Source organism: Ovis aries, chromosome 8 (genome assembly GCF_016772045.2).
Source record: "Ovis aries strain OAR_USU_Benz2616 breed Rambouillet chromosome 8, ARS-UI_Ramb_v3.0, whole genome shotgun sequence".
NCBI classification, from domain to species: Eukaryota; Metazoa; Chordata; class Mammalia; order Artiodactyla; family Bovidae; genus Ovis; species Ovis aries.
Window position 1 is genome coordinate 3,966,031 of NC_056061.1, and position 72,089 is coordinate 4,038,119.

Here is a 72,089-nt window from a genome sequence, read left to right on the forward strand (position 1 = left end):
AATAAAATAAAAAATAAAAAAATAGAAGTCCTATATAGCCAAAAAATTTTTTCAGAGTGAAATTAAAACTTATGTATTGCTAGAAAAAAAAAAAAGAAAATTTTTATCTCTATATATTTTGTCACTCTTCAAATTATTTTTTTAAAGATGCTTGTACATTTTACTGATGTTTTGTCTTTTACCAACAATGTTACATATTCGTTGTAACAAAATGAACACTCGCCACACAGTAGGTCCTTATTAGTTATCTATTTTATATATAATGGTGTGCATATGTTAATCTCTATTTCCCAATTTATCCTTCTCCCCTCTTTCACCCTTGGTAACCATAAGGTTATTTTCTGCACCTGTGACACTATTTCTATTTTTTAAATAAGTTAATTTGTACCAATTTCTTAGGTTCCACACCTAAGCAATATCATATGATATTTGTCTTTGTCTGTCTGACAGTTTCACTCAGTATGACGATCTCTAGGTTCATTCATGTACTGCAAATGGAATTATTTATGGCTAAGTAATATTTCAGTGTGTGTGTGTGTGTGTGTTTGTGTGTGTGTATACACCACATCTTCTTTATCTATTCCTCTGTCAATGGACATTTAGATTGCTTCCATGTCCTTGCTATTGTAAGCAGTGCTGCAATGAACATTGAGGTCTACAAAGCTTTTTATTTTTACTTTATTTTACTTTACAATACTGTATTGGTTTTGCCATACATTGACATGAATACACCACGGGTGTACATGTGATCCCAAACATGAACCCCCCTCCCGCCTCCCTCCCCACAACATCCCTCTGGGTCATCCCCGTGCACCAGCCCCAAGCATCCTGTATCCTGCATCAGACATAGACTGGTGATTCGATTCTTACATGATAGTATACATGTTTCAATGCCATTCTCCCAAATCATCCCACCTTCTCCGTCTCCCTCTAAGTCCAAAAGTCCGCTATACACATCTGTGTCTTTTTTGTTATCCTACATACAGGATCATCATTGCCATCTTTCTAAATTCCATATATATGTGTTAGTATACTGTATTGGTGTTTTTCTTTCTGGCTTACTTCACTCTGCATAATCGGCTCCAGTTTCATCCATCTCATCAGAACTGATTCAAATGTATTCTTTTTAATGGCTGAGTAATACTCCATTGTGTATATGTACCACAGCTTTCTTATCCATTCATCTGTTGATGGACATCTAGGTTGTTTCCATGTCCTGGCTATTATAAATAGTGCTGCGATGAACTTTGGGGTACATGTGTCTCTTTCAATTCTGCTTTCTCCGGTGTGTATGCCCAGCAGTGGGATTGCTGGGTCATATGGCAGTTTTATTTGTAGTTTTTTAAGGAATCTCCACACTGTTCTCCATAGTGGTTGTACTAGTTTGCATTCCCACCAACAGTGTAGGAGGGTTCCCTTTTCTCCACACCCTCTCCAGCATTTATTGCTTGCAGATATTTGGATCTCAGCCATTCTGACTGGTGTGAAGTGGTACCTCATTGTGGTTTTGATTTGCATTTCTCTAATAATGAGTGATGTTGAGCATCTTTTCACATGTTTGTTAGCCATCCATATAAATTGCAATTTTCTGAAGGTATATACCCAGGAATGGGATTGTTGGATCATATGGTAGCTATATCTTTAATTTTTTCGGGAGCTTCCATACTGTTCTCCAAAGTGGCTGTGCCAATTTACATTTCCACTAACAATTTAAAAGTGTTCCTTATTCTCCATACTCTCTCCAGCATTTATTTTTTTATAGATTTTCTTGACAATGGTTATTCTGACTGATGTGAGGTAAACCTCATTGTAGTTTTGATTTTCATTTATTTATTCATGAGCATCTTTCATGTGGCTGTTGGCCATCTGTATGTCTTCTTTGGTGAAATGCCTATTTAGATCTCTGCCTATTTTTCATCTAGGTTTTATTTGTTATTGTTGTTATTGAGCTGCATGAGGTATTTGTATATTTTGGAGCAATCTTTTTGGTTGCTTCCTTTGCAAATACTTTCTCTCATTCTCTGGGTTGTCTTTTTGTTTTGTTTATGGTTTCCTTTCTTGCACAAAAGCTTTAAAGTTTAATTAGGTTCCATTTGTTTGTTTGTTTGTTTTTCATTATTCTAGGAGGTGGCAAAAAAGATCTTGCTTTGATATTCTTTTCTGTTCTTCAGTTAGTACTAGCTAATTCACACTCCAAATCTTCTGATCAGAGAATTTTATGATTAGATGAAAACAGAATTACTGCCGGTTTTATTTTAAATAAAACTCTAATGCAGAATGAGCAATGTCATCAAAATGTCATGTTAAACTCTCTAGGCCTAGTTTAGAAGTAGACAGAACATAAAAGTTAACCAGACTTCTGGAAGAGAAACCAAGTTTGCAAAAGAAGCACAAAGCCCATCCCAACACACACCTACTCAATTACTCCTCCTTGCTCTTCACAAGCAATACTCATGGATTTGAGAACAGAACAGATTTAAATTAAAGCAAGATATGATCTGTTTATATCAGATTTTTAAAATATCAAGTTATTATTATACTTATGAATCATTCTACTTTTTAATATGTAGTTTAACATGCATTTTAATAAGGCAAGTAATTTTAATAATATTTGAAGTTCACAGACCCTAAATCCTTGTAAATTTTAAGTGTGAAACATAAGACTTAGGTTTATAAATCTTCTTACTTGAGGACTGTCTCAATTATCTCCATGAGCAGTATTTGAAAACTCCTTTTTCATACAAGATGATTAGAGAAGTATGCCCATGGGAGGAAATAGAGATTGAGTTTGTTTCCTACTATTGGATTGGCCAAAGAGCGTCATTCAGGTTTTTTGTAAGATGTTATGGAAAAATCTGAACTAAATTTTTAGATAATCCAATACAAAACACAGTAAGCTAAAACAGAGACACTGTCTTACCATGACCCAAATAACATCATTAATAAAGATCTCATAGAAAAATGTTCTCTGTAGTTTGATAGTATGAGAAAAAGTCATAGACTGTGAAGACTCAAACAGGTCTAAGATTATAATTCAAAATGTGTAAGAGTGATTTGATACTTGCTTCCTTGGTAGTTTCACATGCTTCCACGTCTGTTTCCTTTCTGGTAAACTGGTAATGGGCTTCCTAGGTGGTTCAGCGGTAAAAGAATCCACCTGCCAATGTAGGAGACATGAATTGGATCTCTGTGTCCAGAGGATTCCCTGAAAAAGGAAATGGTGACTCACTCCGGTATTCTTGCCTGGGAAATCTCATGGACAGAGGAGCTTGACAAGCTACAGTCCATGGCATCACAGAGTCAGACATGACTGAGCGAGTAAGCACAAATTGGGGATAATGATTTCTATTTCACTGAATTATTGATAAAGACAGATAACAGCATAGCATGAAAAATGACTAGCACAATGTCAGGAAAATAATTTTCTGAGTATGTTCTAATTTCCTTCTAACTTCTAATTAGAAAACTTAAAAGGAAATTTCTAATTTTCTTCCTGTTTGTTTGCTAGTAGCAAGTAGCACAGGCACTATATTCAAAACTCCTGTTTTTATTATTTCAGAAAAATCATTGTATTTTCTTTCTTCTAACCTGTAACATGAGACTTCAGCTTCTGTGCTAGAATTGTGGGGTTCAGAGTACAAATTTAAAACAAATTTCCTATGAGAAAAGATATCTGTGAGTGTGTGTGTGTGTGTGTGTGCGCGCACATGCACATTTGTATACTGGGGGTGAAGTGAAATGATAGAGGAACAGAGGTTAATACAAAAAAAATGATTATGTGGCATAAAAGATGAAGTTTCTATTGAAACTATATGGAAGAATTAAGGAGCATCATTAGGAAGAGAAGGGACCAGTAGGAGACCAAAAAAACAGAGTCCAAAGACCATAGCCTGAAAGAATTCCTTTTTCCTATTTGAATAAAGAGAGAAAACCAGTCACAGCCAACCTGGGTTTTGACGTTTCATCTAACATATGCTGCTACTGCTGTTAAGTCGCTTCAGTCGTGTCCGACTCTGTCTGACCCCACACACGGCAGCCCACCAGGCTCCCCCATCCCTGGGATTCTCCAGGCAAGAACACTGGAGTGGCTTGTCATTTCCTTCTCCAATGCAGGAGAGTGAAAATTGAAAGTGAAGTCGCTCAGTCCTGTCCGACTCTTAGTGACCCTATGGACTGCAGCCTACCAGGCTCCTCCGTCCATGGGATTTTCCAGGCAAGAGTACTGGAGTGGGGTGCCATTGCCTTCTCCCATCTAATGTCTAAGGATTCCTATAATAAAATTCCTCTCAAGTTTTCAAACCAAGCATACTACTTTTTAATTATTAAACACAAACCACTCATGCTCATCATTTAACTTAGGATATAAGCACGTTTGTTTGTGTTTTAATAGAGTGAGATTTAATTTGAGATGCAGATTAAGACACTGAAAAATGACCTTTAATTAAATTGTCAAGACAGGAAAAGAACAATATTCAGTCCATGCAAGGGTGTGGTGACACGGAAATTGCTATTCCACACTGACAGACTTATCTAGACTGGTACAAAATATCTGGAAATAAATTTATTGTTATATGTAAATACATTTTAAAATTTGTAATATATCCACAATTTATTCCATTAACCCATTTACCAATGTCTCTCATAAGAAACGAAGAGATGCTTAAAATTGTTCTACGAATGGGATGTTTAACTGCTGGAGCAGTGCAACCCCTGTAAACTTGAAAACTGACCCACTAGCACTCTATTTGGACAGAGCCTAAGAGTGAAAGAAAGCTTCTGAGAATAGAATCAAAACTGAGGATGAAAGGAAAAGTAAAAGCAAAAAAGAAAAAAAAAAAAAAGATTTAAACCAAAGTGAGGAAGCAGCCTACAGTCAGAATATCTCAGAAAATAAGCTGCCATACATTTGTTCATTATAGAAATCAACAGAGGTGGAGTCTGTGAACTGATCAAAGCTTTCTTTAAATATGCTTTCATCCTAAAAGCTTGTGAAGTCTAATATTTGTGTGAAAATATATAGTATAAAATTACTACAAGAAAAAAATACAAATAGCAATCTTACAAAGAAAGTATGCCATAAAGATATGCCCTTAAGCTAAGCTAAATTACATTTTAAAATGATAAAAATAAAAACATGAAAAAATATAACATAAAAGAAAAATTTGAAAAATTTGAAAAGAGGTGTCAGTACTCAGGAAAAATGAGAAACAAAAATTATTATTATTTAGAAAATAGTGATGAAACTAGAAAGAACACAAAAGCGAAAAAACACTGATACCTCAAAAGACATAGAAGTTGTAAAGGAGTAACTTTTTTAAATAAAATAAAAGCTTCAAGAAAAATAAAAGTATTAGGAAGAAAGGAAAACATGAAAAATTGGAAGAGAAAGTCTAAATTAAAAGATAAGAGTTTTGGAGCTAAAGATTAAAGCAAAGTAATAAAATAAATTTCCCTAAATAACAATTTAAAATATATTTGAAACTAAAAATTGAGAGAGCATATCATAAACCCAAACTTGTTTGCTCCAGAGTTATTGATACCACATTACATATTCAAATAAATAACTAGATTCTTAATAATTATAATAAAAATCAATTTTCCATCAAGAAAATTTAGTATTTGTTTTATATAAGTAAGCATAAATATTCACAAGGATTTCAAGAGCTATATACTTAAGCAACAAGAAAATGGGGAAAAATTTTAATATATTCAAGGAAATAATTGTAAGCTAATGATTTTTGGGGCTCCAAAATCACTGCAGATGGTGACTGCAGCTATGAAATTAAAAGACGCTTACTCCTTGCAAGAAAAGTTATGACCAACCTAGATAGCATATTGAAAAGCAGAAACATTACTTTGCTGACTAAGGTCCATCTAGCCAAGTCTATCGTTTTTCCAGTAGTCATGTATGGAGGTGAGAATTGGACTGTGAAGAAAGCTGAGCGCCAAAGAATTGATGCTTTTTAATTGTGGTGTTGGAGAAGACTCTTGGGAGTCCCTTGGACTGCAAGAAGATCCAACTAGTCCATTCTGAAGGAGATCAGCCCTGGATTTCTTTGGAAGGAATGATGCTGAAGCTGAAACTCCAGTACTTTGGCCACCTCATGCAAAGGGTCAACTCATTGGAAAAGACTCTGTTGCTGGGAGGGATTGGGGGCAGGAGGAGAAGGGGACGACAGAGGATGAGATGGCTGGATGGCATCACTGACTTGATGGACATGAGTCTGAGTGAACTCCGGGAGTTGGTGATGGACAGGGAGGCCTGGCGTGCTGCGATTCATGGGGTCACAAAGAGTCGGACACGACTGAGCAACTGAACTGAACTGAATGATTTTACTTCTAGGAAAGTTCAGTTCAGTTCAGTCGTTCAGTTGACCCCATGAATTGCAGTACGCCAGGCCTCCCTGTCCATCACCAACTCCCGGAGTTCACTCAGACTCACAGTCATCGAGTCAGTGATGGCATCCAGCCATCTCATCCTTGGTTGTCCTCTTCTCCTCCTGTCCCCAATCCCTCCCAGCATCAGAGTCTTTTCCAATGAGTCAACGCTTCACATGAAGTGGCCAAAGTACTGGAGTTTCAGCTTCAGCATCATTTCTTCCAAAGAAATCCCAGGGCTGATCTCCTTCAGAATGGACTGGTTGGATCTCCTTGCAGTCCAAAAGGACTCTCAAGAGTCTTCTCCAACACCACAGTTCAAAAGCATTAATTCTTCGGCTCTCAGACTTCTTCACAGTCCAACTCTGACATCCATACATGACCACTGGAAAAACCATAGCCTTGACTAATTGGACCTTAGTCGGCAAAGTAATGTCTCTGCTTTTCATTATGTAATCTAATTTGATCACAACTTTTCTTGCAAGGAGTAAGCGTCTTTTAATTTCATGGCTGCAGTCACCATCTGCAGTGATTTTGGAGCCCCCCAAAATAAAGTCTGACACTGTTTCCACTATTTCCCCATCTATTCCCCATGAAGTGATGGGACCAGATGCCATGATCCTTGCTTTCTGAATGTTGAGTTTTAAGCCAACTTTTTCACTCTCCTCTTTCACTTTCATCAAGGGGCTTTTTAATTCCTCTTCACTTTCTGCCATAAGGGTGGTGTCATCTGCATATCTGAGGTGATTGATATTTCTCCCAGCAGTCTTGATTCCAGGTTGCGTGTCTTCCATTCCAGCGTTTCTCATGATGTATTCTGCATATAAGTTAAATAAGCAGGGTGACAATATACTGCCTTGACATACTCCTTTTCCTATTTGGAACCAGTCTGTTGTTCCATGTCCAGTTCTAACTGTTGCTTCCTGGCCTGCATACAGGTTTCTCAAGAGGTAGGTCTGGTGGTCTGGTATTCCCATCTCTTTCAGCATTTTCCACAGATTATTGTGATCCACACAGTCAAAGGCTTTGGCATAGTCAATAAAGCAGAAATAGATGTTTTCTGGAACTCTCTTGCTTTTTCTATGATCCAGTGGATGTTGGCAATTTGATTTCTGGTTCCTGTGCCTTGTCTAAAACCAGCTTGAGCATCTGGGAGTTCACAGTTCATGTATTGCTGAAGCCTGGCATGGAGAATTTTGAGCATTATTTTACTAGCGTGTGAGATGAGTGCGATTGTGCAGTAGTTTGAACATTCTTTGGCATTGCCTTTATTTTGGATTGGAATGAAAGCTGACCTTTTCCAGTCCTGTGGCCACTGCTGAGTTTTCCAAATTTGCTGGCATAGTGAGTGCAGCACTTTCACAGCATCCTCTTTCCAGATTTGAAATAGCTCAACTGGAATTCTGTCACCTTCACTAGCTTTGTTTGCAGTGATGCTTTCTGAGGCCCACTTGACTTCGCATTCCAGGATGTCTGGCTCTGGGTGAGTGATCACACCATAGTGATAATCTTGGTCGTGAAGATCTTCTTTGTATAGTTCTTCTGTGTATTCTTGCCTCCTCTTCTTTATATCTTCTGTTTCTGTTAGGTCCATACCATTTCTGTCCTTTTGAGCCCATCTTTGCATGAATTGTTCCCTTAGTATCTCTAATTTTCTTGACGAGTTCTCTAGTTTTTCCCATTCTGTTGTTTTCCTCTATTTCTTTGCGTTGATCACTGAGGAAAGCTTTCTTATCTCTTCTTGCTCTTCTTTGGAACTCTGCTTTGAGATGCTTATATCTTTCCTTTTCTCCTTTGCTTTTTGCTTTTCTTCTTTTCACAGTTATTTTTAAGGCCTCCTGAGACAGCGGTTTTGCTTTTTTTTTTTTTTTTGCATTTATTTTCCATGGGGATGGTCTTGATCCCTGTCTCCAGTACAATGTCACGAACCTCTGTCTATATATCTAAGGAAAGTGACTTTCTATTATAAAGGACACAGACAAGCTATTATTAATATGTAAGAATTCAAAGAATACTGTTCCCATGAGTGTTACCTAAGAAACCTATTAGAGTAAACTACAGACAACTGAATGACTTAAGATGCATGAGCAGAACTGGCATTGAGTACTAAATATACAGTTGCCTATCGAGTTAAGATGAAACGAGGGCTAAGAAGAAAATACTAGTAGGAAATGGCTATTATTCTGTCAATTTGTTTATAAAGGCTGTCTAGCATTAAGGACTCCAATGCTGGAGGTAACTGGAAAACAAAGTCTTTGCTATCTGAACGGTTAAAATTGTCACCAGTCTTGAACTGGGCACTGTGCTGGTGAAAGAAGACACACTAACCATGTAATTATATATTTAACTTAGTGGCAAAAGGGAAATAGTAGATGTAAGAACTATGAACTGAGAAGGCTTTACTTTGAGCCATTTTGTTTTAGCTAAAGAGAGATAATGACAAGTTCAGGTGATTAATTATCAATCCAAGGCAAAATTTGAATACCAGAGTGACACTTGGCAGCATTTAAGAAGTATTTAATTGCCTGTCACTAGACAGTAGACAGATAGAAGACTAGGTTCAAAACTTAATCATAAAACTAGTGAAGCATCAAAGAAAATTGAATTTTCAGCCCAGTAGATCTCCTAGCCTAAGGTCAGAGTTCTAATAATAAAGGCATATTCCGCTGAGATTTGGAATAAAGATAATTGATTAGATGAGGTTGAGAATCTTGAAGTTTCATTTTTCCCCCAAACCCTGTTAGTAGTGGAGGTAAGTCACACTCCTTTGTTTGATGATTGTAGTTCTGTTTTAAAGGAGACTCTGGTTAGAGATCATGCAGAGGATTCAAATGAGTTAGGTGCTTTCAAAGTCAGTATTTCCACCTGTGCACCCTACATCCCAAGGATCTACCCTTATTTCCCCCCAAGTAAACAGACTAATGTTCTTGTGCGAAGTCACTTAAGTCCTGTCTGACTCTTTGTGACCCCATGGACTGTAGCCCACTAGGCTCCTCTGTCCATGGGATTTTCCGGACAAGAATACTGGAGTGGGTTGCCATTTCCTTCTACAGGGGGTCTTCTTAGCCTAGGGATCAAACCCACATCTCTTATGTCTCTTGCATTGGCAGGGAGGTTCTTTACCACTAGTGCCATCTGGGAAGAGAAAAAACTGTCCTGAAGGCAGTGGACCAAGAAGTAAAGAACATAAGTTGGATAGCAATTGTATTGATATGGCGTATTCTCCTATGATCATGATTTAACACATTGGCAAGGCAGTGGTCATACATTGCTAGGATGTCACACAGAAAGTCTGAAACTTGACGATCCACAAGAGTAAAGCAGAAACGCCAGAACTGAGTGACAGAAGAGGAAAGTATGAAATGACTTAAAGAAACGTGCCTGCTGTAGTGATATACTATGTAAGATCAGAACAGCAACAATTCAGGAGATGCTGAAGCGGAATATTGGTGTAGTTGTGGTAGGATTTCCTCCAGAGCCAGGTTTTGCCTGTCTGCAGCTCATACCAGTAAAATGCTTGATACCTCTTTAAAGGAGACAGATGAAGTCAGGGACCTATCGTACCTGAAGTGTTCCCATCATCAGTCAGTACTCCTCCTGTACAGGTCCTTTGATGAGACAACATATGAAGAAATAGAAGACTGAGCCTTTTTGGTGCTCTGCTAGAGGAACTCTCTCGCTCACCCAGGAACTCTGTGTGGCCTTTCTGAGCCAGTGGCAGGAACCACACTTCTGTGGCTCTCTCACGTCCAAGACATTTCCTCAACTACTGATGGTTGCCACTTCCACTCTCAACAGTGTTTTGTAAACAGTGAAAAACTGCTGCACATCCTTCCTTTGCAGCATTTCTCCTTTAAAAAAAGAAAAAGAGGGTGACTCACTTTGCTATTTTGTCCATTAAAAAAAAGAAAACAAACAAACAAAAAACTGAAGACTGGAATTGTTGGTTCATAAAGAAGACTGAACACTGAAGAATTGATGCTTTTGAGCTGTGGTGTTGGAGAAGACTCTTGAGAGTCCCTTGGACTACAAGGAGATCCAACCAGTCCATCCTAAAGGAAATCAGTCCTGAATATTCATTGGAAGGACTGATGCTAAAGCTGAAGTTCTCATACCTTGGCCACCTAATGCGAATAACTGACTCATTGAAAAAGACCCAAATGTTGGGAAGGATTGAGGGCAGGAGGAGAAGGGGATGACAGAGGATGAGATGGTTGGATGGCATCATTGACTCAATGGACATGAGTCTAAGCAAAGTTTGGGATATAGTGAAGGACACAGAAGCCTGGCAATCTGCAGTCCATGGGGTCACAAAGAGTCAGACATGACTTAGTGACTGAACAGCAACAACAACATGGTAGATCATCATTTTGAGTCTTTTGAGAAACTTCCATATATAGTGGTGCACTAATTTCCATTCCCACCAGCAAGGTACAAGCATTCCCTTTTCTCCACGTACTTGCCCACATCTCTTATTGTGATCTTTGATGATAGACATTCTGACAGGCATCAGGTAATATCTCATTGTAGTTTTAATTTGCATTTCTCTGCTGATTAAAGATATTGATTATATTTTCATATTCCTGTTGGCCATCTGTATGTCTTCTTTGGAAGAATGTCTGTTCAAGTCTCTACAGACTTTTTAATCTGCTTTTTGGTTTTTTTTTTTTTTTTTTGATGTTGAGTTGCATAGCCTATTTATATCTTTGGATATTAACCCTTTATTGGTCATTATTTGCAAATATTTTCTCCCATTCATCAGGCTATATTTTGTCTTGTCAAAGGTTTCTTTTCCTGTGTAAAAACTTTAAAGTTTTATTTAGGTCTCATTTGTTCATTTTTACCTTTATTTCTTGTGCTTTAGGAGACAAACCAAAAAAAAAAAAATGCTGCTATAATATATGTCAAAGAGTGTTCTGCTTATGTTTTCTTCAAGAAGTTTTATGGTTTTAGGTATTATATTTAGGTCTTTAATCCATTTTAGTTCATTTTTTATATGGTGTTAGAGAGTGTTCTAATTGCATTCTTTTACATATAGCTGTCCAGTTTTCTCAGCATCATTTATTGAAGATTGTCTTATCTCTATTACATAGACTTGCCTCCTTTATCATAGATTAATCAACCATAAATATGTGGCTTTATTTCTGGCCTCTTTACTCTGACCCATTGATCTTTGTGTCTTTTTTTTTTTTTTTTTTTTGCCTGTACTATGTTGTTGCAATTATTGTTGCTTTGTATTATAGTCTAAGGTCTGAGAATGTGATTTTTCCAAATTTTCCATGTGGTTACAGTTATGGTGGAGAAGGGCCACTGGAAACCTCTAAAACTTTCCACTTCCCCAGAAAATAATATTAAATATGAAACAACAACACATTTTTGAAGGAATAGATCATTTACTACCACCCTAAATTTTTTAAGATGACAGGTGTGGTAGTTCTTACCACCTCCATATAGTTCGGCAGTCTAACCCCTAAAATTGTGGACAGATTTGTGGGTGACAGTAGCCTAATACTAGTAAAGGCTACTAAGTAGTTTCAATTGTAGAAGTTGTGAGAGGATGGTATCTTTCACAGGACATATGAATTTAACTTCCAACACATGCAGGTACTGATTTGGCTAAGATTACTTTTCATACCTATTCAGAAGGATAATGAGAAACTGTTTACATCACAAAATATGGAAAACAGTATACATTATGTTTTGATCCTAGAGCTATATTAACTTTCAAAAGTAACTTGACCTTCTGATTTTTCCCCAGATCATCACTTTGGTCCAGTTTAGTATTTATATCTCATTGACAGACAGTCGAACAGGAAATGGCAAAGGGCACAGAGGGCTTAGCAAGAAACTGAGGCTCCAGAGTGTGGGAGATAAACTGCATAAAGATTCAAAGATCAGCCATGTAAATGAAATTTTATGGATCTAGAAATCCAGGTCATACTGGGATGTGTAATCTAAAGTATAGGACAAAATATACTTGCATGACCCACAAGTAATAAACAGCATACTCAACAGTATCTTTTTCTTTTCAAATTTTTATTGGAATATGATTGATTTACAATGTAGTATTAGTTTCAGGTATATAGCAAAGTGAATCTGTTATACATATACATATATCCACTCTTTTAGCTTCTATTCACATATGAGCCATTACAGAGTATTGAGTAGGATTCCCTGTGCTATATAGTAGATTCTTACTAGTTATCTATTTTATATATAATAGTGTGTATATTTCAGTGTCAATCTTTCAATTTATCTGTCCCCTCCCCTTTAGCTTCCAGTAACCATAGGTTTATTTTCCACATCTGTAATTGTATTTCTGTTTTTGAACTTGCCTACAAAGCATATCCCTTTTTAAAAATAGACTTTATTTAGAGTAAGTTTAAATTCGTAACAAAGTTGAGTCACAGTCAGAGATTCCCATATACCTCCTTTCCCAAGTCATGCGTTCTTCCATTATCAACATTCCCTACCAGAATGGTGCATTTTTTACAATTGATAAGACTACACTGACACATTATATCATCCAAAATTCAGTTTTATATAAGGATTCAGATTGGTGCTATAAATTTTATGGGTTGGGACAAAGATATAATGATATATATCCAGCCAAGAGATGAGGAGACATTTGTCCTGACCTCTTATACTTGCTAAGAGAATGCAGTGGTCATAGCAAATACCCTCTTCTAATAGCACAAGAGATGACTCTACATATGGATATCACCAGAGGGTCAACACTTAAATCAGATTAATTATATTCTTTGCACCCAAAATGGAGAAGCTCTATACTGTCAGCAATTACAATACCTGGACCTGACTGTGGCTCAGATAATGAATCATTAGTGCAAAATTCAGACTTAAAGAAAGTAGGGAAAACCACTAGGCCATTCAGGTATGACCTAAATCAAATTCCTTATGATTATACAGTGGAAGTGACAAGTAAATTCAGCAGATTAGATCTGATAGAGTGCCTGAAGAGCTATGGACAGAGGTTCATAGCACTGTACAGGAGTCAATGATCAAAACTATCCCCAAGAAAAGAAACACAAAAAAGGAAAAACGGTTGTCTGAGGAGGCACTACAAATAGCTAAGAGAAGAAGAGAAGCAAAAGGCAAAGGAGAAAATGAAAGATATATCCTTCTGAGTGCAAAGTTCCAAAGAATAGCTAGGAGAGATAAGAAAGCTTTCTTGGCCACGTTGGGCCCGGCTGAGGCTTGAGAAGCCGCCTCGGAGAGCCGATTCAGGAGCTCGCACCGAGGCGCCAGCCGTTGGGGTGGCGCGAGGGAAGCCAGTCCCCCGGCGTGCGCTGCGGGCCGCCCCAAGGCAGCGCCGGCGGCGGCTGTGGGCGGCTGTGGGCGGCTGTGGTCAGGCATCGCGGTGGAGCCTGGGCAGCGGCGCGTCCCGCCCAAGGGCGGCTCTGGCTGAGGGCAGAGGGGCCGGGGGAGAGCCCGGGGCAGCGGCTGAGGCAGACCGGCGGCAGCGGGGACCGTTGCCCACAGAAGAGCTGGCCGAGATGCTGGTGGAAAACCTGGTGGAGGAGTTTGAGATGGAGGACAAATCGTGGTACGACCACCAGGACCTCCAGCAAGATCTCCAACTTGCTGCTGAGCTTGGGTAGACATTACTGGATGGAAACAGAGTTGGAGGATTCTCTTCAGCAGATGTACACAACCAATCAGGAGCAGTTACAGGAAACTGAGTATCTGACCAAGCAGGTGGAGCTTCTGTGGCAGATGAATGAACAGCACGCAAAGGTTTATGAACAATTAGACGTCACAGCGAGGGAACTGGCAGAAACAAATCAAAAGCTCGTTGCTGACAGCAAGGCCTCACAGCAAAAGATTCTGAGTCTGACTGAAACAATTGAATGCTTGCAAATGAACATTGATCACCTCCAGAGCCAAGTGGAGGAGCTGAAATCATCCAGCCAAAGGAGAAGGAGCCAGGGGAGGCAGGTGTTATACTCCGAGCCCGTATCTCCGAACCCACCAAGACAGCAAGTCCACCACAGTAATGCAAAAACAAGAAGGGAGTTTATCTCTAGCGCGCTAGGGCTCAAGTCTCATCCCACACAAGGGAATCCGACAGGAGCCCCGAACAAAGGAGTATGGTGGCTTATATACAGGCAGTTCTTTGTCTCAGTTACAGGAATAGCTGGCATTACATGATTGGCCAGGCAGAATGAGCGCATATCCTGTCTCTTTCTGGTAAACATGACTCAGGTCCTAGAGCCCGTCGTTTGGTCCCTAACATTCCCCCCGTCCTTAGATCATATAGAGGAATCTTCCTCTCGGTCCTGAGACACAGTTTGATATTGTTGCCGAAGCACAAACAGCTGTACGGTATTTATGCGTTTTTTCACAAAGGCTACAAGTCTATTGATAATACACAAAGGTAAGCATCAGTAGAAGTATTAGCAGGGGTCCCAGCAAGGTGGCGATTAGGGTGGTCAACCAAGGGGATTGTTGAAACCAAGACTCAACCCATCTTTGTTGAGCCTCACGTTCTCGTTTACGTTGGGCTAGTCCCTCTCTTACTTTGGCCATAGATATTTTAGCTATTTCTGTGTGATCAGCATAAAAACAACACTCTTCTCCTAGGGCAGCACAGAGTCTTTTTTGTATCTCTCCACAGATCTTTTAGTTATGCCTGGGCGCACCTGGACATGCCCAGAAGGCATGATTTGAGAGCTTGTCCCTCTTTCAGGGTACATTTACCACTGGCTTAAGGTCAAAGTATAAGTCTGGCCACCAAGTATTTGGTGGATGTATTGCGGTGGTGGAGTTAAGCATCTCACGTGTTAGTCTATTTTGCAGCTTCCAGGTGATTTTGACAGGTTGATGCGGGTTCACGCTGGCAGCTCCGGAGCAAAGTAACTGGGTCATCCACAAGGCGGCCCAGCCGAGCTGTCCTGGTCCTGTTGGCGCCTTCGAAGCTTTAGCCTCAAGGGGTTGGATGGGTACAGAGATGCTTCCTATTTTTTTTTTTTTTTTTTTTTTAGCGTCTTCTTGCTCTGCTGAAGCAGCTGGGCGTACATGGTTGCAATGCACCCAAGGCCTGATACCGTCAACCTTTAGGGCAGTTGGGGTGGTAAGAAGAACAACATAAGGACCCTTCCATTTGGGTTTTAGTGCCTTGGTTTGGTGCCTTTTGACTCATACCCAGTCTCCGGGGTCAATGTCATGTGAGGGAATAGTTCCCTTATTTTGACCCACATGTATTTTCCGGAGCAGTTTTCAGACACAAGAGTGCACCTTGCTTAAGGCCATCAAGGCCTCTTGGAATTGCCCCAACATGGGAGGGGGTAGTCTTTTTTTTTTTTTAATATTGGACATACAGGGGGAGGTCTCCCATACAGAATCTCAAATGGGGTCAGATTAAGTTGATAAGGAGTATTACGCACACGGAAGAGGGCGAAGGGAAGGAGGGTCACCCAGTCCCCGCCAGTCTCTATAGCCAATTTAGTTAAAGGTTCTTTTTTTTTTTTTTGGAGTCTGATTAATTTTTTTTACTTGCCCTGAGCTCTGTGGACTGTATTTACAATGTAACTTTTATTTAGTCCCCAGGGCTAGGGCAAGGCTCTGAACTATTTGACTCACAAAAGCAGGTCCATTATCAGAGCCGATGGTCACTGGCAGGCCAAACCTGGGAACTATATTTTTTAAAATCTTTTTTTTTTTTTTTTGCCACTATCATCGCAGTTTTTCCCTTTGTAGGAAAAGCTTTTACCCACCCTGAGAAGGTATCTACCAATACTAACAAGTACCGGTAACCATACTTGCCTGGCCTTACCTCGGTGAAATCTATTTCCCAATGTTGCCCTGGTCCTTTTCCCTGATACCTCAGTCCTGCATGTTGTCCTTTTCCTGGCCTCATCTGTTGACACCCCTTACAAGCATGCACTATGTTCTTTACAGTTGTCTGGTGCCAGGGAAATCGCAGGTGCGCAGTTTGAAAGAGCATCAGAGTCTTCTTTTTTCCCAGATGAGTAGACAAGTGCAAATGTTTACATAGTTGCCGTCCCAACTGCGCAGGGAGTATCAAGTAGCCGTCTGAGTCTCAGTACCATCTATCTTTATCTGTTTGAAGGTTGGTGTGCTTTTGGATCCAAGCAAAGTCTGTGGATGGACACTCAGGGGTTGGGGGCAGAGTTCCCATACCTGGAGGTGGAAGTCCGATCGCCAGCACAGGGGTGATGAAATCTTCATCAGCTACTTTTTGAGCTGCCAGGTCTGTGGCACGATTCCCTCGTGCCGTGGGGCTGTCACCCTTCTGATGTCCAGGTACGTGTACTATTGACACAGCCCGAGGCATCTGTACAGCCTCTAAAAGTCTACAGATTTCAGGCAAGTTTTTAATTTTTTTCCTTCAGCTGTTAAAAACCCCCGTTCCCAATATATTGGGCCCTGGATGTGTTCCGTGCCAAAAGCATAGAGACTGTCAGTGAGAACAGTTATTTTTTTTTTTCTTTGGCTCTCTCTAATGCTTGAATCAGGGCAATTAACTCTGCCTTTTGTGCTGAGGTATCCGGGGGAAGGGCCTCTGCCCATATCGTCTGTCCAGAGTCATCTACTACTGCGACTCCCGCCCGTCTCTGTCCATCTTTTATATAACTGCTGCCATCTGTGAACTATTTTAGCTCACTGTTATCTAGTGGAGTATCGGTTAAGTCTTTTCGCATTGCTGTTACCCCGGCCAGTATTTTATCACAATTATGGAGGGGGCTATTTTTTTTTCTGGATTGGGCAAAAGAGTGGCCGGATTTAGAGTGCATGGCATTTGGAAATGAATCTTTGGGGTGTCAAGTAGCAAGGCCTGGTAGTGCGTCAAGCGGGCATTAGAAATCCATTTACCTGGGGGTTGCTTTAAAACTCTCTCTATGGCATGAGGAGTGTAGACCAAGAGTCTCTGTCCATAAGTCAGTTTATCAGCATCGTGGACTAAGAGCGCAGTGGCCGTGATGATACGGAGGCAAGGTGGCCATCTGGCTGCCACTGGGTCCAGTCTCTTGGAAAGGTAAGCTACAGGTTGCTTCCATGGTCCCCATCTCTGTGTTAGTACCCCTTTTTTATCCCCCACTTTTCATCTACAAATAATTGGAAAGGCTTAGATGGATCAGGGAGGGCAAGGGCAGGAGCTTTTAGCAAGGCTCACCTGAGCTCTTGGAAGGCCTCTTTCATTGGCTCAGTCCATTTTCAGTCCTTGTTTTTTTTGGTCCTTTTATATAGGGGCCTGGCCTTTTCTGCAAACCCCAAGATCCATAACCGGCAATATCTCACAGTTTCCAGAAATTTTTTTCACTTGTCTAGGGTTAGCCGGCTCAGGGATCTGGAGGATGGTTTTTTTATAGCCTGTGTTAGCCACCTCTGGCCCTGTTTTATCTTATAACCGAGGTATGTAACCTCTTGCTTGGCAATCTGGGCCTTTTTGGCACTGGCCCTGTAACCTAAAATCCCCAAGGTTTGGAGAAGGTCACCTGTTGCCTCTTGGCACTCTTTTTCTGTAGCTGCTGCCAGCATAAGGTCATCAACATATTGTAATAAAACAATGGTAGGGTGTTCAACCTGATACTCATGGAGGTCTTCGTCCAGGGCCTCATTAAATAACGTGGGCGAGTTTTTGAAACCCTGTGGTAAGCGAGTCCGTGTCAGCTGCACAGGGGTCTGACTACTGTCTTCCTGCCATTCGAAGGCAAAGATCTCTTGGCTTGCGGGGGCAAGAGGCAAACTGAAAAAGGCATCTTTTAAATCTAAAACAGTGTACCAAATGTAGTTTGGAGGCAAGTTGCTTAGCAATGTATAAGGGTTAGGAACCATAGGATGAATATCATTCACCCGTTTGTTGACTTCTCATAGATCTTGAACCGGTCTAAAATCAGTTCCTCCAGGCTTTTTTACAGGCAACAGGGGAGTGTTCCATGGGGACCGGCACCTTTTCAGGACCCCAGAGTCTATGAGGCGTTGTATATGAGGAGTAATTCCTTTTCGAGCCTCTTGACTCATGGGATACTGTCGTACCCTTACCGGGGAAGCACTGGCTTTTAGTTCCACAATGATAGGGGGCCTCTGTTTGGCCAGTCCCATTTCTCCTGTTTTAGCCCAGGCCTGAGGGTATCTTTGAACCCATGGTTGTACTTCGGGGCTTATTGTCGCTGGGGCCTCTGGCAAGTAGAGTCTGTATTCATCTTTTAATGCCAGACACAGGACCTAAAGAGGATGCCCGGTCCCATCTAAAACCGACACTTTTCCGTGGTTGAAATGAATTTGGGCATTTACTTTAGACAGTAAATATCTTCCCAACAAGGGTGCTGGACACTCAGGTATCAGCAGAAAAGAATGGGTTACCTGGTGGGCCCCCAAGTTCACATACCGTTTTTTAGTCCATCCATATCATTTAGTCCCGGTTGCTCCTTGCACCCAGCTACTTTTTCAGACATGGGTCCATCTTTTTGGTCTAAGACTGAGTATTGGGCTCCCATGTCCACCATGAAGCCAACCGGTTTCCCCTCCACATTTATAGTTACCCAGGACTTGGGGAGGGGCTTCGAGCCCTCATCCCCCTAGTCGCTATCCTCACCCACGTAGAGGATATGACTGTCTGGAGAGGGAGTCTCATTTTTGGGGTTCTTGGGCCCCTCTTTTAGATTTTTCTTGGGGCATTTATCTTTCCAATGTCCAAACTCTTTACAAAACGGACATTGGTTTTTTTTTTAAGCTTATGCCTTGTCATTTTTTTTCAGTTTTTGAGTCCAATTTTTTCCCTTTTTGGAACTTGTTTTTGTTTTTAACCCCAGCAAAAAAATCTGGGCCAGCTCTTTTTGATTTTTACGGTTTTCTTCAGCTCTAAATTTTTTTCTTTCTCTTCTAATGCGGTCCTCTCTCTCTTTTGGGGTCTCTCTATGATTAAAAACTCTCTCGGCTGCCCTCACTAAATCTTGCAAGGATTGTTTATTTAACCTCTCTATCTTTTGTAACTTTTTTCTAATATCGGGGGCTGCTTGATTTACAAATGCTAACATAACTGCCGCTCATGACTCATCTGCCTGTGGGTCCATAGGGGTATACTGTCTAAAAGCTTTCATTATCTTTTTAAGGAAGGCTGCTGGGCTCTCATTTGGTTCCTGCCTCACTGAATTTATTTTGGCCAAATTAGTTGGCTTCTTGGCGGCCGCTCTAAGGCCAGCCATGAGAGTCTGACGGTACACTCAGAGACGCTCCTTACCTTTAGTGTGTTCGAAGTCCCAGTTGGGTTGCACAGAGGGGAACCCCTCCTCAATGAGGTTAGGCTGTATTGTGGGCCTCCCATATATCCCTGGCACAATTTTTCCGGGCTTCTGACAGGATCCATTTGCGCTCCTCTGTAGTAAAAAGTACCTGTAACAGTTGCTGACAATCATCTCGAGTGGGATTGTGAGTAAACAGGATAGACGCTAAAAGATCAATAAGACCCTGCAGTTTTTCAGAGAAGGAGGGAGTCTGGGTTTTTCAATTGTACAAATCACTAGTGGAGAAGGGCCAATACTGATATGTCCATTCTCCACCCTCTCTGGCTGGCCCCGCCCAGACCAGAAACGCATGAACGGTGGAGGAGGGAACCTCCGGGTCTTCTTCCGCTATGCCAGCCTTTTTTTTTTTTTTTTCTGCCTTTTCCCAAGTTCCCTAGGCTGGGCCCCTTTTTCTGGGAGGAGCTGAAGGCTTGTGTTTTTTTTTTTTTTTTTGGCTTTTCCCTATGAAACCTGTGGAACCTGTGGAAGCAAGGTCAGGGAAGAGGGAAGGGAATTGAGGGGCTGAAAAACAAAAGGTTTTAGCCAGGCCAGGGGTTTTCCACCAGGTCCTGTCAGACCAAAATGTATGGATTTTGGTCTGGCTGGGTGTCCTGAAGGGTAGGGGGTGAGCACCTTCTCTCTGACCGCTTAAATAGTAAGCAGGCCAAAGGTGCCTTTTTGTGGCCAGCTGACATCAATAGCAGGCCATTCGGCAGAACAAAAAGTTACTAACTTGCTTTTTTTCACCAGCAATGATAGATTCTGTGCTCTGGACTTGAAATCAGAGAAGTGGTTAATCATAAGAGATAAAGGAGTAGAAGTTGTTTGTCCCATGATCACAGAAAAGTACACTGGGAGCCAACAGAGCACACAAAGAGCAACACTGACACCACAAATGGACAAACAGATAACAAACACAAGGTGGCCACCGACAATGCATCCAATCTTACCTGCAGGATGTTCACAGAGCCAGCCGCCTCCCCAGCACGAAATTGGGCCCCGGCCTTATGCTGACTTAATCCAGTAACCAGAGCCAGCTGCCTCCCCAGCACAAAACTAGGCCCCGGCCTTACGCTGACTTGCCTCTGCACTTTACAGCCAGATGCCTCCCCAGTACGATACCAGGCCTCGGACTTAATCTGGGCTTCTGCAATGTTAGCACCGGTGCTCAGAGCTCTTATCTCCTAATGAGGTTACTCCCTTCTACCAGGAGAGTTGTCCTCCCCGGCAGGACGGAGATCCCGGACGAGCCCCCAGATGTTATATTCCGAGCCCGTATCTCCGAACCGACCGAGAGAGCAAGTCCACCACAGTAATGCAAAAACAAGAAGGGAGTTTATCTCTAGCGCGCTAGGGCTCAAGTCTCATCCCAGACAAGGGAATCCGACAAGAGCCCCGAACAAAGGAGTATGGCGGCTTATATACAGGCAATTCTTTGTCTCAGTTACAGGAATAGCTGGCATTACATGATTGGCCAGGCAGGATGAGCGCATATCCTGTCTCTTTCTGGTAAACATGACTCAGGTCCTAGAGCCTGTCGTTTGGTCCCTAACAGCATGACCAGGAGAAATCGGCCCCCAGCTTCTCGTCTTTGAAAGAGCTGTATGACCTCCGCCAGCACTTCGTGTATGATCATGTGTTTGCCGAGAAGATCACTTCCTTACCGAGTCAGCAAAGCCCCGATGAGGAAGAAAATGAGCATTTGAAGAAAACAGTGACAATGCTGCAGGCCCAGCTGAGCCTGGAGCGGCAGAAGCGGGTGACCATGGAGGAGGAATACGGGCTGGTGCTGAAGAACAGCGAGCTGGAGCAGCAGCTGGGGGCCACGGACGCCTAGCCTGCGCGCTGCAGCTGGAGGCGGAGATGGCCGAGATGTGGCAGATGTTGCAGGCGGAGCATCCTTTTGTGAACGGGGTGGAGAAGCTGGTGCCAGACCCTCTGTTTGTCCCTTTCAAAAAGCCTGGCCAGCGCTTGCTGGACGAGATGCTCCTGACCCTGCCTGAAGTGCACAGGAAGCCCCTCAAGCGTAGCAGCAGCGAGACGGTGCTGAGCAGCTTGGCGGGCAGCAACATCATGAGGGGCCACGAGGAGACCTGCATCCGCTGGGCCCAGGCAGTGAAACAGAGAAGCATCTCCCTTCTGCATGAGGTGGACACACAGTACAGCGCCCTGAAGGTGAAGTACCAGGAGCTGCTGAAGAAGTGCCAGCAGGAGGAGGACAGCCTGTCCCACAAGACTGTGCAGACCTCCCGGGCTCCGGCCAAGGACCTGGCTGCCCTGAACGCCCAGCCCAAGCCCAACACCCTGAGCTGGGACCCAGCCTCTGTCACCTCAGAGCCCATCAGCTCCCCCACTACCTCGACGCCGCCAGAATACAAAGCGCTTTTTAAGGAGATCTTTAGTCGCATCAAGAAAACTAAACAGGAAATAGATGAACAGAACCAAATACCGATCTCACTCCTCTCATTCCTAAGTGAACCACCAGCTCCACGGCTACCTGGCCTGTTTCCTGTTACCTCTCTCTCCCACTCACACAAGTGTGTGTCGACCCCAAAGCCTGATGTTGCTCCTGACGTTGGCCTCATTGCTTTGCTTAGGTATTAGCAAATGCATAGAGTGAGGAAGGAAGGTGGTTCCTGGTGGCAGTTGTATAGTCCAGTTTGTTTAAGCTCCTCAGGAAATCCCATGACAGACTGGCCTCTGGCTGGCACGATGATTAGGTTGCAGTTCCTTGAAAAGCCCCAGAACCAGTGGAGGGAGGATCTGTGTCCCTGCAGAAATAGTCCTGGAGTAACTGTGGTATATACTATATATAATCTAGCATATATTATATAGGGGAAATGGCAGAGTTGAAACAAAGCTAATACAATTCCTGCTGCCTTACTGCTTAACGTCTCAAAACTATGTGGAAGTCAGACGGCTGCCACATGGAAAGGTCTTTCACAAACACTTGGATACTGTGAATTCGTGAAGAATGTTCAGGAGAAAGCAGGGGTCCCATCCAAAGCAAATGGCATTACAAATACTCCAAGCCTTTGAGTTCGTTACATCTGCTACCAGTGGAACTGTGACTGACGGATAATCCTAATACATCTCAGTCCGGCTGAATACCAAATGGAAAGGGCAGGCTCTGGCTGGCCCAGTTAGCTTGTTAGCAGAGCCCTGGAGGGCCTTCTCCCCACATTCAGATGTTTGTACTCAAAAGCTGTAGTGGCTAGGATAGGCAAATCATTCTTTTCTTAAATTCACACTAAAGGGGCAAGATAGAAGCCTCACCCCCACTGTGTTGTCTGAGCTGGTTAGCCCGCTGGTCTCAAGCTGCTCCTACTCACTTCCTACCATTCCTGTACACGTTTGTGACTTGCTGCAGAAATGCCTATCTGCCACTTTGTGTTAAACAGTGTTGATGTCCTGACTGTGGAAATAACACTTGTCCTCTCACTTGCATACTTTTAATTTAAAACTATTTAAGAAAACTGAGGTTCCATTTATTGTATATATTTTTCTAAAAACCAAATAGAATTACCTATGAAAATGAAAAAAAAAAAAAAAAGAGAAAGCTTTCCTATGTGAACAATGCAAAGAAATAGAGAAAAACAGTACAATGGGACAGATAAGACACCTCTTCAAGAAAATCAGATACCAGGGGTACATTTCATGTGAACATGGGCGCAATAAAGGACAGAGACAGTATGGACCTAACAGAAGCAGAAGATATTAAGAAGCAGTGGCAAAAATACACAGAAGAACAATACAAAAAAGGCCTTAATGATCCAGATAAGCACGGTCGTGTGATCATTCAGCTAGAGCCAGACATCCTGGAGTATGAAGTCAAGTGGTCCTTAGGAAGCATCACAGTAAACAAAGCTAGTGAAGGTGATGGAATTCAAAACAAGCTATTTCAAGTCCTAAAAGATGATGCTGTGAAAGTGCCACAATATGCCAGCAAATTTAGAAAACTCAACAGTTGGCACAGGACTGGAAAAGGTCAGTTTTCATTCAAATCCCAAAGAAAGGCAATCTCAAAGAAGGTTCAATACCACATAATTACACTCATTTCACATGCTAGCAAAGTAATGCTCAAAATCCTTCAGGCTAGGCTTCAAAAGTATGTGAACTGAGAACTTCCATATATTCAGGCTGGATTTAGAAAAGGCAGAGGAACCAGAGATCAAGGTGCTGACATCTGTTGGTTCATAGAATAAGCAAGGGAATTCCAGAGAAACATCAAATTCTGCTTCATTGGCTATGCTAAAGCCTTTTACTGTGTGGATCACAACAAACTGTGGAAAATTCTTAAAGAAGTGGAAATACCAGACCACCTGACCTGCCTTCTGAGAATTCTGTATGCAGGTCAAGAAGCAACAGTTAGAACTGGACATGGAACAACAGACTGGTTCCAAATTGGGAAAGGAGTATGACAAGGCTGTATTTTGTCATCCTGCTTTTTAACTAATATGCAGAGTATATCATGTGAAACACTGGACTGGATGTAGCACAAGCTGGAATCAAGATTGTCAGGAGAAATATCAGAAACCTCAGATATGCCTATGACACCACCCTTATGGCAGAAAGTGAAGAGGAGCTAAAGAGCCTCTTGATGAAAGTGAAAGAGGAGAGTGAAAAAGTTGGCTTAAAGCTGAACATTCAGAAAAAGAAGATCATGGCATCTGGTCCTGTCACTTCATGGGGCCAGACTGCCAATGCAGGAGGTATAAGAGATGCAGGTTTTATCTCTGGCCTGGGAAGACCCCTGGAGCAGGATATGGCAACCCACTCTAGTATTCTTGCCTAGAGAATCCCATGGACAGAGGAGCTTGGCAGTCTACAGTCCATAAGGTCACAAGAGTCGGACATGACTTAGTGACTAAACCGCCACCAGAAAATATAAAGAATGAAACAGACCTGAAAGATACATGAACTAAAGTTAAAAATATATTAGAAGGAATCAACAGTGGATTAGATGATACACAAGAATGGATCTGTGAAATGGAAGACAGAGTAATGCAAATAATCTTAGCTTTTGTTTGTTTCCTTAGCAAGAAAAGAAACAGAATTAAAATGATGATCTTTTTAAAGTTATTTCTGGGAAAACATCCAGCATACACACTTTCATATTCTAGGGGTCCTAGAAGAATCAGTAAGAAATAAAGAGGCAGATAACTCATTTGAAGGAGTAGCGGCTGAAAACTTCCTTAACTTGGGAAAGGAAATAGACACCCAGTTTTAAGAAGCCCAGAGAGTTACAAATAAAACAAAGAGGTCCAAGTCACTATATATTGTACTTAAAATGTCAAAGATAATGCATTATACTCACTTTTATTTCATCTTATGTTTATCATTTCACAATATATGTGGGAATATATGTCTATTATTTCACAACATGTCACTACTGCAGAGTCATCAATTTCTCTGCACAGTTTTCTATTATATTGATGTGTCTTAACTCTTTTAAACAGTTCCCTATTAATGGACACTTAGGAAGTTTAAAATATTTTTCTTTGTGACCCCGTGGACTGTAGCCTACCAGGCTCCTCTGTCCATGGGATTTTCTAGGCAATAGTACTGGAGTGGATTGCCATTTCCTTCTCCAGCAGATTTTCCTGACCCAGGGATCAAACCCAGGTCTCCCACATTGTTGACAGACGCTTTACCATCTGAGCCACCAGGGAAGTCCTTATTTTTCCAAACAATACGGCAATATTTACTTTTTTTTCTCTGGGAGTACACCTGTAAAATAAATTCCTCAAACTGAATTTAGTGTGCAAAGATTATTAATTTATTTATTTCTTATTTTTTTCTGATAAATTTTCTTATAAATTTTCTGCCTTGGAGTGTGCACAAATTTTCCTGAGACAGCAATGTACAAAAGTTCCTGATATCCAAAATATTACAAATAGGGAGCATTATCAAATTTTTGGATTTTCACCTCACTAATGGGGAAAATGATATTTCAGTGCAATTTTACTGTCCATCTCTGTTTCTAACAAGGTTGGACATCTTTAATTATGTGAATGGATAAGTTGTTTCTGCATTTTCGTGTGCTGCCTAGTCACATAATTTGCCCATTTGTTTATGAGGTTATTGATTTTATCCTTATCAACACTTGTAAAATCTTTACAGATCTGAAATATTTGGTCTTGTTTGTGATAAGACTGCAAATAATTTTCACAGAAAGTAATTTATCTTGTGATTGACTAATCAGAAATCCATTGTAATGTTATTGAAATCAATCTTTATTTTGTTGATTCAGGCATAGTTAGAAAGCATTTCTTATACCAAAACATTTATTATTTTACATTCCTAACATTTGTATTATTATCATTAATCTCTTGATTAGTTGGACTTCACCCTCAAATATAATATTCCAGTAAGGGTTCATTTATGCTGTATTTTTTTTTATTTTCTAAATTCAATGAGTTTTATGCTTTCATATTTTTGGAGATTGTGTGTGGTTCAGAGGAAGTCTGAGATTAAATAAGTTACCTTCTTTCCATCTCTGATACTGGACAATTCTTATTTTTGCTACTTCTATAATGATATGCCTTTATTTTTATAGAAATATATAAAGTACAGCTTAATATTTCTTCATTAATTATATTAGTTGGGGGGAAGTAGTATTTCCTTTGCTCAGTAAACACACACACACACACACACACACACACACACATATCTATATACTGAGCAACTGAACTGAGCTGAACTGAACTGAACTTGAGTTCTGGAGGCCAGAAGTCTGAATTCAAGTTTGCATCAAGGCAGTGCTGCTGTTGAAGGGTCTAGGAAACAATTCTTGTCCTCTTCTAGATTCTAGTGGCTTCAGACTTGCCTTGGCATTCCTTGGCTCATGATTTCTTTCCAGTTCCTGCCTCTGCCTTCATATCATCTTCTTCTCGGTGTGTGGTTAGGGTAACCCAGATAGATTAAGGTAAACTCCTCCTGTCAGCATCCTTAACTTCTCATGTCTTTTGCTGTATAAAGTCATATTGACAGGTTCTGGAGATTAGAACTTGTCTCTTTTGAAGACACCATTGAGCCTGCTACATAGAGCTTGTATTATATGCCAGCACTCGTAAAGTGTAAGGATGGATTCAAACGGAAGAAAAACCACAAATGAATAAGTTTTAAAATATCCGCCAGTGATCAGTGCATGCAGATAATTAAAAGAAAACAATGTTATAGAGAGCTATCAGGTAACTACTTTAAATTAATTGTTCTAGACAGAACTCGTTGAGTCAGTAATATCTTAATAATATTAACAATCTGAATGACAAGAAAGGAGTTAAAAGTTCAAGTATCTGGGGAATGAGGATCCCAGGCCAAGGAAGCAGCTGATGTAAAGGCTCTAAAGCTTAAATGCTTTTGCCATTAAGTTTTACCAAAAAGAATATTAATTCTTTTTAGTTGATTAGCTTGCCATCTGAATTGATAAATGGAAATCTCTGTCTTAAAAATTAACATGTGCAAGGAAGAATGTGTGCCTGTACTTACACAGCATTTCTAATAAGTCAGTCAATAAAAAGATGTCTAAAAATAATAGAAAAAGAAAATCACATAGCTAGAGCATAATAGATGACAAAAAGCAGATATGCTTAGCAATGCAAACATGAACCATCTCAGACAGGGTAAAGGAGCTTGTAAATCAGGGTAAGGAGATTTTATGAAGACCCATGCTTATGTCAGACTTCATCTTACATCACATTTATCTTTCTTAATATATTATACAATACTATGCTTCTCATTAGATATTTGCTACAATCTGATTTCCTTAAACAAATTAGCTTATTCCTAGCCCTTGATTTGCTGTGCATTGAGATGAATTTTTGCAGAAATAATTTATTTCTAATTACTGTCACCTGAAGCACTAATATTAGCATAAAATGTGAAGTATCTGATTCCAATCATAATTGTAAAATTGATTGACTCATGTTCCATGTGTCAAATTCTTTTTAGTTGATTAGCTTGCTATCTGAATTGATAAATGGAAATCTCTGTCTTAAAGATTAACATGTGCAAGGAAGAAGGTATGTCTGTACTTACACAGCATTAATAATAAGTCAGCCAAAAAAAGATGTCTAAAAAAAATAGCTGACGATAAACAGAATTTCCAAGGGTCACTATCACTTTGTGTTATATGGGCTTATTTTTTAAATAAGGACTGGCTTTTCACACTATTTTCTCTTTGCATTGCAATTTAGATAGGGTTGCTTAAAGAACTCTCCTATGCCATCTTACAGTGCTTCTTGATGTGAAATTCCCAAGAGCTAAAATTATTGCATCTCATGAAACACTTTTCTGAAATATAAGCATCCTAGACAGGTAACATATTAACCAGTGAGTGTATCATCAATTAATCAGAGATTAGTAAGCCAGTCAGCTACATGTCTTACAGAATCAGCAGCTTTTGGCAGAATCTGACTGCAGTCTTTTTATGATTGGCTAGTAGAAACATGTTTGAACAAAATTTGAGTTTAAAGACTTTAAACAGGCAGGCTTCTGACCATTCTCCAGTGGCCCTCTGGTCCTCTATCAACTTTCTGCTGCACTCAAATCACATATTTATGTTATTTCTTGGCATTTTAGTTTGTGACCTCTGCCACAGCACCAATACACTAATAGAAGGAGAAGAGACAGCACCTCAAGCTTGTGTGGCTGTGCAGTTGAAGGGGACAGGCCAGATATTATGAGGGTATCTTTCCAAGTCATCTTTCATAAAATATGCTCTCCTGATACTCTCATCCTATGCTGATGACTCCCATCTGTATATGCATGCTCTCTTCTGAATTTTACTCCCATCCAACTATTTCCTGTACTTACATTTAGATTTTACAAGCATTTCCAAAATCCCACTCTCAAACCTACCTCCCCTCCCATGTTTACTATGCTAGTTAAAAAGTAAACATTGCTTTACTGTGAACCCCTTGAGGGGAAGGATACCCTTGTTGTTTTTAGGCATAAGACCTAACTTTGGAAATAATGGAAATTTCTTTTTTTTTTTTCCCTAACTTTTCTTTTTGAAGATAGTTGACTCATAATAAGTTACAAAAATAGGAGAATTTTCATACAGGTTTTACCCATCTTCCCCTGTGATAACATCTTAGTTGGCCAAAATACATTTTTAAATGTTAGATATCGACATTGGTATAACACTATTAACTAAACTAAAAACTTCATGTACAGTTCAGCATTTTCTACATACTCTCATTTTTGCTGTTTTTTAGAATGTGGTGAAATGAAATTGTATCACATGAATAGATTTATCTAACAACTGCTGTAACCATGACACAAATTTGTTTCATTGCCAAAAAGAAATTTTCTTTTGCTTACCCTTTGTAATCACTTCAGTTCAGTCACTCACTCATGTCCGACTCTTTGTGACCCCATGAACCATAGCACACCAGGCCTCCCTGTTCATCACCAACTCCTGGAGTTTACCCAAACTCATGTCCATTGAGTCAGTGATGCCATCCAATCATCTCATCCTCTGTCGTCCCCTTCTCCTCCTGCCCTCAGTCTTTCCCAGCATCAGGGTCTTTTCAGATGAGTCAGCTCTTCGCATCAGGTGGCCAGAGTATTGGAGTTTCAGCTTCAGCATCAGTCCTTCCAATGAATATTCAGGACTGGTAGCCTTTAGGATGGACTGATTGGATCTCCTTGTAGTCCAAGTGCCTCTCAAGAGTCTTCTCCAACACCACAGTTCAAAAGCATCAAATTTTCAGTGCTCAGCTTCCTTGACAGTCCAACTCTCACATAAATACATGACAACTGGAAAAACTATAGCCTTGACTAGATGGAACTTTGTTGACAAAGTAATGTCTCTGCATTTTAATATGCTGTCTGCATTGGTCATAACTTTCCTTCCAAGGAGTAAACGTCTTTTAATTTCATGGCTGCAATCACCATCTGCAGTGACTTTGGAGCCCAAAAAAAGTAAAGTCTGACACTGTTTCCACTGTTTCCCCATCTATTTCCCATGAAATGATGGGACAGGATGCCATGATCTTCGTTTTCTGAATGTTGAGCTTGAAGCCAACTTTTTCGCTCTCCTCTTTCACTTTCAAGACTCTTTAATTCTTCTTCACTTTTTGCCATAAGGGTGGTGTCATCTGCATATCTGAGGTTATTGATATTTCTCCTGGCAATCTTGATTCCAGCTTGTGCTTCTTCCAGTCCAGTGTTTCTCATGAGGTACTCTGCATAGAAGTTAAATAAGCAGGGTGACAGTATATAGCCTTGACATACTCTTTTTCCTATTTGGAACCAGTCTGCTGTTCCATGTCCAGTTCTAACTGTTGCTTCCTGACCTGCATACAGATTTCTCAGGAGGCAGGTCAGGTGGTCTGGTATTCCCATCTATTTCAGAATTTTCCATAGTTTATTGTGATCTACACAGTCAAAGGCTTTGGCATAGTCAATAAAGCAGAAATAGATGTTTTTCTGGAACTCTATTTTGCTTTTTTGATGATCCAGTGGATGTTGGCAATTTAATCTCTCATTCCTCTGCCTTTTCTAAATCTAGCTTGAATATCTGGAAGTTCACGGTTCATGTATTGCTGAAGCCTGGCTTGGAGAATTTTGAGCATTACTTTACTAGCATGTGAGATGAGTGCAATTGTGCAGTAGTTTGACCATTCTTTGGCATTGCCCTTCCTTGGGATTGGAATGAAAACTGATTTTTTCCAGTCCTGTGGCCACTGCTGAGTTTTCCAGATTTGCTGGCATATTCAGTGCAGCACTTTCACAGCATCATCTTTTAGGATTTGAAAAAGCTCAACTGGAATTCCTTCACCTCCACTAGTTTTGTTCATAGTGCTGCTTTCTAAGGCCCACTTGACTTCACATTCCAGGATGTCTGCCTCTAGGTGAGTGATCACACCGTATTGATTATCTTGGTCATGAAGATCTTTTTTTTACAGTTCTTCTGTGTATTCTTGCCACCTTTCCTCTCTGTTAGGTCCATACAATTTCTGTCCTTTATTGAGCCCATCTTTGCATAAAATGTTCCCTTGGTATCTCTAATTTTCTTGAAGAGATCTCTAGTCTTTCCCATTTTGTTCTTTTCCTCTATTTCTTTGCATTGATCTCTGAGAAAGGCTTTCTTATCTCTCCTTCCTGTTCTTGGGAACTCTCCATACACATGGGTATATCTTTCCTTTTCTCCTTTGCTTTTCACTTCTCTTCTTTTCACAGCTATTTGTAAGGCCTCCTCAGACAACCATTTTTCCTTTTTTGCATTTCTTTTCCTTGGGGATGGTCTTGCTCCCTGTCTCCTGTACAATGTCACAAACCTCTGTCCATAGTTCATCAGACACTCTATCAAATCTAGGCCCTTAAATCTATTTCTCACTTCCACTGTATAATCATAAAGGATTTGATTTAGGGCATACCTGTATGGTCTAGTGATTTTCCCCACTTTGGCTTCCCTGGTGGCTCAGATGGTAAAGCGTCTGCCTGCAGTGAGGGAGACCCAGGTTCCATTCCTGGTTTGGGAAGATCCCCTGGAGAAGGCAATGGCAACCCACTCCAGTACTCTTGCCTGGAAAATCCCATGGACAGAGGAGCCTGGTAGGCTGCAGTCCATGGGGTTACTAAGAGTCAGACATGACTGAGTGACTTCACTTTCTTCAATTTAAATCTGAATTTGGCAATAAGAAGTTCATGAACTGAGCCACAGTCAGCTCCTGGTCTTGTTTTTGCTGACTGTATAGAGCTTTTCCATCTTTGACTGCAAAGAATATAATCAGTCTGATTTTTGTTTTGGCCATCTGATGATGTCCATGTGTAGGGTCTTCTCTTGTGTTGTTGGAAGAGGGTGTTTGCTCTGATCAGTGCCTAATCAGACCCTTCTCCAATCCTAAACCTGACTACTTTCTCTCCATCAAGGCAATTTTTAATTTTGAAATAATTATATAAGTATAATCATACAGTGTGTAACCTTTTGAGATTTTTTTTTTTTTCACTCACCACAAAGCCCTTTAGGTTTATCCTGGTTGGTGTTATATGTATCAAGTTTATTTCTTTAATAGCTGAATACTATTTCATAGTTTGTATGTGTCACAGTTTGTGCATCCGTTTACCCACTGAGAGACAATTGGGTTGTTTCCAGTTTTTGTCTCTTACAAAGCTCCTATGAACAGAGCTTTGAATGAAAAAGTGAAAGTCGCTAGTCGTGTCTGACTCTTTGCTACCCCATGAACTACAGTTTATGGAATTCTTCAGGACAGAATACTGGAGTGGTTAGCCTTTTCCTTCTCCAGGTGTTCTTTCCAACCCAGGGATGGAACCCAGATCTCCCACATTGCTGGCAGATTCTTTACCAGCTGAGCCACAAGGAAAGCCCAGAATGTTGGAGTGGGTAGCCTATCCTTTCTCCAATAGATGTTCCTGACCCAGGACTCAAACTAGGGTCTCCTGAGCTTTGAATGAATAGCTATTTTTACTTGTCTAGAATAAATATACACACAAAAGTGATTCTTGGGTAGTATGGCAAGTGCATATATAACTTCACAAGAAACTGTCAAAGTGTTTTGCAGACTGGCCATATCATTTCCCATCCCCACTAGCTTAAGAAGGCACTAGTTGTTCTGCATCACTGTTAGCACTTGGTATTTTCAGTATTTTTGGTTCAGCCATTTTGTTTGGTAGACATATTATCTTGTCATGGCTTAAATTTGTGCTCTAGTTTGGCTTATGATTTGATCATTATTTATTTACTTATCTCACATCTGCATGTCCTTTTAGGTAAAATATATTTTTCTTTTGTATTTAGGATAGAATTCTTTTGACTTCTTATATGTTTTGCAAGTATTATTTACAGTCTGTAGCTTAAGTTTTCATCTTCTTAATGGGATATTTTATAGAAAATATATTTTTAATTTTGAAAAAAATGTACTTTATCATTTTTCTTCTAGATTGCATCTTTGGTGTCATGTTCAATAACTCCTCACCTAACTCTACATCACAAAGATTTTCTCCTAGATTTTCTTTTAGATTATTTAGGATTTTATATTTTAGATATTTTATTCATTTTGTGTTAATTTTTTATATGGAGTGAAATTTAAGTCAAATTCAAATATTTATTTTTACATAATTTATTAAAATTCTGCCCTTTCTTCACTGAATTATTTTTGTTCCTTTGTCAAAAATCAGTTCAGTACATTTGTGTGGGTCTATTTCTATATCATCAATTAGTGTGTCTGTCACTCCTCCAATACAATATTACCTTAATCACTATGACTATATATGGCCTTAAAATTGGGTAGTTAGAATCTTTCAGCTTTATTCTTTTTTAAAGAATTATTTAAGCTATTCTACTTCCTTTGCCTTTTCACAAGAGTTTTAGAATTAACTTGTCTATATTTCAAAAAGACAGTTGCTGGAATTTAAATAGAAATTCATTGAGCATATATATGTGTGTGTGTGTGTGTGTGTGTGTGTGTGTGTGTGTGAATTACCATCTTTACTTACTATGCTGATTCTTCTAATACATAATCGTGATATGCCTTTATGCTTGTTTAAATATAGTTTAATTTATTTCCTCAACGCTTAAAATTTTTAGTACATGGCTACTATGAATTTTTTAATCTGTACATTATTTTATTTTTTGGAGCGATTTTAAATTATATTGTATTTAAAATTTGGGATTTCCGTGGTGGCTCAGTGCTAAAGAATCCACATGCCAATGCAGGAGATGTGGGTTCAGTTCCTGGATGAGGACAGTCCCCTGGAGGGCTAAAGTCCATGGATCACAAAAGAATTGGACACAACTTAGTAACTAAACAATTACAACAATGTAAAATTTTATTTCCACTTGTTCACTACTAATATACTTATTGACTTTTGTGTGTTCATCTTGTATCATGCTACAATATCAAACTCTTATTAATTCTAATTTTGTTAGAGATTGTTTGGTATTTGCTACATAGATAATTATATCATCTGGAAATATTTATTCTTTTTCAAGTTGTATGCTTTTATTTTTATATTTGCCTTATTACACAGAATAAGACTTCCAATATTATATAAAAGTGATGAGACAAAATATTATTGCCATCACCTTTTTTTAAATTTAAAAGAAAGCATTTTGATTTCACCATCATTTCATTTAGGACTCTTTTATAGACAATTTTTTTTTTTTTTCATTTTGAAGATGTTACCTCCTATTTCTAGTTGACTGAGAGTTTTTATCTTGAATGTGTGTTAGATTTCATCAAGTGATTTATTTTGAAACAATTGATAGGCTCATGTGTTTTTTCTTCACTAGACTATTAAAAATAGTGTGTATATTTATTGATTTTCTAATATTGAACCAGTTGTGCATATCTGGAGTAAATCTGACTTGGTCATGGCACATTATTCTTTTTATACATTGATGGATATGATTTAAATAACACTAATACCTTGGTACAATCCACAGAGATTCTGACTTAATTGGTTTCAGATATATCCTGGGCATTGAGAGTTTCAAAAGCTCCCCAGGGAATGATAATGTTATTCCAATGCAGTAACTACTAGTTTTGAGCCACTGCTTAACCTAGCTTTTATGCAAAGAAGTTTTTTGACTTATGTGTTTTATAGTGAGGGGAAGAGAGCTAACCTGTTGGAAAGAGCTTCATTTGCTCTTATAAATGAATTATAAACAGAACCCATAAAACATACTTCTGATGATGAAGTTAGACTCTGAAATAAGTAATCTTCACATGTAAACATATTTTATACAAAATTGTGAATCAATATTTTGCATACCTGAAACATATAAAATACTGTAAATCGGTTATACCTCAATTAATATGTATTTTTTATTTCAACATAAGATGTGGTATTAATTCAATTAAAAGCATATCTATTAATTTGCTATTTACATCTGTGTCTCCATAATAACTACCTCAAACACTGAGACAAAGAGTACCTTACAATGCATATTTAATGAACTTTCAGACTTGCAGTGACAAGAAGATTAATATCGATAATAATAATGGCAAAATGAAGTCTTACATTTACTTTGAAATTCTATTTGCAGTATAATTTTATGCTCACTAAATTGTTTAATAAATAAAATAAATAACTACCTTAAAATCAGAGTATAATAGAGCCAGAAAGCATAAAATGCTATGGGGATTCAAAGACTAAATATATTATTATCAGTAGGATAACCAAAGCTGAACTTATATAGTGGCCTTATAAAAGGACCTATATGAGAAAGATCTTGATAAATGTGCAGTAATTTAACAGATGAAAGTGGAGAGTAGAATATCAGATATTTTGAACAACACACATAGAGGCATAGATATGTTCAATAAATATGGTTCAATAGATGACCAGATGGATGAAATATGTACCATATTTGGTAAATTCTATTAAGATGCATTAGACTCTGGGAAAATCCAGTTTGGTAGAGAATGCAGCATGGTAGAGAAGTAATGTCAGATAGGTAGATTAAGAATGCTTGCTGATGAAATTTAAATGCCAAAATCAGGAGCATTGACTTAGTAAAAGTAGAATTGCTGAAGTTTAGTGAGCTAGATGGGACAGAATCAAATATGTATATATATATATATATTTTAAATAAAGAATCTACCAGAGGCGGTTGTATATGCTTCAGATAAAGAAGACAATTCAGAAGCAGTGAAGCATCAATGTTATTAAAATAGTCTAAGAAAAGGGGATGCAGATATGAATTAAAGAATCAGTGGTAGTAATACAAGCAACAGAGTTTGTGAAAAGAGGTCATCAGATTTATAGGATCAGATGATTAAATATATGCAACAGGAGAACAACAGGGTACTCCAAATATTTAATTCTTGATTGAGAGAACAGTAAGGCAAGTAATAACAATTTTATTTAGAAAGGTATAACATGCATTTCTATGTATTAGTTTTATCCCTTCATATAATTGTAATTCTATTTATCTCCTCCTGCAGTGCAGGAGGCCTAGGTTTGATCCCTGGATCTCAAAGATACCCTGGAGGAGGACATGGCAACCCACTTCAGCACTCTTGCTTGGAGAATCCCCATGGACAGAAGAGCTTGGCAGACTATAGTCCATGGGATTACAGAGTTGAACATGACTGAGTGACTAAGCACAGCACATTTATCTCTTCAGCTTTATATTTACTCCCCTTCTCTTTAGTATGTTTCAAATACACAAAAACGTGCATTCCTGCCTCATGACTTGGATATCTTATTTTTGACAAAGGAGGCAAGAATATACAATGGGACAAAGACAGCCTCTTCAATAAATGATGATGGGAAAATTGGACAGCTCTGTGTAAAAGAATGAAATTAGAACACTTCCTAACACCATACACGAAGATAAACTCAAAATGGATTAAAAAGCTAAATGTAAGATCAAAAACTATAAAACGTTTAGAGGAAAGCATATGTAGAACACGAAATGACATAAATCAAAGCAAAATCCTCCATGGCCCACCTCCTAGAGTCATGGAAATAAAAACAGAAGTAAACAAGTGGGACCTGATTAATCTTAAAAGCTTTTTCACAACAAAGGAAACTAATAAGCAAGGTGAAAAGACAGCCCTCAGAATGTGAGAAAATAATAGCAAATGAAACAACTGACAAAGGATTCATTTCCAAAATATGCAAACAGCTCAAGCAAATAAATCCCTTAAAAACATACAACCCAATCAAAAAGTGGGAAAAAGACCTAAACAGACATTTTTCCAAAGAAGACATACAGATGACTAACAAACACATGAAAAGATACTCAGCATCGCTCATTATTAGAGAAATCCAAATCAGAACTACAATGAGATATCACCTCACATGGTCAGAATGGCCATCATGAAAATGTCTACAAACAATAATTGCTGGAGAGGGTGTGAAGAAAAAAGAACAGTTTTGGACAGTTGGTGGGAATGTCAATTGTTACAGCCACTATGGAAGACAGCATGGAGGTTCCTTAAAAAACTAGGAATAAAACCACCATAAGACCCAGCAATCCCACTCCTAGACATATGCCCTGAGGAATCCAAAATTGAAAAAGAGACATGTATCCCACTGTTCATCACAGCACTATTTTCAATAGCTAGAACATGGAAGCAACCTAGATGGCCATCAACAGATGAATGGATAAAGAAGTGGTGGTACATATACACAACTGAATATTATTCAGCCAAAAAAGGGAACACATTTGAGTCAGTTCTAATGAGGCGGATGAGCCTAGAACCTATCATACAGAGTGAAGTAAGTCATGAAGAGAAAGATAAACATTGTATTCTAATGCATATATATGGAATCTACAAAAATAGTACTGAGGAATTTATTTACAGGGCAGCAATGGAGAAATAGACATAGAGAAGACTTATAGACATGGGGAGAGGGGAGGAGAGGGTGAGATGTATGGAAAGAGTAACATGGAAACTTACATTACCATGTGTAAAATAGATAGCCAATGGGAATTTGTGTATGGCTCAGGAAACTCAAACAGGGGCTCTGTATCAACCTAGAGGGGTGGGTTGGGGAGGGAGATAGAAGGGAGTTTCAAGAGGGAGGGGATATGTGTATCCCTATGGCTGATTCACGTTGAAGGTTGACAGGAAACAACAGAATACTGTAAAAAAAAATCCTTCAATAAAAATTTTAAAAAATTAAAATTTAAAAAAAGAAAAAATAAATATATTAATGAAAAATATCACTAAAAAATAACAATGATAAAATACAAGTGTCCATGCTATTTTAGCAGTTAGAGATACAGTTAAGTTCAGTTCAGTCACTCAGTTGTGTCTGACTCCTTGCCACCCCATGAACTGCAGCATCCCAGGCCTCCCTGTCCATCACCAAGTCCCAGAGTTTACTCAAACTCATGTCCATTGAGTCAGTGATGCCATCCAACCATCTCATCTTCTGTCGTCCCCTTCTCCTCCTGCCTTCCATCTTTCCCAACATCAGATTCTTTTCAGATGAGTCAGCTCTTTGCATCAGGTGGCCAAAATATTGGCATTTCAGCTTACATATAAGAAAAACTGCACAACCTAAATATAAGGTGTTTCTTAAATACAGATGTTCCTTAAATTTTATTACTTATATAGGTGGATATTTTGTTAATATTCATGTATTTTAACTATGAAAATATATATAGATGTATCATCTCTATGTGTTTATGTTTTGTGAAGAAAATAGGAGTTAAACTATAAAGCTTCAATACAGAAAGCAGAATAATTACAAAACATCACTAAAACATATGAGAATATAGTTTGCTATTTTCCTATTTAGAATATTTTTTTTAATTATTCTAGCTTTAAAAAAATCAATATTCTCCTGGCTAGAATCTACTAAAATATCCATCTATATGAAAAACAGAGAAAGTAGAAATTAGTATAGAGTATTCCAATGACAATTTGAAAATCTGTATAAATTGCTTAAAATTTTTTATAAAGAGGTTAATAATAACTATCCTGTTAAAGAGAATTTTTCAAAATTTGATACTGTTATCCAAATAGGGTTTTTTTTTGTTGTTGTTAAATTGAAACAGTGCCAGACTTTATTTTTTGGGGCTCCAAAATCACTGCAGATGGTGACTGCAGCCATGAAATTAAAAGACGCTTACTCCTTGCAAGAAAAGTTATGACCAACCTAGATAGCGTATTCAAAAGCAGAGACATTACTTTGCCGATTAAGGTCCGTCTAGTCAAGGCTATGGTTTTCCCAGTGGTCATGTGTGGATGTGAGAGTTGGACTGTGAAGAAGGCTGAGCACCGAAGAATTGATGCTTTTGAACTGTGGTGTTGGAGAAGATTCTTGAGAGTCCCTTGGGCTGCAAGGAGATCCAACCAGTCCATTCTGAAGGAGATCAACCCTGGGATTTCTTTGGAAGGAATGACACTAAAGCTGAAACTCCAGTACTTTGGCCACCTCATGAGAAGAGTTGACTCATTGGAAAAGTCTCTGATGCTTGGAGGGACTGGGGGCAGGAGGAGAAAGGGACGACAGAGGATGAGATGGCTGGATGGCATCACTGACTCGATGGACGTGAGTCTGAGTGAACTCCAGGAGTTGGTGATGGACAGGGAGGCCTGGTGTGCTGCGATTCATGGGGTCGCAAAGAGTCAGACACGACTGAGCGACTGAACTGAATTGATGGACATAAACTTGATAGATAACAATAACTCACCAAACATCACATTACTTATTAGAGAATTGTCCAACTGTAGAGTTAAGCAGAGTAAGGCTTATTTATCTATGAAATGAAATACTATGCAAACAATTAATTTAATAATGTGTTCAGTATTAATCATCTGGGCTTCCCTGGTGCCTCAGATGGTAATAAATCTGTCACAATGTGGGAGACCTGGGTTCCATTCCTGGTTTGGGAAGATCCCCTGGAAAGGGAATGACTACACACTCCAGAATTCCTGCCTGGAGAATTCCATGGACAGAGGAGCCTGGTGGGCTACAGTCCATGGGGTTGCAAATAGTCGGACACAACTGAGCATCTAATACTTCCACATTTTTCATGCACCAGGCATTGTTAATTGAGCAGTGAACCAAAGACCCTGTGCTCCTAGAGTTTTGTGGCATGTGTGTGTATTTTTGTGTGTAAAATGAGGGAGAAATAGATATTAAGGGAATAAATAAATACCTCTTATTTCCCTAGCTCTTTATTGCCCCTCCACACTTCCCTCTCCACACTGGTAACCAGGAGTAAGAAGTAAAACTATTAGATGTAAACTAAGCTACAAGGATGTCTTATACAAAATGGGAAATGTTATCAAAATTTTATGATAACTATTAAAAAATTTATGATAACTATAAATCTAGCATCTTTAGAAAGCATGAATCACTATATTGTACACCTGTAACATGCAATATTATATATTAACTATATTTTAATTTTTTAAAAAGAGATTAGGATCTCCAGGAAAAAAAGTAGATTTGTCTCTAGACCATAGAGTAAAATTCTTCACGGAGATGCTACTTAGCAGTATAGTTTCCTTCCTTTGTTGCTTGAAAACATAAGCAGCAGGCCCAGTTGATGCACAGCCTCATCATTCATCAGACACATTCTAATATTAACTATAATGTAGATATTCTCTCTAGACATTGTGTGTCTTGGCCTATAATATTGCTAATAGAGATATTGATCAAAATCCATAAAATAGAAACCTAGTACATTTGTTAATATCTGGCATAGAAAGTGTCTAGAGGATGGGGACCATGGTTGCTTCTTTTTGAATACTTCAATAGGATGTGGCTCCTATTCTCTGGTAAGAATACTGGAGTGAGTAGCCCTTCCCTTCTCCAAGGGAGCTTCTTGATCCATGGGTCAAATCAGCATTTCCTGCATTGCAGGAAGATTTTTTTCTGTCTGAGCCACCATATACATATATATGGGCTTTCCAGGTAGCACTAGTAGTAAAGAACATGCCTGCCCATGTAAGAGACACAAGAGACATCAGTTCAATATCTAGGTTGGCAAGGTTCCCCTGGAGTAGGACATGGCTACTCACTCCAATATTCTTGCCTGGAGAATCCTCATGGACAGAGGAGCCTGGCAAGGTACAGTCCAAAGGGTCGCAAAGTCAGACACAACTGAAGCCACTTAGTATGCACCCATGCATAGCCACTCCCTTCCCTAGGGGATCTTTCTGATCCAGGGATGGAATCCAGAGCTGCACTACAGGCTGATTCTTTGCAGTCTGAGCCACCAAGGAAGTCCCTATGTTTCTATCTCTCTATATAGATATATATACAGAATATTTAAAATTTCTGGATTGAACTTTAGAAAACTAAGCATAAAATACAAAAATGAAAAAAAAAAAAAAAAGTTTCCCTGTTCCTAATAGGATCTGCCCTTACAAAGCCTACTTCAAATGTAGTGAAAGTATGAGTCACTCAGTTGTGTCCTACTCTTTGCAATCCCATGGACTGTAGCCACCAGGCTCCTCTGTCTGTGGAATTCTCCAACAAGAATGCTGGAGTGGGTTGCCATTTCCTTCTCCAAGGGATTTTCCTGACCCAGGGATTGAACCCATGTCTCCCGCATTGCAGATAGACTCTACTGATTGAGTCACCAGGGAAGCCCTTTCAAATATATGCCCATTGCACTTCCACACAGTGTTTTCACCATATGGGAGATGTGAGTTTACTCTGAGCGGAAGTTGTAAATTTTTTTCTTGTCAAGCTCATAGAGGGATATGGGCACAAGACAGAAAGAGAGGAAAAAGGGAAGCCTAAGATCTCACATATACAGTAGGTATAATTCTAGGTTCCTTAAGGGTACATTCATCAAATCATCATGTTGTACATTTTAACCTTACATAATATGTCAATTATATATCAATAAATTTGGGAAATTAATGGATTTACAAAGTAAAATAGAAGTTGCTGTTTTTTTGTTAAAAACATGTCAATATCTAGTTCTTACATCTTTTCCTTTCATTGACATCAAATTTTACAGAACGATTCAATTGTTCTAACTATAATGATAAATGTAAGCCTCCACATAGATATCAGACATCACTATGTCTGTCTATACTTGCTAGGAGCTTCTGAAACTGTTTCTTCACATCTTTTTGTGAATTCATCCATGAGAAGAACCTGCGAGTACAACTCTAAAAGAGTTTTGCAGATATAAAAATTCATTCAAATTTAATCTTTAACTTTTTAAAAAACAGCCAGCAAAAGCTCAGATAAAGACCTGTCTTTCCATAGGAAGCCTGCTCTTTATGCACTAACAAATCAGATTCACAGCCCTGGAGTATGACTACTTCCTTGCAGCTAGGACAATGTATGAAGTTATGTCTAACATTATCTAATGAAACATTCCATCAGTGACTAAAAGCAGCAGAGTCCCTCTCATGAAAGCCACGTTACAAAATGGAAATGCCAATCTTGCGAAAAGGCAACTACTCTGAGGCAAAAAAGGACCCTTAATAAGTAATGTTCACAGGAGAAAAAGAAACAAAATAAAAATTTCTGCAAAAGCAAGTTTCCATGTCATTCAACCAATAGAACACAGATTATAAAGATCATTGAAAAAGCAACAGATTCCACATGCCATGAACCAACTAAGCCCATGAGCCACAACTATTAAGCCCACGAGCTACAACTGCTAAAGCCTGCTTGCCTAGAGCCTTGCTCTGCAACAAGAGAAGTCATCACAATAAGAAGCTTGAGCACCACAACCAAGAATAACCCCCATTCACCATAATTAGAGAAAACCTGCATAAAGCAAGGAAGAACCAGCACAGCCAATAAATAAGTAAATAGAAACACTGTAACCTTAAAAAAAAATAGACTTTCTACTGGTAAGCAAAATATTATTTCTGTTAAATACCCCATTCAATATAGCAACTATTTCAGAAGTAGAGCTTAACAGAGAGGAGGAAATGATAGAATTTTTCTTCTAGAATTTCCCTGTTTCTATGCTTTTTAAGTCAATCTATTGGCCAGTGCCTATCCCACTCTAAATCTCATTAGCCAAATCAACATACTTTCGGGGAACAATGACCATTTCTCCACTCATTCAATCATTCATCTAACATGTTGGTATCAAGCACTTCTTATACTGCTCCATAAACTGAAGATAGAAAGTCTATGATATCATAACCCTTGAGGCATAGGGAACTCACTATCTAGTATGAAGTTTTGCTTGTCAAAAACACATAGCAGTATAGTTTTATTTAGAAGGAAATATTTTCCCAAAAATTCAGAGATTAAGTATTTTTGAAATATTACCTATTTTGTGATCTATTACATTACCATGGGGTCACAAAGATTCAGACATGACTGAGAAACTGAAAAACAACAAATTACATTACCATTCAAAGGATACCTTTAAAATGAAATGACACTAGATAATATTAGGAAAGCACATAATATCAAAACTACATATACAGATATACAGATATTATCATTATGAAGAATTATATCTTTTAATTTATGTACCAGTTGTGAGAGACAGGGAGCCAGAGAAATATGCTAAACACTGTTTTTTTCATGAGGTTACTGGACCTTTTATTCTAATCCTGGAGATAATACAAAAAGGGTAAATTACAGTATGACCATAGAAGCACACATTTTTAAGAAATATTGGTTATCTGAAGTTATCAGATTGTAACATATCATTATAATACATCAGAATTAAGTATCATTTGCCCCAATAATTCAAGGATGATTGAATATCAGAAAAGATATCAGTGTAATTGGCCACAGATATAAGCAGTGAACTCATGATTACTTTAATAGAAGCAGAAAATCATCTGAGATGGATCAGCACAAATGGAAAACAGAGATTATAATCATAGGGGCATTTCATGATCTGGTAAATCTCTTAAAAAAAACCCAATAAGATACACTTCACTTTTAAAAGGCATTCAAATGTAGACCTTGTTAAAAGATAGAACAAGACAAGGATGACCATTATTACTTATATTGTTTAACAGAGTACTGAGGTCCTGAAAAATATCATAGGAAAAGAAAATAACATGTAAGTTTTGAAAATTAAGATATAAAGTTACTATTTAGAGATGATAAAATTAAAAAATCCAACAGCTTTAATAGCTTATTGGGATTAATTTCAGTGTATTTCCTGAAATAAGGTCAACATATAAAAATAAATACCATTTCTAAACTCAGGCAACGACAAACTAGAAAATATATCCAAAAGCAAGATAAAGGTAGCAGTAAAAATATTAAAGTATCTACGAATTAACAAAGAATATATGAGAGATATGGAAAGTATTACAAAATTCAATTTTATTACAGAAAAGAGCTTCCAGATTAATGGAGAGAAAATCTATGTTCCCTTATAGGAACATTTCAAATGCTCATAATATAAGCAATTCAAGTGTACAAGATTGTTGCAGAATGTACTAATCAGAAATCCAGCTGGATTTTCTAAAATAAATGTAGTGAATACATTTTCTATTGTATATGAAAATGTAATGGAACGTGCTTAATGATGGTTACATAAAATTAATGATATCTTCTTAAATGAAGGACAATATGAACAAAGCTAACAGACAGGAGGTATACTGAGATGGGAAACATGCAGTGCCTACTACTGACAGACAAACAGTATCTGAAATATATGCTGCTGCTGCTGCTGCTGCTGCTGCTGCTGCTGCTGCTGCTGCTGAGTCTCCTCAGTCGTGTCTGACTCTGTGTGACCCCAGAGAGGGCAGCCCACCAGGCTCCCCCGTCCCTGGGATTCTCTAGGCAAGAACACTGGAGTGGGTTGCCATTTCCTTCTCCAATGCATGAAAGTGAAAAGTGAAAGTGAAGTTGCTCAGTCGTGTCTGACTCCTCTAGACCTCACGGATTGCAGCCTACCAGGCTCCTCCACCCATGGATTTTCCAGGCAAGAGTATTGGAGTTGGTTGCCATTGCCTTCTCCATATCTAAGCACCTATAAATCAACCAGAGAAAAACAGAATTCTAAAGTAACTAAATTAACACAAGATAATCTAAGTGCTATCCTCTAATCTATTCATGATTAGAAGAATAAAACCAAAATAGCTAACATGTTTGGCAAAAGTTAGGGTCCTATGTTGTCATGTATTAGTAGAGATGTAGCAATATAAGATATTTATTATTTGAGTTTTACTTTTGATGCTATTCTAATAATTATTCACATTAAAATTATACATATTCTAGAGCCCAGTAATCCAACTGTTGAAAAATATTTCAACTATATCTGTAAGAGGATATATTCAAAAACACACATTTCATCAGTATCTGTGTTAACTCCAAACTAGGGGTAAAATAGGAGTCCTTCAGAAAAATGTGGAGGGGGCATGCTATGAATGCTTGGAACTCTCAAAGTTGTAGATTCAACAATATATATAATACAATAAGAATATAATTTTTTGAAAATACAGTGTTTGGAGGAAAAAGGAGAAACATCTATAATATGCATATTTTATGCTATATTGTGTTTGGAATAATATAAAGAAAATACTTGTCACAGATACTTGAGAATATCACCTATGCATAAGGAGAGGAGAGTCAACTGGGAAAATGATGATGATATGCCTTAAACTAAAGAATATTATTAGCACAATCCTCTGTATCCAAGAGTCAAAAAGAAAAAAAAATACTCTGTTAAGTAAAGAAGTAAATGCAGTCTACAATAAAAGAAAACAATAATTATAGTAAAATATGATAAATTAGGTAATATATAAAAAGTGCTCTATAAAAGTATAGATACAAGAGATAACGTATTAGGAAGCCAGTAAAGCTTTCTGAATAAATTGTTAATTGGCTGTTGCAGGTTGAGTTCACCAAGATGAAATGTTCAGGGAAAACATTCAGAATGAAGGAAAAGACTATTAGAACAGTCAAAATGTGAAAGAATGATATGTTTTTTAATTAGTTGAGATGAATAACATATTTGTTGTTTTTTCAATACATAATATTTTTCTCAGAATATGATAAAATAAAATTTAGATTAAGCTATTTTTCATTTATCTTAACAAAGCATGGCCAATATTTTCTATAAAAAAGATAGATTCACATATAATTAATTTAATTTTAACAATCAACTCTAAAGTTATTATTCTTTGTAAAATACAAATCAAATTATCACTCCATTAATTTTTCATAATGAAAGTTTACTTTCACATCTCAATGATGCCATGTTGCATAGCAGATGCTTTCAAAGATTGAAAAATATCACCACTTGTGAATCTTCATTTTCTACCTCAACCATTCACTTAAGAAATTCAAACCACAACATTTTCAGATAAATAAAAGTGCCTTGCCTTTGCCTCTCTGGCATACAAATACTCTTAATATTTCCAGTGTGCTTGTTCCTGTTGCTGTTGGTTTTTCACTTTATATCCTCACTCTTTTTAATTCCTAGACCGTTTCCTTCTACTTTTTCTGACTTTCAAATTCATACATCAATCCAGACCTCTCCTCTGACCCTCAGATCCCAGCTCTTCTCTGTGTAGCTTCACCTACCAAACACATGAGCTTCTCATTATAACTGCACAAATTATATATTACCTCTTAACATTTCCTAATTGCATTTTCTATTGCAGATAACTTTATCTGGTCAAAAACCTTAGAGCCCTCCATTCACACTTCTTATTCAATCTGTCAACACACCCAGCATACTTTGGCTGTTAATTACTTGTTCATTCAGTCCTTTTTCTCTCAGTCTTTATTGAGCCCCTCTCCAGGTCAAACCTTCATTATCTGCCAGTTGGAGAGAGGAACTAAGTGCTTACCCTGCTTTTCATTGACCTCTCAGATCTGTCTTCAGTGAGTCTTCAGAATGAGCTCTCTGAGAAACAGTCTGACTTTATCATTCAACTCTTCAGCTCTCTTCAACTCCTGAGAAATGCCATTCAAGATCATTCAAATCATTCAAGTCTTTCACCTGCAGAATAATACAGTTGATTAAAGCAATGGCCTTCAAACTTTTATGTTGTACAGGCCTGTTAGTAAGTATCTTAAACATAGGCTCATAAGTATATATTTATTTATAATTATATGCGCATAATTGCTAATGTTCCTCTCGGCCACTGCCCCTGAGTTTGGGCGTGGGGTAGCTCCTCTCGGTCACTCCTGCACCGTTGCATCTGAAAGAGATGGGAATATTAGACCACTTGACCTGCCTCTGAAGAAACCTGTATGCAAGTCAGAAAGCAACAGTTAGAACTGAACATGGAACAACAGACTGGTTCCAAATAAGAAAATGAGTACGTCAAGGCTGTATATTGTCACCCTGCTTATTTAACTTATTTGCAGAGTACATCATGAGAAATGCTGGGCTGGAGAAAACACAAGCTGAAATCAATATTGCTGGGAGAAATATCAATAACCTCAGATATGCAGATGACACCATGCTTATGGCAGAAAGTGAAGAAGAACTAAAGAGCCTCTTGAAAGTGAAAGAAGAGAGTGAAAAAGCTGAGTTAAAGCTCAGCATTCAGAAAACTGAGATCATGGCATCCGGTCTCATCGCTTCATGACAAATAGGTGGGGAAATAGTGGCTGACTTTATTTTTGGGGCTCCAAAATCACTGCAGATGGTGACTGCAGCCATGAAATTAAAAGATCCTTACTCCTTGGAAGGAACCTAGACAGCCTAGACAGCATATTAAAAAGCAGAAACATTACTTTGTCAACAAAGGTCAGTCTAGTCAAGGCTATGATTTTTCCAGTAGTCATGTATGGATGTGAGAGTTGGACTATAAAGAAAGTTGAGTGCAGAAGAATTGATGCTTTTGAACTGGTGTTGGAGAGTCCCTTGGACTGCAAGGAGATCCAACCTATCCATCCTAAAGGAGATCAGTCCTGGGTGTTCAATGGAAGGACTGATGTTGAAGCTGAAACTCCAGTACTTTGGCCACCTGATACGAAGAGCTGACTTATTTGAAAAGACCCTGATGCTGGGAAAGATCGGAGGCAGGAGAAGGGGACGACAGAGGATGAGATGGTTGGATGGCATCACCAACTCAATGGACATGAGTTTGGGTAAACTCTGGGAGGTGGTGATGGACAGGGAGGCCTGGCATGCTGCAGTTCATGGGGTCGCAAAGAGTTGGACATGATTGAGCAACTGAACTGAACTGAACTGAATTGCTAATGCTATTCATATTGCAGAATATTCACCAAAATGTGAGATTAAATGAACAGAAATAGAAGCATGGCTATTTTTCTGGCACTGGCCTTCATATTGTATACTCCTGAGGAGTTTGTGGACCCACTTTGGTGATCTCTGAGTTAAATAGTTTTATTAATAAAACCAAGGACACAGTTTTGACAGCTGTTTCTACTAGTTAATACCCTTTTATATATAGCAACAGACTCTGTCCTTCATCTATGTCAGGCATGTTCAAAACTTGCAATTGGATCAGAGTACCTTGGGATTTGGAAAAATTTTAATTGTCCAACCATATTACCTTCAAAATGTAATATGGAAGAGCACAGGATCAGTGGAAATTTATGTCCACAGGTAAAAACCAGGTAATGCACAGTGCCTCAGAAATGCATGCATCATCTTCATACATGAATCATTACACAGTGACTCTAAACTAACTTTAAGTCCTTTATGTCTTTCCTTAAAAATTGTCCCCTTTAGCTAGGTATTGGACTTACTTTCTTCAAGTGCATCTGAAGCTTTCTCCTGGCTTAAAACTTTCCCTTGAACCAATTACCTACCTGAAAACTTTTCCTCTCTCACTTTTCTGACTACATGTGCACTGATATACCATTATATAATATCTCTCATCTTTCCCTGATTACATCATTATGCTCATTCTCTTCTCTGAGTTTCAGTATTTTCTGTCCAGCTGTCTACTGGACAATGTATTCTTGTCTTATCTCAGGTTGCCATGAAAATAATACCATTAACTGAGTAACGTAACAGCAGAAATTTATTTATCCATAGTTATAGAGGCTGGAAGTCCAAAATCAGGATTCCAGCAGGGTTGAATCTGATGATGGCTCTTTGCTGGTCAACTTTTCACTGTGTCCTCACATGGCAGAGAGAGAGAAAGTGCTTAAGGGCTCTTCTTATATGGGAACTAATTCCAAATTGGGAATTGAGGCTTTAACACACACATTTTGAGAGAACACAATTTAGTCCAAAGCATTCCACCTCTACCCTGTCCAAATTAACTTGTCCCAGAGTCTTTTTTTTTTTAATTTTAAAATCGTTAATTCTTACATGTGTTCCCAAACATGAACCCCCTTCCCACCTCCCAGAGTCTTAACTTGTTCCAACTTTAACTCTAAAGTTTAAGTCCAAAGTATCATCTAAATATATCATCTAAATTGGATAAGGGTGAAACTCTAGGTGTTATTTACCTTCAGGCAAAACTCCCCTTCAGCTATGAACCTGTGAAACCAGATAAGTTATGTTCTTCCAAAATACAATAGTGAGACTGACATCAGAATATCTATACTTTTGAGAGAGTTCATCCTTAGGTAGGTTGATAAGAAGTCCAGGGACCTTGAGGAGGAAGGGGTCTAGGGACCTCAAGAAGGAGACAGGTGTCTGGGGTTCACAAGGAGGAGAAAAGGACAAATTTTTTTTCCTACATTGCTTTGTCTTAGTATAACAATGTATCTTGCTCAAGGACATGTTTCTCCTAAACAAGAATCTTTTGACTAATCTTGTTATCTTAAGACCTATACTGTGGGAGTGGATCTGGTAATACCTTTCCATAGTCAGTTCCAAACTTGTTAATTTAAGGTGTATGCTGTTGGAGTGGGTCTGATAAAAGTATATAAAGCCTTGATAAGACTAGCAACAGGGGCACTTTCCGTCCCTCTTCTAATGTCTGTGTCAGAAGCTTTATTTGTCCCTTTTTCACTTCTGTAAAACTCTGCTACACAAAAGCTCTTGAGTGATCAAGTCTGGAACCTGGTACCAAAGCTAAATCTTCTTCGGAGATCACGAATCTGACATTGTTCACTGTAAGCTATCACTTTCCCATTTCAAAAGAGAGAAGTAAGAAGGAAAAGGAGGGGTAATGGGTCCTAAGCAAGTCCAAAATTTAGCAAGACAAATTCCACTGGATCTTAGAACTCAAGAATAATCCTCTTTGGATCCATGTCCTCTATTTCAAGCCCACCGAGGCATGTCACCGTCAAGTCTCTTCCTGAAGTCCTGACCCCACAGCTTGGCAGGAAGATCCTATATGTTTTCAATTAATTGAATGAGGTTCACCTACATTAGTGAGGGCAATCTGTTTTACTCAGAGTACTAATTGAAATGTTAACCTCATCCCCAACCAAACTCACAGACACACCTAGAATAAAGGCTGACCGAATTTCTAGATACTCTATGGTGGCCCACTCAAATTGGCATTGAAATTTGCCATCACACACCTGATGCCCCAAGTGACTTGTGACTGGATACAGTTGCACATTAGCAGGTCATAGTTTCAGGTGGAAGGCAGGAGGGAGGTTCAGGAGGAAGGGGACGTATGAATACCTATGGCTGATTCATGCTGATATATAGCAGAAACCAACACAATACTGTAAAGCAACTATCCTTCAATTAAAAATAATATTTTAAAAAAAGAAGGTCATAGTTTCTGCTGAATGGGTGAGAACCTCCAGAGTATAAGGCTTTTGAGTCTTTCCCAGTCCACTCTGAATAATAGCCTTCACTCAGTAATATGCTTCACTGAGCCTTATGACACTGGTCATTAGTTCAAATTCTAACTTATCCCATCTATTGTCATTCTCCACTTCATCCTTCAGAACCTCAGCTTTGGCTTTTCTCCCCTCTCTGTTCCTCTGGCAGCCCTAGAACTGGCATCTAGTTAGGTCCATGTCAGTCCTTCACTGATGAAGCTCCTACCTCTCAAGCACTGGCCCCTTTGGTGATTACACTGTGAATGCAATGTTGAACAGCACTGCATTGCTAGAAGATTTGGCTATTTAACTAATACATTACTTTTTCTTCCCAGGATTATAGAGATTATCATATTTTATGTCTTCCCCCCACAACTATACTATACTGCTGTGGTCTATAAAATGCCAGATAGTGATGCCTGAGTTTACACCTCAAGTATTTCCCACTATGTACACCATTTTCCACCCTTTCTACCACTAATATAACTTAGTCTTTTAATATCTGGGAAGCTGCCTCCAAAGGCAGATCATTATGTCCAAGATTTCATTCTCAGTTTTGAATGACCAAAAATTCCATTTTACCAAGAACCGAGAATTTATAAGTCTCTCTGGGATAAATTCAAGCTAAACAAGCTCAAGGGAAAGGATGTGCATAATCAGAATTATATTATATTCATTTATAATAATTAAAAAAAAACACTTCTTTCAAGTAGACTAAATGTCTACATTTAATGGTTAGCATAGTCTATCTCTGTGGAACAGCTATATGGATAGGCAAAATCTGAAGATTGCTTGATGAGCGTACAATCTAAACACCCAGAAGTAGACCATCTAGCACTGTCCTCCTCAAAGATATTTAGAGGCATAGTTTCCTGTTCTGGTGATAGATATTCCTTGGACTACAAATACTCATACTTTTGAGCAATAATACTCTTTCCATGGATAATAACATGGCAGAATGATCAAATAACCTCTTACAAATGTCTTTTATTCTGTATCCTCTTTTGTTTACATATTTATTTCTTTAAGATTAATACAATATGTTGGACTGCAATATGTTTTCAATTAATTGAATGAGATCTCATTTTATTGTAACCTTGCTATTGCCAAAGTCAAAATAGCACTAAAAATGGGGTGCTTTAAATGATAATGGTGAGTATCACAGTAAAACAAAATTCTATGGACCATTTCTTGTTTTACAGGTGGGATTTCACATAGTTTACTTTGTTTTTATTTTGTTTACAAAACTTACTATAATTAACAGCTTGAGTTTATTTTCACTAGCAACACATTGTTTTTGAACTCTTAATTAAAAGATACTTCAAATGCCAAATTGAAGAATTGCAAGTTTATATTCTCTTATAATTTTGGTTGCTTACATGAAAATCTTTCTTAAAAAAATAGACAACTGTCTTCATAAAGATGGATGTAGATATCCCTGTGGATAGAACTAGGGCTTTTGTTTGAATACGTGTCTTCCTCTACACCAGGATATGAAGCTTGAATGAAGAATCCTCCTGCCAAAGTTCTAGAGACAGAGAGTATGGAAGTATTGCTTTGGCCCTATAACACACACACACACACACACACACACACACACACACACACACACACATATATATATATATATATATATGGCATATATATATGGCATATATATATGGCAGTTCAACAAAATTAGTTAAACATTACCCACAAGATAAACAAGCTTAATCGAGTCTCTGTGAGCATATCTTTAAAATATTGTCACAAAAAAAGTTCCTCAATTATATTTGATATTCTAAACTAATTTAATTTTGGAAAACATCTCCCAAAAATGATAATTTAAATGAGGATGACCTTGAGCCATCCTTTATGAAGTTAGAAAATAGGTAAAATTGTCTATTGAATTGGCTCCTGTGTTTGACAATTAAAGTTGGGTCATGACAGCAACTTAAAGATCCAGATGCTCATCAAGAACAAACCCTGGTAACAATCATTACTTAAGTATCAACTGAAGTGTTGTTATTCAAGAAGGTCAAAGAGGAATGGTTTTACATTTTTAGATTCCAAAGGGCAGATGTGTGGGGCTACAATAAGTGAAGAATTAATTTGATGAAAATTCATCATCATTATGGCCTCAGTCCTACCATCTGGTCAAGACTGTCTTCAACAAATCTAATCTTCACAAAGAGACATCATTTACTGTGATGAGTGGTTGAAAGAGAAGGGATTTGAATAGTAGAAGACCATTTATGAAAAGCCATTTTTCTCTTTCAACCATCTCTCTTTGCTTTTTCCCTGCATCCTACAGTTTTTAGTGGTTAGAAACTAAGTCTGGACATTCACTCCGTTTAGCAGACACTCATTATGCGCTTACGGTGTGTTTTCTCAGAGAGAAAATACATAGCAGTGCACTTAAAGTTTCAGTTTTACTTTATTGATACCTGTTCAACTCTTAAAAAAAAAAAAAAACTTCCTAGGGTATAAATGATTTATAATGTGTTAGTTTCTGCTGTACAGCCAAGTATATTAGTAAGCTGAGAATTTGTGTAATCATCTAGATTATCAACTTGAAAAATTTTCCAATTAGTTCTGTGGGGAGACTTGAAAATTATTTTTAATCCAAAACTACCATCCCACTGCTGTGTAATCAGGCTAGGGGATCCATACAAAAGGTTCCATAATTATTATCTCCTGTTGAGGACAGGCATAAATGCTGTACCTATCTCTTCTCATAGTTTGTCATAATTTATAAAGTGCTACTAAGGTGATAAGACATGCATAAATTAAGCATAGCAATACAAGTTTGCTTCAAAGAAATAAATAAAATGTCTTTTTAAAAAAAAATTTAAAAAGATTAAATTTTTAGGTCTATGAAAAAGATGTGGTGCATTCCCTACTTTATTTTCATATACATACTTGTATGAGGCCTAGAAATTACTATAACATCATTCAAGTTTCATTTTGTGATCCTATTTAATATAAATAAATAAGCAAACAAATTTCTTTTACCATGTAACATGTCTGCAATCATGTTGAAGGTAAGCATCATGAATCAAAACTGAAAACTGGAAAACTAAAAATAGAAAACTTTTTTTTTAATCACAGAATAATAATTTTATGCTTTTGTTTATTTAAGAGAAAGAAGGTAAAGTGGAAGCAAGCTTTCCTACAATTTCCTTCTAACTTCTATTTGCTGTTTTAAAAGAAATGCTAATCTTCTTTCTCAAGATTGCTTTGGCTATTTGAGGTTTTTTGTATTTCCATACAAATCTTGAAATTATTTGTTCTAGTTCTGTGAAAAATACCACTGGTAGCTTGATAAGGATTGCATTGAATTTGTAAGATTGCTTTGGGTAGTATACTCATTTTCACTATATTGATTCTTTCAATCCATGAACATGGGATATTTCTCCGTCTATTAGTGTCCTCTTTGATTTCTTTCAACAGTGTTTTATAGTCTTTAGTTTCTTTAGGAAGATATATTCCTAAGTATTTTATTCTTTTCGTTGCAGTGGTGACTGGAATTGTTTCTTTAATTTCTTTTTCTACTTTCTCATTATTAGTGTATAGGAATGCAAGGGATTTCTGTGTGTTGATTTTATATCCTGCAACTTTACTATATTCATTGATTAGCTCCCATAATTTTCTGGTGGAGTCTTTAGGGTTTTCTATGTAGAGGATCATGTCATCTGCAAACAGTGAGAGTTTTACTTCTTCTTTTCCAGTTTAGATTCCTTTTATTTCTTTTTCTGCTCTGATTGCTGTGGTCAAAACTTCCAGAACTATGTTGAATAGTAGCAGTGAAAGTGGGCACCCTTGTCTTGTTCCTGACTTTAGGGGAAATGCTTTCAATTTTTCACCATTGAGGATAATGTTTGCTGTGGGTTTGTCATATATAACTTCTATTATGTTGAGGTATGTTCCTTCTATTCCTGCTTTCTTGAGAGTTTTTATCATAAATGGATGTTGAATTTTGTCAAAGGCCTTCTCTGCATCTATTGAGATAATCATATGGCTTTTATTTTTCAATTTGTTAATGTGGTGAATTACATTGATTGATTCACGGATATTGAAGAATCAATGGATCCCTGGGATAAAGCCCACTTGGTCATGGTGTATGATCTTTTTAATGTGTTGTTGGGTTCTGGTTGCTAGAATTTGGTTGAGGATTTTTGCATCCATGTTCATCAGTGATATTGGCCTGTAGTTTTCTTTTTTTGTGGCATCTTTGTCAGGTTTTGGTGTTAGGGTGATGGTGGCCTCATAGAGTGAGTTTGGAAGTTTATCTTCCTCTGCAGTTTTCTGGAAGAGTTTGAGTAGGATAGGTGTTAGCTCTTCTCAAAATTTTTGGTGGAATTCAGCTGTGAAGCCGTCTGGACCTGGGCTTTGGTTTGCTGGAAGATTTCTGATTACAGTTTCAATTTTTGTGCTTGTGATGGGTCTGTTAAGATTTCCTATTTCTTCCTGATTCAGTTTTGGAAAGTTGTACTTTTCTAAGAATTTGTCCATTTCTGCCACGTTGTCCATTACTTCAGGCTCTACTACAAAGCCACAGTAGTTAAGACAGTATGGTACTGGGACAAAGACAGAAATATAGATCAATGGGAACAAAATAGAAAGCCCAGAGATAAATCCACATACATATGGACACCTTATCTTTGACAAAGGAGGCAAGAATATACAATGGAGTAAAGACAATCTCCTTAACAAGTGGTGCTGGGAAAACTGGTCAACCACTTGTAAAAGAATGAAACTAGATAATTTTCTAACACCACACACAAAAATAAACTCAAAATGGATTAAAGATCTAAATGTAAGACCAGAAACTATAAAACTCCTAGAGGAGAACATAGGCAAAACATTCTCTGACATAAATCACAGCAGGATCCTCTATGATCCACCCCCTAGTATTCTGGAAATAAAAGCAAAAATAAACAAATGGGATCTAATTAAAATTAAAAGCTTCTGCACAACAAAGGAAAATATAAGCAAGGTGAAAAGACAGCCTTCTGAATGGGAGAAAATAATAGCAAATGAAGCAATTGACAAACAACTAATCTCAAAAATATACAAGCAACTTATACAGCTCAATTCCAGAAAAATAAACTACCCAATCAAAAAATGGGCCAAAGAACTAAATAGACATTTCTCCAAAGAAGACATACAGATGGCTAACAAACACATGAAAAGATGCTCAACATCACTCAATATTAGAGAAATGCAAATCAAAACCACAATGAGGTATCACTTCACACCAGTCAGAATGTCTACGATGCAAAAGTCAGCAAGCAATAAATGCTGGAGAGGGTGTGGAGAAAAGGGAACCCTCCTACACTGTTGGTGGGAATACAAACTAGTACAGCCACTATGGAGAACAGTGTGGAGACTCCTTAACAATTCCACTGCTGGGCATACACACCAAGGAAACCAGAACTGAAAGAGACACGTGTATCCCAATGTTCATTGCAACACTGTTTATAATAGCCAGGACATGGAAACAACCTAGATGTCCATCAGCAGATGAATGGATAAGAAAGCTGTGGTACATATACACAATGGAGTATTACTGATCCATTAAAAAGAATACATTTGAATCAGTTCTGATGAGATGGATGAAACTGGAGCCAATTATACAGAGTGAAGTAAGCCAGAAAGAAAAACACCAATACAGTATACTAACACATATATTTGGAATTTAGAAAGATGGCAATGATGACCCTGTATGTGAGATAGCAAAAGAGACACAGATGTGTATAGCGGACTTTTGGACTCTGTGGGAGAGGGAGAGGGTGGGATGATATGGGAGAATGGCATTGAAACATGTATACTATCATGTAAGAAACAAATCACCAGTCTATGTCCAATGCAGAATATAGGATGCTTGGGGCTGGTCCACGGGGATGACCCAGAGAGGTGTTATGGGGAGGGAGGTGGGAGGGGGGTTCATATTTGGGAACGCATATACACCCGTGGTGGATTCATGTCAATGTATGGGAAAACCAATACAGTATTTTAAAGTAAAATAAAGTAAAAATAAAAATTTAATAAAGAAATAAAAGAAATAGATTTTCATAGTAATAAGTCTCTTCAAGAAAGAAATGTACACATAACAATGCTGTTGCTCCTGAATTCTTCAGTAAGAATTGAGGGGGGATATAGACACTTAACTTCAACATGATTGCAAACATGTTATATGGCAAAAGAAATTGTTTGCTTATTTATTTATATTAAATAGGATTACAAAATGAAACTTGAATGATGTTATAGTAATTTCTAGGCCTCATACAAGTATGTATATGAAAGTAAAGTAGGGTATGCCCCATATCTTTTTCATAGACCTAAAAATTTAATCCTTTTTTAAATTTTTTAAAGGCATTTTATTTATTTCTTTGAAGCAAACTTGTATTGCTATGCTTAATTTATGCATGTCTCATCACCTTAGTAGCACTTTATAAATTATGACAAACTATGAGAAGAGATAGGTACAGCATTTATGCCTGTCCTCAACAGGAGATAATAACTATGGAACCTTTTGTATGGATCCCCTAGCCTGATTACACAGCAGTGGGATGGTAGTTTTGGATTAAAAATAATTTTCAAGTCTCCCCACAGAACTAATTGGAAATTTTTTCAAGTTGATAATCTAGATGATTACACAAATTCTAAGCTTTACTTGTAGCCATGACCTTGGCAAATTTACAAGATAAACAGAAAAAATTAAAATTATGGTGTAATTCAGCTTATTAAAACTTACCTTTCCTTAACAGTAACATACTGGACCTCAATTTTCGTTTAGTCATTGTCTTCAAAAACGAGCATGCAAAGGACTCATGCGGTGATAAGAACAAGGCAAAAAAAAAAAAAAAATGGTATGACTAATGGATAAGATTCTTAACACATCCAATTTCCTCTCACTGCCTCCCTCTTTTTCTCTGTGCTAGCCATCTGAGTACAAGAGTGGCTATATTTAATAATCGCAGTTTGGGATAGATGATGATGGTTGAGCTGCCATTCTTTTAAAGTCTTGAACTCATGAGTCCTTTAAAAATGAAAGGATAATTTGAAAACTTGAGGGAATTTAGGTAGTTGGAAAATCGGTGATATTAAGCAAACTGATGAGGGGGAGCATATCATTTAAATCATTGACTGAGGTCATTTTAGCTTGCTAAACTGAAAGCTGTACAGATTAGCACCGTATTTATCCACTCAGAAAGGTAACATTGACATGGATGCCCCTTAAACAACCCAAAGGGGAACTAAGCAGTAACCAGATATAAGCTTTAGTTAGCAGGTCCTTTTTACAGTAGCATATTTAGTTCCTGGTGTTACTGGAAAGAAATTTCTTTTTAAAAATAAGAAACTAGAGTTCATTCTATCCTACTGGCCCTAGTCAGTAAATTAATTGAGCCATCAAGTACTGGAATCCATTCCAAACTAAACTATATTTTAAAAATTAGGATTTAATAAAAGAGAGAAAATTGCAATCTTGCACTGCCAGAGAACATTAGAAATATACATTCTTCCATGATTCTCCAAATATTTTAAGTACTTCCTTTTTATTATTTTGGAGAAGGAAATGGGAAACCACTCCTGTGTCCTTGCCTGGAAAACCTCATGGACAGAGAAGCCTGGTGGGCTGCAGTCCATGGGGTCACAAAGAGCCAGGCAGGACTGAGTGAACTAACACTTACTTTTATTATTTTACAACAAGTAGCTCAGTTTGCATTTATCAGTTGGTACTTGATGGGTGTTGATGTCCCTTGTGACACATGACAGTTTAAAAGTTGGGAGACCTAATTCTAAAGCCTCATCCAGATTGCTGAATTACAGTAAAATATTAAGTTACTGAATTCTGAGTCACCATAGAAATACATAAATAACAGAGAGAAAGAGAAAGGGACAGAAAAATGGGGTTTGATTGAGAAACCAGACCATAAAGGATATAATGATGAGCCCACAGGCTATGGTTTCCAGGGAGGGGTGATGTTGCTGAAAAGCTGAATTTAAGAAAAAATACAGAGCCTATACTTCCCCTACACTCCCTTCTTTAGAAAAAGACAAGCTATCTGAATTTTTGTTTATTTTCTTTTTTGTTTTGCTATTGTCCAAATATCATAATCCCTGCTTTTCTAAACAGTATTCTATAGATTCTTAAATTTAAGCAGCAAGCACACAGTCAGTTCCATTCATTTCAGTCGTTCAGTCGTGTGCAACTCTCTGCAACCCCAGGAATCGCAGCACGCCAGGCCTCCCTGTCCATCACCAACTCCCAGATTCACTCAGACTCACATCCATCAAGTCCGTGATGCCATCCAGCCACCTCATCCTGTGTCATCCCCTTCTCCTCCTGCCCCCAGTCCCTCCCAACATCAGAGACTTTTCCAGTGAGTCAACTCTTCACATGAGGTGGCCAAAGTACTGGAGTTTCAGCTTCAGCATCATTCCTTCCAAAGAAATCCCAGGGCTGATCTCTTTCAGAATGGACTGGTTGGATCTCTTTGCAGTCCAAGGGACTCTCAAGAGTCTTTTCCAACACCACAGTTCAAAAACATCAATTTTTGGCACTCAGCTTTCTTCACAGTCCAACTCTCACATCCATACATGACCACTAGAAAAACCATAGCCTTGACGAGATGGACCTTTGTTGGAAAAGTAATGTCTCTGCTTTTGAAAATGCTATCTAGTTTGGTCATAACTTTTCTTCCAAGAAGTAAGCATCTTTTAATTTCATGGCTGCAGTCACCATCTGCAGTGATTTTGGAGCCCCCCAAAAAGTAAAGTCTGATACTGTTTCCACTGTTTCCCCATCTATTTGCCGTGAAGTGATGGGACCAGATGCCATGATCTTTGTTTTCTGAATGTTGAGCTTGAAGCCAACTTTTTCACTCTCCTCTTTCACTTTCATCAAGAGGCTTTTTATTTCCTCTTCACTTTCTGTCATAAGGGTGGTGTCATCTGCATATCTGAGGTTATTGATATTTCTCCCGGCAATCTTGATTCCAGCTTTTGCTTCTTCCAGCCCAGTGTTTCTCATGATGTACTCTGCATAGAAGTTAAACAAGCAGGGTGACAATATGCAGCCTTGACATACTCCTTTTCCTATTTGGAACCAGTCTGTTGTTCCATGTCCAGTTCTAACTGTTGCTTCCTGACCTGCATACAGGTTTCTCAAGAGCCAGGTCAGGTGGTCTGGTATTCCCATCTCTTTTAGAATTTTCCATAGTTTCTTGTGATCCACACAGTCAAAGGCTTTGGCATAGTCAATAAAGCAGAAAGAGATGTTTTTCTGGAACTCTCTTGCTTTTTCCATGATCCAGCAGATGTTGGCAATTTGATCTCTGGTTCCTCTGCCTTTTTTAAAACCAGCTTGAACATCTGGAAGTTCATGATTCACATATTGGTGAAGCATGGCTTGGAGAATTTTGAGCATTACTTTGCTAGCATGTGAGATGAGTGCAACTGTGCAGTAGTTTGAGCATTCTTTGGCATTGCCTTTCTTTGGAATTGGAATGAAAACACCTTTTCCAGTCTTGTGGCCACTGCTGAATGTTCCAAATTTGCTGGCATATTGAGTGCAACATTTTCACAGCATCATCTTTCAGGATTTGAAAGAGCTCAACTGGAATTCCATCACCTCCACTAGCTTTGCTTGTAGTAATGCTTTCTAAGGCCCACTTGACTTCACATTCCAGGATGTCTGGCTCTAGGTGAGTGATCACACCATCGTGATTATCTGGGTCGTGAAGATCCTTTTGTACAGTTCTTCTGTGTATTCCTGCCACCTCTTCTTAATATTTTCTGCTTCTGTTAGGTCCATACCATTTCTGTCCTTTTTCGAGCCCATCTTTGCTTGAAATGTTCCCTTAGTATATCTGATTTCTCAAAGGGATCTCTAGTCTTTTCCATTCTGTTGTTTTCCTCTATTTCTTTGCATTGATTGCTGAGGAAGGCTTTCCTATCTCTTCTTGCTATTCTTTGAAACTCTGCATTCAGATGCTTATATCTTTCCTTTTCTCCTTTGCTTTTGCTTCTCTTCTTTTCATAGCTATTTGTAAAGCCTCCCCAGACAACCATTTTGCTTTCTTGCATTTCTTTTCAATGGTGATGGTCCTGATCCCTGTCTCCTGTACAGTGTCATGAACCTCATTCCATACTTCATCAGGCACTGTATCTATCAGATCTAGACCCTTAAATCTATTTCTCACTTACACTGTACAATCATAAGGGATTTGATTTAGGTCATACCTGAATGGTCTAGTGGTTTTCCCTACTTTCTTCAATTTAAGTCTGAATTTGGCAATAAGGAGTTCATGATCTGAGCCACAGTCAGCTCCTGGTCTTGTTTTTGTTGACGGTATAGAGCTTCTCTCTCTTTTGCTGCAAAAAATATAATCAGTCTGATTTTGGTGTTGACCATCTAGTGATGTCCATGTGTAGTCTTCTCTTGTGTTGTTGGAAGAGGGTGTTTGCTATGATCAGTGCATTCTCTTTACAAAACTCTATTAGCTTTTGCCCTGTTTCATTCCGTACTCCAGGCCAAATTTGCCTGTTACTCCAGGTGTTTCTTGACTTCCTGCTTTTGCATTTCAGTCCCCTATAATGAAAAGGACATCTTTTTGGGGTGTTAGTTCTAAAAGGTCTTGTAGGTCTTCATAGAATTATTCAACTTCAGTTTCTTCAGCATTACTGGTTGGGGCTCAGACGTGGATAACTGTGATATTGAATGATTTGCCTTGGAAACGAACAGAGATCATTCTGTAGATTTTGAGATTGCATCCAAGTACTGCATTTCGGACTCTTTTGTTGACCATGATGGCTACTCCATTTCTTCTGAGGGATTCCTGCCCAATGTAATAGTTATAATGATCACCTGAGTTAAATTCACCCATTCCAGTACATTTTAGTTCTCTGATTCCTAGAATGTCAACGTTCACTCTTGCCATCTCTTGTTTGACCACTTCCAATTTGCCTTGATTCATGGACCTGACATTCCAGGTTCCTATGCAGAATTTTTCTTTACAGCATCCGACCTTACTTCTATCACCAGTCACATCCACAACTGGGTATTGTTTTTGCTTTGGCTCCATCCCTTCATTCTTTCTGGAGTTATTTCTCCACTGATCTCCAGTAACATATTGGGCACCTAATGACCTGGGGAGTTCCTCTTTCAGTATCCTATCATTTTGCCTTTTCATACTGTTCATGGGGTTCTCAAGGCAAGAGTACTGAAGTGGTTTGCCATTCCCTTCTCCAGTGAACCACATTCTGTCAGACCTCTCCACCATGACCCACCCGTCTTGGGTCGCCCCATGAGCATGGCTTAGTTTCATTGAGTTAGACAAGGCTGTGGTCCTAGTGTGATTAGATTGACTAGTTTTCTGTGATTATGGTCTCGTGTGTCTGCCCTTTCATGCCCTCTTGCAACACCTACCATCTCACTTGGGTTTCTTTCACCCTGGATGTGGGGTATCGCTTCACAGCTGCTCCAGCAAAACGCAGCCACTGCTCCTTACCTTGGATGAGGGGCATCTCCTCACCGCTGCCCCTCCTGACCTTGAACATGGAATAGCTCCTCTAGGCCCTCCTGCTCCCACGCAGCCACCGCTCCAAGCACACAGTAGGTACCTGAAAATAGAGAAAGACAATCCTTTGCAATGGCCAAGTATTAATAGTTCTCACTTCAAAGTATTAAAAAATACATTTCCAACTAACATACTAGTCTTCACTGCATTGTTCATAGACCAGATTTGACCCTGGCTTAATATTATTCCAGACTAGCCAAGCCTTCATATTCCCCAAGTTGGACATCTTGATAATTATGCAATAAACCAGAAACCTAAGTAGAAGTTGAAGATAGCACTTCTATCCCTCCAAACCAACTGTAATGATGGTTCTTCACAGCACTGCCTAAACCAGTGGTTCTCAAAATGTGATCCCTGGACTAACAGCATCAGTATTGGCTGGAACCTGTATGGCATACAAACTTTCATGCCACATCCTGGCTCTCCTAAAGTAGAACCTCCGAGTTTTAACAAGCCTCCAAGTGGCTCTCTCTGATGCATGTTCAAGTTTGAGAACCACTGGCCTAAATCACACAAAGTTGATAATAAATGAACTATTATTAACTGAAAGATAACAGTTAAAACTGGACACGGAACAACAGACTGGCTCCAAATCGGGAAAGGAGTATGTCAAGGGTGTATAATTGTCACCCTGCTAATTTAACTTATATGCAAAGTACATAATAAATGCTGAGCTGGATGAAGCACAAGCTGAAAGCAAGATTGCTGGGAGAAATATCAATAACCTCAGATATGCAGATGACATCACCATTATGAGAGAAAGCGAAGAACTAAACAGCCTCTTGATGAAAATGAAAGAGAGTGGAAAAAACCAGCTTAAAACTCAACATTCAGAAAACTAAGATCATGGCATCTGGTCCCATCACTTCATGGCGAATAGTTGGGGAAACAGTGACAGACTTTACTTTTCTGGACTCCAAAATCACTGCAGATGGTGACTGCAGCCATGTAATTAAAAGACGCTTGCTCCTTGGAAGAAAAGCTATGACCAACCTGGACAGCATATTCAAAAGCAGAGACATTACTTTGCCAACAAAGGTCCATCTAGTCAAAGGTATGGTTTCTCCAGTAGTTATGTATGGATGTGAGAGATGGACTATAAAGAAAGCTGAACCCTGAAGAATTAATGCTTTTAAACTGTGGTTTTGGAGAAGACTCTTGAGAGGCACTTGGACTACAAGGAGATCCAATCAGTCCATCCTAAAGGAAACCCGTCCTGAATATTCATTGGAAGGACTGATGCTGAAGCTGAAATTCCAGTACTTTGGTCACCTGTGGAAGAACTGATTCACTTGAAAAGGCCCTGATGCTGGGAAAGATTGAAGGCAGGAGGAAAAGGGGATGACAGAGGATGAGATGGTTGGATGGCATCACTGACTTGACAGACATGAATTTGAGCAAGCTCCCAGAGTTGCTGATAGATGGGGAGGACTGGTGTGTACAGTCCATGGAGTTGCAAAAAGTCAGACACGACTGATAACTGAACTGAACTGAACTGAACTATATGATTGGAAATCCCAATGCTTAGTTATCTCTTGGGACCAGACAATACACAGTGTTTGTAGAAACCCACATTATGTTTATCCACAATGAGAGACAGAGAGAAAGAAAAACAGAGAAAAAGAGACACAGATAAACAGAGAAAGAGAGTCAATTGGGGAGTATTAAGGAAGGGGCTTCTCTCATTAACACATTAGATGAATTGAAACAGTGAAAGTCAAAGTGATCTGTGATGGGGAGAGTGTAGCGCTCAGATATTGAGGTTTATGATGATGATCATACTCTTCATTTCACAGCACGTTCTCATCATTGGTCCATGTGTCATTCCTCCATTTGTTTTATTTCACTTTTTGTTCCTCATTATCAAGCCCCATGAAAGCGTTAGTGGCTCTGTCGTGTCTGACTCTTTGCAACCCTATGGACTACAGAGCACCAGGCTCCTCTGTCCATGGGATTCTCCAGGCAAGAATACTGGAGTCAGTTACTGAGCCCTCCTCCAGGGGATCTTCCTGAATCAGGGGTTGAACCCAAATCTCTTATGTCTCCTGCATTGGCAGCCGGGTTCTTTACCACTAGGTTCCCCTTGAAGCCCATATATGCATATATCTTTATATAATAAGTAGCACTGTTTTATATTGGATTCCCAAGTAGCTCAAATGATAAACAGTCTGCCTGCAATGTGGGTTGAACACATTATAGTCAAGATAATAAGTATCTGAGACAGAATTTGAATCTGGTTCAGTGGGATTCCCTGGTGGCTCACACGGTAAAGAATCTGCCTGTGATGCAGGAGATCTGGGTTCAATCCCTTTGTTGGGAAGCTACCCTGGAGAAGGGAATGGCGACAGACTTCAGTATTCTTGCCTGGAAAATTCCATGGACTTAGGAGCCTGGCAGGCTATAGTCTGTGGGGTCGCAGAGTCAGACATGACTGAGCGACTAACACTTTCAGTGGGATTCCCATCCATATTCTTTTCTCTACAACATTCTGCTCAGCTAGCTAACTAAACTCCATGATGAATTCGGTAATCTTGAATATAGGGACCATTAGGGTACAAACACATTCAAACTTACTACAATACTATTCACTATAGGCTTATATTCTGTAAAAATATTCTTATTCAGTACCCGCTGAATTAATCAGGGCAATGTACCAAAATCTCATGAAGTACACAGAATAAAGATATATTTATCAGTTACATCACAGTCCAATGCAGTTTGGCAACTCTCCTTGGTAGCTTTCCTCCACAAGATGATTCAGAGATCTAGTCTCCTTCCATTCTGTGATGTTGCATCCCAGACTTGAGACTTCCCAGGTGTTAATAGTAAGGAAGTGAGAGCTGAGACAATCATTCATGAGTGTTATAACCAGTGAGTACATCACTTCCACCAAAACACTAGGATGCAGACCCAGGCATATGGACCCAACCTAAGTGCAAGGGAGCCTGAGCTATGTAGCCTTCCTGTTGAAAGGTTGTTGTTGAATCATGATGCCGGGATTCTTGGCCCTGAAGGAGAAGAATTCAATCCGGGGCCAGAGATGAGGCTTAATCACTCAGAGCTTTTGTGTAATAAAGTTTTATTAAAGTATAAAGGAGATAGAGAAAGCTTCTGACATAGACACCAGAAGGGGGCAGAAGGAGTGCCCCCCTGCTAGTCTTCAGCTGGATGTTATATAGTCACTAGCAGTCTGTTAATAAAAGAAAGGAATGTCTCAAAACTCAGAATGCCACCAGGCCCTTCACCCATAAAATGCATTTTGGGATAATCTTGGCACCAAATGGTTTATCTTGGGCCCTAAAATGATTAACTTAAATCTTGAAGAAGGGCAGGTCACCATACAAATAATTTCATTCACACAGATTAGAAGAACAATATCTAAGTATAACATACTGGTTTATTAAGTAGGTTCTGAGCCAAAAGGCAGAACCAACTTGAAGACAGAGTTTGGGGTAAATGCATAGTACATTAGCATAGCTTGAGGTAAACATTTCCATAAGAAAAAGGCATTGGTTATCTCTAGGTTTGAGAATAGTTAACTTCAGGTGAAACCAGGTGTCATTATGGCAACACAGAATTTTAAGAGAAACCTCTTTTTAAATTTGTATAGAGAAGGAAAAAAATATTGATAGTTTGTTTCCTTCTGCCACTTAAGAGAGATAAAAATGTCTGACACTTGCAGGCTATTTCCTCCATTTGGAGACCCCTGGCATTCCTGCCTGTTACCCTACTGTCCGCTTGGAAAGAGACAAATGAAATTGAATTTGGTAAGCTCATAGCACTGTCTCTTCCACACCATTTAAGGGAATTTATTTCTTCAAGTAGCAAAAGCACCCAATGAATTTTATGGAAAGGTCAAAGTTATGATGTGTGCCGGAAGCCAGCGTGAGGAATCCCACCCGTGACAAGGTCATGCGGCAGAGATCTGATGGGCAAGGCGAATCAGATCTCAGGGTGTCCCCTTGGTATTTCCTGAGCATGTACTCCCAAAATCAAAACTCTGCCGGCCTTTGTACTCTGCTTTTCCACTCTTCTGACACACTCTGGAAAAAGTCAACTCGGGGCTTTAGTCTTCTGCATTTAAAAGGGATGTTTCAGTTAAACCCCCTCTGATAACTCTCTAGCTTGCCTAACAGGTTCCCCAGGACCTCTTACAGCTTGTGAATTGCTTGCAGCCCCCCAAACGCGAGAGGCACAAAACTTAAAATCATCTTAAAGATACAGAGCCTTTTCTAAAGGCCAATAATCATATTGGTGACAGATTTCACTGTTGACTCAATGACTGCTACCAGGCCTCCATATTCTTTATCTATTAGGCACCTGGGAGGATGTTAATCAATGTAAATGGGATATGGAAAAGGATATATATTAGTTTTGATGTTAGCAACACTAGATTTTGAGTTAATTACTTTTCTTTTATGATAAATCACTGTACTCCTTTTACTTGTTATAAATTGCTGTATCTTTGCTATGTAAGAATGTAACTTTATTTAGTGTTTTCTGAGAGTGGCACCAGACTTTGGGAAGATCAACACAAATAAGTCTTCTGGTTGACAAACCCTTATCAGAAGAAAGGCTGTAAACTGTTAATTGGCCCTTTTGGCAGGAAGATGATGTAAATCACCTAAAACTTGTGTACACAACTAGGTATGCAGAGAGAAAAGCCTGGTTTTGATAAGAGTCTGGGCTGCTAACACTGCATAATTTTGTATTACCCATTGATCTCTATATACAATCAAAAAGGTAAGGCATTTCTAGACAATAGAGGGGCCAGTCATTGGAAGGACTGGTTTCCCCCGTGTCTCCTCTTTACTCTAATTTCAGGCTGAATTCCCATCTGGGGCACAGAGGCTCGCCATGTCTACTTACTTGTCCCGGCTTCTAAGATCCTTAAGAGAGGGAGCCCAAGGCAGGGCACCCTCCGATATTTGAACGGACACCGGTGGCCTAACGTAGATGGTGCAAGCTCCTTGTCTGGAAATTTATTGGCTTTCCATGTAAACCAAGTTATTCAGCTTCTTTTCTACACTTAATTTTTCTACTACACTATTTCTTCCTAATCTAATCTTATATTAATAAATAAATAAGTTTTTTCCTTGCCAACGCCATCCCCACTTTGAATTCCCTGGATCCACCGGGGCTAGACCCCAGCAGATGGGGACATTAGGTTACAGATCACAAGAGTAACATGTTTTTCAATGCAAAGCTTGAACTATTAGAAGAAAATCTTCCTGAATGTTAATGGAAGGAGCTCAAGCAGGCGGTCCTGAATATCAAATAGCCCAGTAAGGAAAATATCAAAAAAGAAGTGATCAAATAAGGTCAGAAGCCAAGCTTGGAGATTGCTAAAGAATATGGGTAGAAGAGTGAGTGGGTGTAAATGGTTTAGGATTAAAGGGATGTAAAAATATCATAGCTAACATTCATTGTTTACTATAAGCAAGATTTATTAATCCCCATAACAACCATATAAGGTAAGTTGTATTATTTTATAGGTTATGAAATTGAAGTCCAGAGTTTATGTAATTTACCCATAACACCACAGTTAGTTGGAGGCAGAGCTAGGATTCAAACCTAGGCTAAGTCTGGGTCCAGGGTCTACACTTTTAACCTTTCTTCTTTATTGCCTCTCTTAAAGACAAACACTACTGGCTGAATTTCCTCTTTTATGTGATACTTGGTTTCTGAATGAAGTGCAACTGTTCTGAAGAAAGCATAAAAGGCTGGATGTTGAAGTTCCAATGTACTTTATCACCCACTGATTCATCAGGCTATGTTGCAAGTTTCTTTTTCCTGATCTCATTTCCTCTTTACAAAGTAATTATTTATTTAAAAAGCTACACAAACCAATAGATAACACTACTCCATACCGCACTTACAGACATCTGCCTTTGCCATTCCAGCTCAGAGAAAATCCTACTTCTAAATTCCTGCAGAATAGAAAGTTCACAGCTTCCTTGGTAATCTATCACAATATTTTGTAATCTGCAGGCAGAGTAGATATATGGCATTTGAAATGTATAGGAAATCAGAAATTTTTCATCAAAATTCTGAGAAGCCCAGTAAATTCAGAATAGCATATGAACCAAAATGGCAAAATGTATGCTTTCTGCAGACCCTTCGCACTTAAAAAGAAATTGACAAATAAATCTGGGTGTTATCTTTTTCTTTTCCATTTTATCTATTTCAAATGCAAAATTATTACAGACTGGAGAAGAAAAAACTACTGATTTTTTTTTTTTTTTAACGAAACTTCTTCCTTGGCCCTTTGTGGTCTGAACCTCTTTCAAGAAAAATTTGAATAGCCCCTGAAAGCAAGGGTAACATTGATAATGTTTAATGGCCTGTATGGATTTTCCTGATGGCTAAGCAGGTTTCAAGCTGGTTTTAGAAAAGGCAGAGGAACCAGAGATCAAATTGCCAATATCCGCTGGATCATCGTAAAAGCAAGAGAGTTCCAGAAAAACATCTATTTCTGTTTTATTGACTATGCCAAAGCATTTGACTGTGTGGATCACAAAAACTGTGAAAGAGATAGGAATACCAGACCACCTGTCCTGCCTCTTGAGAAACCTATATGCAGGTCAGGAAGAAACAGTTAGAACTGGACATGGAACAACAGACTGATTCCAAATAGGAAAAGGAGTACATCAAGGCTGTATATTGTCACCCTGATTATTTAACGTAGTTGCAGAGCACATCATGAGAAACGCTGGGTTGGATGAAGCACAAGCTGGAATCAAGGTTGCCAGGAGAAATATCAATAACCTCAGATATGCAGATGACACCACCCTTACGGCAGAAAGTGAAGAGGAGCTAAAAGCCTCTTGATGAAAGTGAAAGAGGAGAGTGAAAAAGTTGGCTTAAAGCTCAACATTCAGAAAACTAAGATCATGGCATCTGGTCCCATCACTTCATGGGAAATAGATGGGTAAACAGTGGAAACAGTGTCAGACTTTACTTTTCTGGGCTCCAAAATCACTGCAGATGGTGATTGCAGCCATGAAATTAAAAGACGCTTCCTCCTTGGAAGGAAAGTTATGACCAACCTAGACAGCATATTAAAAAACAGAGACATTACTTTGCCAACAAAGGTCCATCTAGTTAAGGCTATGGTTTTCCTGTGGTCATGTATGGATGTGAGAGTTGGACTGTGAAGAAAGCTGAGTGCCGAAGAATTGATGCTTTTGAACTGTGGTGTTGGAGAAGACTGTTGAGAGTCCCTTGGACTGTAAGGAGGTCCAACCAGTCCATTTTAAGGAGATCAGTCCTGGGTGTTCATTGGAAGGACTGATGCTGAGGCTGAAACTCCAAAACTTTCACCACATGTGAAGAGTTCTCATTGAAAAAGACCCTGATGCTGAGAGGGATTGGGTGCAGGATAAGAAGGGGACGACAGTGGATGAGATGGCTGGATGGCATCACCGACTTGATGAACATGAGTTTGAGAAACTCCGGGAGTTGGTGATGGACAAGGAGGCCTGCCGCGCTGCAATTCATAGGGTTGCAATTCATAGGGTTGCAGACACGACTGAGTGACTGAACTGAACTGACCTAACTGAAGCAGGTAAAGAAGCTGCCTGCAATGCAGGAGATCGGTTTTGACCCCTGGGTAGGGAAGGACTCTGGGAGGTGGAAATGGCAGCCACTCCATTATTCTTTCCTGAAAAAGCCCAGATAGAGGAACCTGGTGTGTTATAGTCCACAGGGTCACAAAGAGTTCTTTGAGCACAGCACAGCAATGACCTGTATAGTCACATTGATCAATGGATATCAGCCAATCAGAAGGAACTAGGGTGGTGAGAAGAGCCCAGTTGTCCTGGTATTGACCAACTGAATGTCAGTCCTACCCTTTACCTTATCCCATAGTGTTCTGGCAGGCAGGCTAAAGGAGAATGTGATCTCCTACAGATTGCCCCTGTGCTAACATACACACCAAGGGCTACATGCTAGCCTGCCCGCCCGCCCTCCCTCCCTCTCTCTCTCTCTCTCTCTCTCTCTCTCTCTCTTTCTCTGTCTCTGTGTCAGGCACAGTTTAAAATCTGAGTATTTCTGGCTTTCCATGGAATGGTATAATTTGCATTTCAAACTCTTCTGATTTATATTATATAGCTGAAATTCTTGTTATACTTCAATGATTTTTTTGGAGATTCACTTATATTGGATACATTTCTTCCCACTCTAAAAAAATTATCATTAATTGGACCGAGGTGGTTCTGCAGACTTACCATGGGGCTCAGTGAAAAATGAGCCTTATCTTCACTAGATTATTTAGTTACCTGGTTCTGCTCCCTTGGTTTATTGCAAGAGATTGATTTTGAGGATATAGAAGGTGATCCCAGCATCTACATCCCCTGACCCCACCCAATATTTCTTACATCCCTCCTTAATCATAATCTTAGGTCTTTGTGCCACAGTTAAGGCCCCATCCCATTTTCTACTTAGGCTTTCAAGGTAGTACTAGTGGTAAAGAATGGTCTCCCAATGCAGGAGACACAAGAGACCTGACCCTTGGGTGGGGAAGATTCACTGGAGGAAGGCATGGCAACTCACTTCAGTATTCTTGCCTGGAGAATCTCATTGACAGAGGAGCCTGGTGGGCTACAGTCCATAGAGCTGCAAAGAATCGGACATGACTGAAGAGACTTAGCTTGTATTTTCTACTCTGCTCATTGGAACTGGTTATCTCTTAACACAGACTCTTCATTGTCCCCTGTTTATTTACCCCTTCCTCCTTTTAGTAGAACCCCAGTTTTAGCAGGGTACACAACCAGTTAACCTTCTTGAAGACTGCTCTGGTATCAAGATATAAACATCTAGCTGTGGCAAGTGGGGAATACTCTCTAATTGCTGGCTTCTTATTGTGGTGGCTTCTCTTACTGCAGAGCAAGGGCTCTAGGGCACACGGGCTTCAGTAGCTGTGGTTCCCAGGCTCTAGAGCACAAGTTCAATAGTTATAGTTAATACAGGTGGTACATGGGCTAAGTTGCTTGGTGGCATGTGGGATCCTCCTGAATCAGGCGCCAAACCTGTGTCTCCTGCATTGGCAGGCGGATTTTCATCACTGAGCGACCAGGGAAGCCCCCAAAATGTTTGTTTTTTTTTTTTAATATAAAACTGTGGATATGATTCTAATGACATAGCCTCCACCATATAGATAAGGACAACACTCTTCAGAATTGGGGTGCCTCAAGGGACATGGGGTCCTAAAGATTCCACAAAGCAGAACCACCTATCTGCCCTAGATCACATTCATTTTTCTCAATTTTATGTAAGATAGAATTAAATGTCTTTCTTATTTGAGCTACTGTATTGTGGGGGTGTCTTTCTATACGAGCTTCATGTATACCTGACATCAGAATATATGAAATACCCAAAGATCATTTCTAAGCTAAAGGTAAATATATTGACAAATGTGGGAGACCTGGGTTGAATTCCTGGGTTGGAAAGATCCTTGGAGAAGGGCATGGCAACCCACTCCAGTATTCTTGCCTAAAGAATTCTATGGACAGAAGAGCCTGGAGTGCTACAGTCCATGGAGTCTCAAAGAATTAGATATCACTGAGCCCTGTTTCATTTTGATTGTACTGTGCTGTAAATCTCACTGTTTCTTTTTTCACTAAAACTTGAAATCTAACCATGTTGTATGCATACTTGGTATGCTGATGTGATTCAAATTACTGCAGAGCATACTATAAAAATGCAGTGGCCACATTTTACTTACTCTTTCTGCACATGAAATACACCTTCAAAATAAGTAGTTTGCCTCTACACCACACTGAATACAAGCAGAACAAATATTCTTGTTTATGTTCCTTAAAATATGTGTGTGAATTCATTGGCTTATATATCCAGAAGAGCTATCACAGGGACTTAGATTACACGCATTCTTATTTCTACCAAATATTAGCATACTGATTTCTGAAAACTAATTTTTCCCCCAAAATGTGATTTATTCCAACTTACATTCCCACAAGATGGGCATGAGAATTATCTTTGCTACAGTTCTTGTCAACAATTGCTGTTTCCCACCTTCTTATTTTTATGAATCCAATAGGTGTTCATGTTATCTCATTTCAGTTTGAGTTTCTTAAGTTTATTACTGAGTTTTAGTATCTCCAAACACTTTTTAACTACATGTTTCCACATCCACAAGTTGCCTGCTAAAATTTCCTTACTGTTTGACTCCTTTAATTTTTCCATTAGATATACTTCCTTATTGGGCTTCCACTGTAGCTCAATCAGTAAAGAATCTGCCTGCAGTGCAGGAGACCTGGGTTCAAACCCTGGGTTGGGAAGATCCCCTGGAGAAGGAAATGGCAAATCACTTCAGTATCCTTGCCTGAAAAATATGGACAGTGGAGCCTGGTGGATTGCAGTCCATGGGGTCACAAAGAGTTGGGCACGACTGAGCGACTAATACTTTACTTATATTTAATACTTATACTTCCTTATTATCACTTGGTTTTGGAAAGATTCCATATATAAAACAGATAAATTCCATTTTGGTTTTGAAGAATGAAAATATTTTTTCCTACATTGGTCAGTTCAGTTCAGTCACTCAGTCGTGTCTGACTCTTTGTGACCCCATGAACTGTAGCATGCCAGGCCTCCCTGTCCTACACCAACTCCTGGAGCTCACCCAAACCCATGTCCATTGAGTCAGTGATGCCATCCAACAATCTCATCCTCTGTCGTCCCTTCTTCTCCTGCCCTCAATCTTTCCCAGCATCAGGGCTTTTTCCAATGAGTCAGCTCTTCGCATCAGGTGGCCAAAGTATTGGAGTTTCAGCCTCAGCATCAGTCCTTCCAATGAACACCC

The 72,089-nt window shown here is 38.9% G+C and overlaps 1 pseudogene; it reads left to right on the forward strand.

The window, feature by feature from the left end:
• Positions 1-13,892: 13,892 nt before the first annotated feature.
• LOC101111104 (cerebellar degeneration-related protein 2-like) lies at positions 13,893-22,400 on the forward strand (annotated as a pseudogene).
• The last annotated feature ends 49,689 nt before the right edge of the window (positions 22,401-72,089 follow it).